The sequence below is a fragment of the Macrosteles quadrilineatus genome, unplaced genomic scaffold (genome assembly GCF_028750875.1).
Source record: "Macrosteles quadrilineatus isolate MER2022 unplaced genomic scaffold, UCM_ALF_1.0 Scaffold_5__1_contigs__length_97177068, whole genome shotgun sequence".
In the NCBI taxonomy this organism is placed as follows: Eukaryota; Metazoa; Arthropoda; class Insecta; order Hemiptera; family Cicadellidae; genus Macrosteles; species Macrosteles quadrilineatus.
This window is the reverse complement of record NW_026542598.1, coordinates 94201062-94273150: the sequence shown is the minus strand read 5'-3', so window position 1 is coordinate 94273150 and position 72089 is coordinate 94201062. Positions and strand designations below refer to the sequence as shown.

Sequence of the window (72089 nt, the reverse complement as noted above, 5' to 3'; positions counted from 1 at the left end):
CGATTCTTAATTTAAATTACTAACAATTTTATTGAGCGGAGCGAGCGAAGCTCTTATACGTCGACTTTTATGCATTTCGTAATACGCAAACTCCTCCTAGACGGCTAAATCAATCGTTTTTAAATTTTGGATGGTGATAAAGACCATATCGGTGAGTGCCAACATCTATATGGCGTTAAAAATAACTCTCAGGAATCCGCCCCACTGGGTCTCAAAGTTTCAATGTAATCCTTATGGAAGCAGTATTTGACACATAAACAAAGAAATATGATCAGTTGTTGACTTTTGAATGCAATAGATAAATAAATAGCTGAAAGCATTATTCCACAGATATTAGAACATAAACGGTGGTATGGATCATAAAATAATCAAATGAGGACTTGAGGTCCGTGACGTAGGAAGTGTTAAAGTAAGTACTAAAGGTGAGCAGTCTGGAGTGTGCAAATTGTTTATGACGATTAGATTTAGGTATCTGCATTCCAAAAATTATACGTGAAGGGAGGAAAACGGGTCCGCGACGTAGGAAGTGATGAAGGAAGTAGTCAAGGCAAGCTGACCGGAGTGTGGGAACTGCTTATGACCATTATGTTAAAGTATCTGCAATCATAATATGCTATGGAAGGGAGAGAAACAGGTCTGTGGCGTAGGAAGTGGCGAAGGAAGTAGTAGGCGAGCAGTCCGGAGTGTTGGAACTGTTTATGACGATTAGAATAAGGTATCTGCAATCATAAAATAATATGGGAAGGGAGCAAAACAGGTCCGCGACGTAGGACGTGGTGAAGGAGGTAGTCAAGGCAAGCTGTCCGGAGTGTGGGAACTGTTTATGACGATTAGATTAAGGTATCTGCAATCCTATGATGCTATGGGAAGGGAGGGAAACAGGTCCGTGGCGTAGGAAGTGGCAAAGGAAGTAGTAAAGGCGAGCAGTCCGGAGTGTTGGAACTGTTTATGACGATTAGATTAAGGTATTTGCAATCCTATGATGATATGGGAAGGGAGGGGAACATGTCCGTCACGTAGGAAGTGGTGAAGGAAGTAGTAAAGGCGAGCAGTCCGGAGTATGGGAACTGTTTATGACGATTAGATGAAGATATCTGCAATCATAAAATGCTATGGGAAGGGAGGATAACGGGTCCGCGACGTAGGAAGTGATGAAGGAAGTTGTCAAGGCAAGCTGTCCGGAGTGTGGGAACTGTTTATGACGATTAGATTAAGGTATCTGCAATCATAAAATGCTACGGAAAGGGAGGGAAATAGGTCCATGGCGTAGGAAGTGGCGAAAGAAGTAGTAAAGGCAAGCAGTCCGGAATGTTGGAACTGCTTATGAAGATTACATTAAGGTATCTGAAATCATAAAATGCTATGGGAAGGGAGGAAAACGGGTCCGCGACGTAGGAAGTGATGAAGGAAGTAGTCAAGGCAAGCTGTCCGGGTTGTGGCAACTGCTTAAGACATAGACATAGACATAGACATAGACATATTTTATTTGCACATAACATTCTTTACATGTGTTACATACAGAATAGGTGCATTGTCAGAGTTCGAATTGTCAGAATATAAAAAATAAAATAGTAATCAAGAAGATAATATAAATTAACAAAATTGAATGATAAAACTATTCTAAACTAAAGGGGCATTGTGAAAATCTGCAATTAAATAAAAGGCTCTGTCAATTAAGAGTTCACCTATTTTATCTTTAAAATTATTTTCATTTAGCAATTTATAGTTTGCAGGCAGCACATTGTACAGCCTCAGCCCAGCATATAGTGGACTTTTTTCATAAAGGGTCAAATGGTGCCTTGGAAATCTAAAAATGTTTTCATTTCGAGTATTATATCTATGGTTGATTTGAATTGATTCTGGGAGGTCGTTTTTAGCTGAATGAATGTAGTTTAGTGATTCCAAGATGTACAGTCCTGTTAGGGTGTGGATTTTTAAATTTCGAAAAAGGTTTTTGCATGAACTACGTGGATGAGAGCTGGTCATAATACGGATAATGCGTTTTTGTAGCCTGAATATTGATTTGACTCCGGTAGCCTGACCCCATAAGATTATACCATACCTCAATACTGATTCTACATAAGCATGATAAACCATTTTCAGAGTTTCTTTAGGAACACAGTCCCTTAAGTGCAGAAATACAATTGACATGGATCTAAGTTTACTTTTTAATTGATTCAGATGTACATCCCATTTAAGTGATTCATCTATGTAAACACCTAGAAATTTATGAGACGTTGCCAATTTAAGGGATTCAATTTTATTACCATTGTTTCTGACAGAAAATTTTATTGTTTGCATTTTTTCAAGATTAAGTTTTAATCCATTGTTCAAGAACCAACCCTCCATGTCATGAACCACATTTTCAAGAGAAGATAGCATTTCAGAAGTACTGTTATTTTTTATCAAGGCTGTTGTATCATCTGCAAAAAGAATTAGTTCCTGATCAATAGCTTTAGGGAGGTCATTAATGTAAATTAGAAAGAATAGAGGACCTAAGATTGAACCTTGGGGCACACCTGCCGATAGGTTTTCCCATGGCGAATAGTACTTGATCTTATCCAGTGTTATTACAGTTCTTTGTTTTCTATTAGAAAGGTAAGAACTCAATAGAGAGTGACAACTTCCCCTAATACCATAATCACTCAGCTTGAGCTGAAGGACTGAGTGATCAACACAGTCAAAAGCTTTGGACAGGTCACAGAAAACACCAGCTTTATTAAGGCCATTATATTAAGGTATTTGCAATCCTATGATGCTATGGGAAGGGAGGGAAACATGTCCATCACGTAGGAAGTGGTGAAGGAAGTAGTAAAGGCGAGCAGTCCAGAGTGTTAGAACTGTTTATGACGATTAGATGAAGATATCTGCAATCATAAAATGCTATGGGAAGGGAGGATAACGGGTCCGCGACGTAGGAAGTGATGAAGGAAGTAGTCAAGGCAAGCTGTCCGGAGTGTGGTAACTGTTTATGACGATTAGATTAAGGTATCTGCAATCATAAAATGCTACGGAAAGGGAGGGAAATAGGTCCGTGGCGTAGGAAGTGTCGAAAGAAGTAGTAAAGGCGAGCAGTCCGGAATGTTGGAACTGCTTATGAAGATTACATTAAGGTATCTGCAATCATAAAATGCTATGGGAAGGGAGGAAAACGGGTCCGCAACGTAGGAAGTGATGAAGGAAGTAGTCAAGGCAAGCTGTCCGGGTTGTGGCAACTGCTTAAGACCATTATATTAAGGTATTTGCAATCCTATGATGCTATGGGAAGGGAGGGAAACATGTCCCCGTCACGTAGGAAGTGGTGAAGGAAGTAGTAAAGGCGAGCAGTCCAGAGTGTTAGAACTGTTTATGACGATTAGATGAAGATATCTGCAATCATAAAATGCTATGGGAAGGGAGGATAACGGGTCCACGACGTAGGAAGTGATGAAGGAAGTAGTCAAGGCAAGCTGTCCGGAGTGTAGGAACTGTTTATGACAATTAGATTAAGGTATCTGCAATCATAAAATTCTATGGAAAGGGAAGGAAACAGTTCCATGGCGTAGGAAGTGGCGAAGGAAGTAGTAAAGGCGAGCAGTCCGGAGTGTTGGAACTGTTTATGAAGATTAGATTGAGGTTTCTGCAATCATAAAATGCTATGGGAAGGGAGGGAAACAGATCCGTGGCGTAGGAAGTGGCGAAGGCAGTAGTAAAGGCGAGCAGTCCAGAGTGTGGGAACTGTTTATGACGATTAGATGAAGATATCTGCAATCATAAAATGCTATGGGAAGGGAGGATAACGGGTCCACGACGTAGGAAGTGATGAAGGAAGTAGTAAAGGCGAGCAGTCCAGAGTGTTGGAACTGTTTACGACAATTAGATTAAGATATCTGCAATCATAAAATGCTATGGGAAGGGAGGATAACGGGTCCGCAACGTAGGAAGTGATGAAGGAAATAGTCAAGGCAAGCTGTCCGGAGTATAGGAACTGTTTATGACAATTAGATTAAGGTATCTGCAATCTTAAAATGCTATGGGAAGGAAGAGAAAAGGTCCGAGTTGTATGAAGTGGTGAAGGAATTAGTAAGGAGAGCATTGTGGAGTGTGGGAACTGCAAACCGTTTGTAGTAGTTAAATTAATGTATCTGCAATGCTGAAATGCTATGAGAAGGGATGGAAGCATCCCCACGACAGAGAAAATGGTGAAAGAAGTAGTAAAGGCTAGCAGTGCGGAGTGTGGGGAATGTTTGTGGCAATTAGATTAACGTATCCAAAATACTAAATTGCTATGGAAAGTGATGAAAACAGGTCCACGATGTAGAAAAAGGCTTAGAAAGTAGTAAAGTATGAGCATAGTGTAAAAACCGTCTGTGGCAGTTAGGTTGATGTATCTTTAATCCAAAAATGCTATGAGAAGGGAAGGAAACAAGTCTATGACGTAGGAAATGGTGAAGGAAGTGGTAAGGCTTGCAGTTCAGAGTGTGGGAACTGTCTTTGGCAATTACATTAATATATCTGCAATTTAAAAATGTTATGGGAAGAGAGGGAAATAGGTCCACGACGTAGGGGGTGGTGAAGGAAGTAGTAAAGGTGAGCGTGTTGAGTGTGGGAATGGATTAATGTATCTGCAAAGCTAAAACGCTATGGGAAGAGACTGTAGACTGTAGCTTAAAATAATTTCGAAGCACGAATCGATACATATTTCGATACATGCAATCGTTTATAATAGAAATTTACAACTGAGTGAGGATAAAAACTTTTTTTACTTCCTAAAGAGTAAAATTGCTACTTTAGACCCGCAACGCATGCATTAAAAACTACTGGTATTACTGCAGTATGACCAAAACAATATAATATAAACCCTTGACGACTCCGCTCAATTTTGTGGATGCCTCTGCCTAGTTTACGCCTCCAGTACTGAGTACCATTGAGTGATTACAGTACATTCAATTTAATTTGATTTCATGTTGATTGCTGGTTGCAACGGTGAAAATTGCTGTTCCAAAACTACCTATCGATTAACATATAATAATCATTGATGTAGAATAAGTATTGAAAATAATTTCCAGCTATATTTATTTCAATTACTCGGAAATGCCATTCTTTGGTTTAAGAATTGTAATAACTAGGTGGGGTCTTTATCTCTACTGGTATTATAAAAAGATAGGTAAAGTTCTGTCCTGTTGTCAGTTTCTTTTTTTCTCCCTCTTTCTTCTACAGCTGTTCAACAAAAGTTGTTGCCCCGCTTAATCCTATACTGAAATGTTTTTGTTCCTAGTTAATAATAGAATTCTGTGACCATAAGACTGATGAGGCTCTGAGTTTTAAAATCAATCTAGTTAATGAAATGTTGAAGAAGGGCATAAAAAGTGGGATGCGACAATGATCGCCCAACACTGTTAAGATTACAAACATGGATATTTTGTGAACTTGAAAGGACTGCAGGATGCCCTGGACACTTGACATTTAGTTCAGTGCACATCTTTGATCACAAGAGTAGTGCTTAAACTTTTATTGAAATTCCCTTCATAGATAATTAATGAAGGCTGACTGGGCTAGATGCGACAACGCAGCGCAGAGGTGTTTACTAGCCTGCACACGCTCTCTTTGCCGACGCCCAGCTCTTCACCAGGTCATCTAGATGACCAACCAATAATATATTTATTAAACCTTGAAAACATACTAATACTTTTGTTGAACCATATTTGCATATTACTTTTATTTAAATAAAGTAGACATGGAGAAAAACAAAATGTTGTACTCTGGTGCATGGCAAACAGAAAAGGTATTCCATAATCAGACAAAGATTTCAAACCTGAACTTATTTTGTTGAAGAAGTGTTTGAGAACTTGCACCCAACACAACTGCATTAAATCTGCGGTAAAATCGAGATGTTTGACGGTGGTGGAAAAGCTGAGTGATGTATGGATAGGAGATTGTATAGAACGTGCACGCATGTCCATACACCAGTCAACTGATCAGCCTCGACCTTGGCCTTGAACTTGGAGATAGAAGCTACCTTACTGATAACACCGATGTCAGCTTCATTCCCGGAACAATTAAGACTAGGACAGAGTTGCTCTCGTTGAATGGTAAACCTTGGTCAACGGGAAATAAGCAGTGTTCTCTTTGTTATATGTGCGAAATTTAAACTACAAATCAGTCCATCACTGTATGTCCATTTTTAAGTAATCTTAGATTAACATTTTTACACAATAGGGTCCATTCTGAAGGTGATGGCAGGAATTGGCGATCGTTCGTACATAATCTAAAAAGCACATCCTGGCAATACAGGTGGATCTTAATACATGAATTTGACAAATATAAAACTTATATTAAAAATTAACAAAATTTTCAACACCATAAAAATAAACCGATATAACTTTAATGAACTCAGACAAACTGGTTAATTCTTTGTTTGAAGTTCATTGTTGGTGATGGTGAGTTAATGTTGTTCAAAGGTTTATTGCGGACATTTTCCATCACGAATGTAAAAAACAATACACAACGTTTCGGGATCTGGAATCTGATCCCGTCTTCAGGTGAAAAAAACTTAACTAACACATTACAACTAACAATACACAAACGCCCAACCTAAGTTGGAATACACTACCGATACTAGGATACTTGGATACTAGGGTAGTAGTAAAAAAAAATGCACTGTATAGCAGTCAAGTCATGATCCAACATGCAATTAATAACAAATCACAAAACGACTATAATCTATAAAAGGTTTAACGTCAAAAACTCACACAATGGAACACTAATAGCACCGTACGCAAAGACTCCAACAATAAACCTACCCGCAATAAACCTTTGAACAAACTGGTTAAATTGTATTTCTATGTCTTAACTTTAAAACTATGGTTATACATTGTTAGTTTAAGGAAAGATGTTCAATTTCATTTTGAAGGAATTAATGTTTAGTTTAAGAACAGTTATGTTAGAATTAGTTTTAGACGTGCCAACCGGCAGACTACCGCTTTTTCATTCATTCATTCTTATGTAATATATATATATATATGTATGTGTGTATGAATTTGAACGGTGTTTTGTCTTGGGGACGACAAAGCCAAAATTATATCAGTCCCGAGTCTAGGTCTTCATGAGACCTAAGATGTAGCTTATTCCCTGTATGGGAAATTCTCTGAAAATGAATTAGCTGATGTTAAGCGCTATGCAAGAATAAGCCAAAAACCCGTGTTTTGTGAGAATGTTTAAAGTTTCCCTCTAAACAAAAAATCTCATAATTAAGATGTACAATGAGTCCAACAGAACCAAATGTAATAAAACTGTGACTTACCTAACCTGGGTAAAAACAGCCCATCAGTTGGGCTTCTCGTCGCTGTCTCAAAATCTGATATTATGAATTGGGGATTCCAATTCGGGATCTCCCCCCGGATGTACCGGAGAACCCTAACGTAGGCAGATTGGCTTTTCAAAGACATTATGGCGTATGCCACATGAAACAGCTGTACAAAATTGTATTTTCTAATTAATATAAATTCTTTTTGCCTAATATCATTGACTATTCTGTGTATAGTCAATGTTAATAGTCTATAATACCATAAAACTATTTTCTATACACTAATGTGAATGACCTGTTTTTGTTGCTTGTTTATAAACTGCGAAAATCCATCATTATCGGTCATCGTCGGCTTAGTTCATAACCGATTGAAAATATATTTATGCTACATTATTCATTTCATATTTGTTGACTGACAAATACCAACCTCTCAAAAAAGCCCTTTCTAATGCATTTTACTCATGAGAATTAATTTGTTGATGTAAATTAAAATCCGAGAGTCATAGATTTGAATTTTATGAGTAAGAAACCTTCTTCGGATGAAACAAATTTTAAAAATTAACTGAGTAACTCGAGGGGACTTAAACGTCTGCAAGTGCTTCTCGCAGCGCTGTTCAAAGGTGCAACATAGCTACTGTAGCCCCGATTTTCAGAGCATTTCCGAGCAGAGGTAGAGCGTACCCTTAAAAGAGACAAAATATTATTGTCTAAGGCTAACTTCTTTCTTTTACTTCATACTTTTGCGAAGTCTATAGTTTTACATTACAAACAACAATTATTATGTAGGTTAAATTTGATTCATATTAAAATACTTACTTCATGCATGTACTCAGCATGGACTGTTATCAACTGATATGCATTCAGCTCCTGTGGCAACACCTTAAATGTTGCATCCATGTGGAGCCTTGTCGTCTGTTGCAGCATGGGATCATTCTGCAGCCGCGGGGATATATACGGCTGCAGTCCAGCCCTCTTTCTGGCCACCTATCAGACCAGGGAAAAAGTTACCAGCATCCTCTATTGTCCTCTATACCCCTTTCAAATGGCTGTATTCCGGTCTTTCAAGTATTGCCGCAAACTCAGTTAATGAATGTGGCATTGGAGGCAGGCCTTGCCTCATTGACATTGGAGGGAAACTCGATGATCGGCGCAGCAACAGGGAACCTAAATCAAATAAGTTTATTCAATCAATATATTTATTTTAAGAGGCTGATTCAGCAACGTGAAATAAAAAAACCCTGTCACGTTTTTATATATGATTGACCTAAAAAACGTTGTTCATTTACATTTAATAATTAGTTGTTTTGCAACTATAAGATTGAAAAATAAAATGTCAAAAATAAAGAAAAAATAAGTAAATAAGGTACCGGTAGAAAAAAGGTAAATCATGTATGTCAAAATGTAATTTGAAAATTTGGTAAAATTTCTTCATATCAGCCTAAATGTTTCTATTTCGTGTCCTCTTACCGTTGCAAAGTTTTTAAAATGTGACTTAGAAAGTTTTTTATGAAAAGTTGTCTGGTTGTTTGGTTGTTAAAACTGGCACATCCTTGAAGTGAGTGTCAGAGATGTTAAACGCCTGGATTTCCCGAAAAAAAATGTTATTAATAACTTTTGTGTTATGTTTAATGGCTGTAAAACACTTTTAGAACAACCCCCCCCCCCCAGCTTATGATTCCGAAGGATAAAAATGATTGAACAAAAGCATACTAGACATTAATTTACAAGATACAAGATAAGATACAAGAACTTTATTGTTAGTAAAATGCGTAATGTGGTACATTAGTATCTCCTAACTCGTCAACTAATCCTAAACATAAACATAAACATAATTTAACACAATTTAACTTCTCCACCTTAACATATTCTAACATTCTATAATTAGTAAATTAAATTCATCATCAGTCACTAGCCAAAATTCATCTATTGTGAACAAACAGAGCTTAATTAAAACTTTCTTCAACTTTTTTTTAAATAAATTAAGAGGGAAATTTTGAAATTGATTTGGTAGATGGTTCCAAGTCTTGGAGCAAAGAAAATACTTGCCAATTTTGCTTGTCGCCTTATGTCATGCCTACTGATATGGATGTTACTTTTATCTCTAGTGTCATATGAGTGAATTTGTTCATTTGTTGTTTTAAAGATGTTAGCTTTGAAATATATTAAAAATCGGTGAATGATTATGCAAGGAACGGTAAGAATCTCAAGATTTTTGAAAGTTTCCACACAAGAATCCCCAAAGCTCAGTCCCGCCATACACCTCAAAACTTTTTCAAATGGCTAGAAGTTGATTTATGTTTGTTTTGGTAGTGTATCCCCATATTTCGATACAGTACGTTAAATTGGAATAAAAAAATTAGTAGTAGATTTTTTTCAAAGTTTCAATAGAACATACTTAACCAAATCTTCTTAATATAAAATTTCATTTCACTTGCATTTAGAATCCGATTCAGCTGACCGAAATCATAGGATATATTTTCTAATTTTACTGTTTAAATAAGCAAAAATAACTATGACTAGACAAATTAAGATGGCAATCAAAGACCATTCCTAAATATTTGTAATACTCTACTTTTTCAATAGATTCGCATGTACAGTTGGCGTCGAGGAAAGTTCAGCCACAACCACAACCTATTTTTGCTTATCACAAACAAGAAGCTGTAGCTCTCTTTAGCAGCTGGTTGATGTTTTCCAACCCTCAGATGTTAAGCTATTATTTTAATGGTAGATGGTCAAGTGGAGGGGATTGATTTCTTCCACTAAAACCGCCTAAATTTTGTAAATAAAGTATGACTCAAACTGCTTTAACAAATCTTCATAATTAAGCCTTAAAAGTTGACATTACACCCCAGACAATGAGGATCAGGATAGGCCTACGTGGGTTATCAAGCTACTTTTCTGGGTGCAAGCTAACAGTTTGTGTATATTACCTTTTTCTATAGAATGTATTTTTTATTTACATTATGGGCTTAGTGGCCGTTTAAGGCACAAAAACTCCAAAATTGATAATGTCCTACACATAAGTAGTTGTAGCCAAGAGCTGAATGGCCAGTTGCAGTATATGTGCTATTGTGCTACCTCTGCATGAATTTAGTATAGGCCTGTAGTCTTTTGCTTTTGTTAAGCATTACTTAAACAGATCTTGGTTTCCACCTCAGCCTATGGTAGAGCCCCTCTGATCCGGCTGTCAATTGCAGCCAACTGGAATGAATCTTCTGTTCTGGCAAACAGCGGGAAGACTTATTAATTTTAAAAGTTTCCTCTAGCCATCTGAAAAATAAATCAATGGTTACACTTTTATATAATTAAATAGCGTATGAAAAATTTGCTATTTATGGGAAATTTGCCTAAATGGGAAATTTGCTAAAAAGGAAAATAATTTTTAAAATTTAGGATTAGGTGTTCCACAATTTTTGTACCACAAAACAGTTCAATATGCCAAGATGAATAATTGATAATTGATTGATTGATTGATGTCATAGAGAGAAATGTTTCTAGCCAGGACCGGATTTTTAAGCATAAGCAACATAAGATCGTGCCTAGGAGTCCGTGCTACAAAATAAATTAAATGAAATTACTTTTACTTAACACACGAAAATTCAAAATTTCAAATAGTATATTTCATCACTAAGGAGTTTGTAAAGTGACTCTTTTCGACCTGAGTTTAAGTTTTGCAATCGAGGCGAAGCCAAAGTCATGAAAATTTTTTGTCATGTTGCATCAATAATTAAGCTAGAAAACAAAATAGAGGATAAATAAAACGATGTTTGTCATATAGGAGCCTACATAGTGAAAACTTATAGGCCTATGCAGTTAGAGAGTATTGAGCCATTTGAAGAATTTTATGTTACTTGAGTTTAGAATAACACGTTTAAGGATAGAGGCCTATTAGAAGATCCAAACAAAAGTTTGATTCTTCTATCAATGGCAAACGGCTTGATTGAATTCCCTAAGTATTACACACCATTGTCACCAGAAATAACAGAGATGAACTCAAAAGAAAAGGAAACACTCCTGACCATAGCATCCTGGAAGGAAAACAATAATATAAGTAGTTACTTGGTAAAGATTTCACAAAAAGATTTTGAAAAAACTGGCTGGCTTCTATCGTAGTCGATTACTGCAATGCTACATGTCTCCAAAATGGAAGACCTCGTTAAACCCAGGTTTTCAAACCAATTTCAACTGAATTCAAAAAACTAAGCTTGGTCTTTGTGCCATACAACAACTGCAATCACTTTTGTTAGTTTACATTGTAGATCTAAAGAATAAAATGTTGACCCATCTTGACCTAATGAATGACGAACCGATAAGAGGCTAAATTAAAAGAAATATGAGAAAATCAAGGAATTCCTACAAATCAGAAATTTATCTATAGAGGAATCAATCAATGTCGACAAATTAAACTTCATCATTAATTAAACTTTCCCCAGCAAAGTGTTGGTAACAGCTGTGGAGTTTACGTATTAATTACAACTCAGTAGGCTATTAAAGCAAAAAAAACAAGATTGACGATATAAATATGGTAGCCTATTTGACTGCACCGAATTTAGAGAGAAACTTTAACCACGCTGTCTCCGATTAACTGAGCGTAGATAGATGATAGCCTTGTCTACGAAAAAAGGTCTAATCAGCTTCACCATCAGTGGTGCCAGTGTCAAAAATGTAAAAGATGGTTAAACATTACTTCCGCATAAAAAGACATCAATCCTATCGTTAAAATAGGCTCTGTTTTGTTTACATTTTATTTCTAACATGTGTTCAAACTGTTATTATGATTAGCCTACTAGTTGAATTGTTTATAAATTACATTTTCAGAGTGACTCTTTTGTACCCTCTCAAGAGATTCCTCGGATGACACAGCAATGGTAAAGCTCCTTGGTTTCCAGCTGGACAGCCGACTAGACTAGAACAACCACGCTGCCCATGTTGCCCAAGGCCTGCTCGAGTGTCTTCTGAGACGCCTCCGGAAATGTGTCACTGAGCAGTAGGCCTACCTGCTGAATGGTATACCATACCCTGTTCCATTCGCACATTGCGTACGGACTGCACCTTTGGAGTCATGTGTCAGAAAGGCAAGGGCAGTCCCAGGGGGGGGGGTCAGGGGGGTCATAACCCCCCCCCCCCCCAAATAGTTTATATATAGATAAACTATTATACCAGGGGAACTTTAATAATTTTTATTGCAAATCGTTCTACCATATTGAAATTCATTTTAGTCTTTACACTTTACTTGTGGTGAACGAATGGACTAATCACAAACTCTAACCCAAACCTCGGGATCGTTCGAGTCTGACTATTTTTTGTGCGTTATGAAAAGTAGGGAAGATCGGCAGACGACGGACGCTTTCAGCCATATACGGCAACGGCAGTGTCCGATGCTGGCGTTCGACGTTCGGCCGCATTTTTCTTCTTATTTATTTTTTCGGCATTTAATGTTATCATTCATTTTAACCTAGATGGTTGAAAACTTGAATTGGGTAGGCCTATTGGATAAAGAAAAGAATTTGTATCAATAGTCAAAGCTTGAAAGGTAGTTGAATATTAATTTATCTGAGATCAGCGATAGGAATTTGTTATTACAGTAATGTAATTCAATGATTACCGAAGAAAATTTTAACACTTTCAATATTAAATATCATTCTTATGTAGAGCACCTGATATCATATTTAAGAATAACACAACCCAATTGTTATGTTGCTAGCCACGAAACAACAACAAAATGGTAATGTCTCAGACTAAGATGCGGAAGGGACGGATTTAATTCCCGGCACAACAATGGGCACAACCACAAAAACGTTGCACAAAAACTTTATTTTCACGTTGACCCCTTGTAAAATTCCACTGGCGTAGAAAAAAATTAGAACACTGAGAACCAACTCTTCAGGCGGTAGAAGTGGCGGGACGCCGACGGCAACGTTAGTTGGGTAGTGTACTTTGTGTAGGTTAACTGTTGCTTGCTGGGCAAGTATAATGCAGTCGTGTTGGGTGCAAGTTCTTAAACACTTCTTACATAAAATAAGTTCTCTGGTTCAAAATCTTGGTCTGATTTTGGACAATTTCTGTTTAGCATGCACATTGGCACCAGTTGAAAGGGTGTTTTCGTAAATCAAACATGCTTAAATGTGTTTTAATGTTGCGGTATTCCTTTGATATTAAAACCATAAGTCTCAATAATAAAAAACATGACATTATAGAAGTTTATTTTTAAAAATTTTTTACATTTAAAAAATAAACTGGGAAGCTTGAACACATTAAACTAGGTCCTCAAAATAGCTTAAAAACCACTAATTTTAGCACGTTATTTCCAAATTTTTCCCGGGGGATGGAATACCCCCCAGGCCCCCCGGTGACCCCCCCCAAAATATATGTCTAGGACCGCCCTTGCAGAAAGGGAGAAAGTACTAAAGCTTCAAAAAGCGGCAAGCCGTATCATCTCAAGGAGCCCTGTTAGAGAACACTGCAAACCGATTTTTAAGAGACTTGGAATTTTAACCATCTGGAGCCATTACCTCTACGCCTGCCTGATTGAAATCAAATGCAGTGTTCCATTTCTCAATACACATCCATGCTAATAACACCTGAGCTTTCCCGAATCTTGATGTCCCCCAGGCAAGACTGAGCAGAACGCTCAATTCCTTCCCCACATCTGCCATCAAGTTTTTCAACAAACTCCCTTCCAGCATTCGATGACTGGACGACCGGAAGTTCAAGACTACTGCAAAAGACTTGATGATGAAAAGACCATACTAAAAGGTGGCTTCTTTGAAGATAATCTAGAGCGGAATAGTTTGTGACGCAAATTTCCTGCCGACAAGTACTCGTATGGTAACGCAGGAAATTCCGCCACCTTAACAAGTGATGAAGTCCCAGGAATCGCACGAGTCGGGTTGCTGGGATTTTCCAGGAGTCGATAGTGATTAGGATAGCTTCGTCGACACTAGTGATCAGTGTTACCAACATGAACTAGACACAAAAAAGGCCTACAAAATTTACAAAAAAGTCAACAACCCCACTTCTGTTGGTTAGTCTACCAGTAATAACCAAGTAACCTATTGTTGTAAAAATTCCAACTTCTTATATTTTGCCATGTAGGCTAGGCCTAGTAGGTCTTCTTAATGAACACAATTAAATTATTCTGCTGAGTCTGACAAAATAGGCTACATCTTAAGTAAGGCTCAGTAACCGAGATTTGCTACTATTATTACCTAACTAAGTACTTACTAAAATAATAAACTTTAAAACATCTGGCTACAAATTTAATATGGGGATAAAATAGTTGTATTAATAGTCAAAGCTCTTATGTTCATAATAAAAGCATGAATTTAAAATAGAATTTTCTTTCCAATAGAGCAAACTAATAATGCCGATAATATAACAATATCTTTAACTTAAGCAGGACTGACATTGAACCGTCCATTGTGCAATACCGTACTAGCTGTACTCTCTGAATTTTCTTCATTGGATTTATTTGCAAACCATGTTTTGTGCGTTAACGCAAGCATATACATAGCTGACCTTTATGTTACTGCTTTTTAGTTGCTGTATAGTATTTTTCAAAAAATTGAAATTCGTATGGTCAAATTTTGTCAATTGATTTTCGCATTAAAATTATTCCTATCCACTTTCTAGGTTTTGGCAGTGACATTCACTCTTGGCGATAAATTATCCTCGATACACATACCAATGCTCCAGAATCGGTGGCATCGAGAATCAGCACATCTCTACCAGAAAGCTTTAAATTAGCGCTGTTTTTGGGCTGAGTAATCAGCTGATGATAGAGCATCACTTTCCCGTTGTCCGCTAACCCTAACACAAGTCTCCACGCAGACAATGTAGGCTATTACCCTACAACAACATAACCTAATTAACACTACAGTATTTTGTATGCCTTTATATAAACGGCAAGATAAAAAACAGTTGTTAAACACAGTTCTCTAGTTTGGAAAATGTAAACAAAACGTTAGTAAGAACATATGATAACTTCTAACAAGCAACAGTTTTTTGTAATTTTTAAGCGAGAAGGGGCCCCATCCCTTGAGTTGGGGGCCCTCCGCGATCGCGGACCTAGCCAGTGAAAGAGAAAAAGAAAGGTCGAAACGAAAAATAAAACTGCCGTTTAAACGTAAATCATAACTAAAACTTGCACTTTCTCGCGTGCGTGGACAACTTGGCAAACTTTTGCCAAACTAGGCAAGCAGAAACTTGTCTGATGGGACAAACTTGTGGACATCACACTAAATTTAAAAGGATTTTACTTAGCCTAAGTAGGCCTAACTTAAAGATTAAAAATTAAGTCGCAATAGAAATTTTAAAACATTAGTTTTAAAAGGGTGTCACCAACTTCAATTTTCCCATTAATTGGTTGGTTGAATACCGTGGCGATAACGTGTAGGCCTAGTAGTTAGGCCTGACGTCAGGCCTAGCCTTCGAATTATGACAAAGTTTGGCTCACTAAAACTGGAAGGGAAATATTAATATACAACTACACACAACTCACCAAAAGACGAAATATACTTACAAATTTCACCACAAAACTGTGAAGGTAACTTAGCTTCAAATCAAAGTGGCTTGAAACTTTAACGAACGCGAATTTATCAAGACCACGATTACTAGAAAAATACTACGAAGACGATGGAAGTACGAACTTGAAACGAAACAAGTAACTTCGAAAGGAATAGCCGCCAGCCGGGTCGAGAATAAATAACTAGACGACTAGACAAGAATTAGTTTATAGTTTAGTTATTTAGTGAGTACCGTATCATGTATTATAAAGTCTATCAGAATCAGACAGAACAACACGAACACAGGAGGACACACACAACGCATACACAAACAAACATAAACATAACCAAAAACAACAAACGAACAAACGTAGAAAAAATATTTGCGAAAAAAATTAGAGGAAAAGGAAACTGACATTCAAGAAGACCACCTCACAAACAACAAAATATTGTATTGGAGGTAAAAGCATTGATTATTATACTCATGGTGAGGGGATAAATGAGTGGAATGTTATAATTGACTCAAGATAGCGATCTTGATGGAAAGTGATCAGTGGCTCACTCTCCCCCCAAGAGATGTATAAAGGGTTTTGGGAGAATCTGCGCGTTCTAAAATAACAATGAAAATTCTCTCCCCGTCATTGCCTCCCCTTGGATTCCAGGAAGGACAGCGGGGGAATATCGGTGCACCGCTGGGGCGGGATTACGGGTCGCGGCGAAGTTTCGGTATCTACCTGGATTTTGCGGGGGAGTTTCGGTGCGCCCGTCTGAACTGTGACGTGCCGTAACTATGTGTGAATCGACCTTTATTGTAAATAAATGGTGTGGATGCTAATTATGGATATGTTAAAGATAATTGATCAGCTGATTAAATACGAGCATATCTATTAAAAGTCCAATGATCAAGGATAGCTGGGTCCAGATGAAAAACAAAACAAAAGCTAACTACTATGTCTTTTCTAAGGGTCGGCTACTGTCCTTCTGATTGTTATCGATATGGGAGCATGTTATCATCCATACACATGCATGTTTGTGGATTTTAAGCGCTCAAAAAATGTAGGCAGCTGTGCTGTGATTTAAATCAACATTCCTAGTGTTAACTTCTGGCATCAACCAATAACAAATCTGTTTAAGGCTTAAGGCGCCATGCTGGTCGATCGGGAGCTAGTCAAGGTGCCAACATGACAACTTGATGTCACAAAAAATAGGTATGAGATGGACGAGATGGTGGTGACGTGGTGGCGCCTTGTCAGTGTAGCACCCAGACGTGAGCGCGTGCACGAAAACCTGGCATCTCTTTACCAATTACTAGGTGGCGTTCGCAGAGGCATCCACAAAATTGAGCGGAGTCATCAAGGGTTCATATTATATTGTTTTTGTCATACTGCAGTAACAGTCGTTTTTAATGCATGCGTTGCGGGTCTAAAGTAGCAATTTTACTCTTTAGGGAGTAAAACTCGTTTTTAGCCTCTATGGAGTAAAAATCAGCTGTTAGTTAGTTGTCAATTAACTAAGTTGTATATTTCGATTGTAAACGATTGCATGTCATGTATCGAAAATATGTATCAATTCGTGCTTCGTAATCATTTTAACCTAAAGTCTCTTCTTATAGCATTTTAGCATGACAGATCATTAATCCATTCCCACACTCAACACTGCTCACCTTTACTACTTCCTTCACCACCCCCTACGTCCTGGACCTGTTTCCCTCTCTTCCCATAGCACTATAGGATTGCAGATACATTAATAATTGCCAAACACAGTTCCCACACTCTGCACTTGTAGCCTTACTACTTCCTACACCATTTCCTACGTCATATACCTGTTTCCTTCCCTTCTCATAGCATGTAAGTATTACAGATACATTTATCTAACTGCCCAAACGGTTCCTCCACTCTGCACTGCCAGCCTTTACTACTCCCTTCACCACTTTCTACGTGGGGCCCTAGGAGGATTAAACGTGGGGCCTGTTTCCTTCCCTTCTCATAGTGTTTTAGGATTGAAGATACATTGATCTAACTGCCAAAAACATTCCCCACACTCCGCACTGTTAGTCTACTATTTCTATCACCATTTCCTATGTCGTGGGCATGCTTCCATCCCTTCTTATAGCATTTCAGCATTGCAGATAGGTACATTAATCTAACTTCTACGAACGGTTTCCAGTTCCCACACTCCACAATGCTCGACCTTACTACTTCCATCACCTCTTCCTACGTCGCGGACCTGCTTCCCTCTCTTCCTGTAGCATTTTAAGATTGTAGATACCTTAATCTAATCGTCATAAACAGTTCCCACACTCCAGAGACAGCTCGCCTTGACTATACTTCATTCTCCACTTCCTAAGTCACGGACCTGTTTCCCTGCCTTCCCATAGCGTTTTAGGATTGCAGATACCTTAATCTAATCGTCATAAAAAGTTCCCAAACTCCGGACCTTAATCTAATCGTCACAAACAGTTCCCCTAGTCCGGACTGCTTGCTTTTACTACTTCCTTCACACCACTTCCTACGTCACGTACCTGTTTCCCTCCCTTCCCATAGCAATATAGGATTGCAATTACCTTAATCTAATGGTCATAAACAGATCCCACTCCCCGAACAGCTCACCTTTACTACTTCCTTCACCACTTCCTACGTCACGGACCTCAAGCTAGTGTCGTCATTTGATTATATTTATGATCCATACCATTCCTGTTCTAATATCTGTGGAATAATGCTATCAGCTATTTATTTATCTACTGCATTCAAAAGTCAACAGCTGATCATATGTCTTTGTTTATGTGTCAAATACTGCTTCCATAAGGATTACATTGAAACTTTGAGACCCAGTGGGGCGGATTCCTGAGAGACTTTTTTAACGCCATATAGATGTTGGCACTCACCGATATGGTCTTTATCACCATGCAAAATTTGAAAACGATATATTCAGCCGTCTAGGAGGAGTTTGCGTATTACGAAATGCATAAGAGTCGACGTATAAGAGCTTCGCTCGCATGGCTCGCTCTGCTCGATCAGTTATTGAGATGGGATGGGGACGCCACCTAAGTGCATATTTTAACCCAAACATATGTGAAGAATGAGTTTAGAATGAATTTAGATGATCTTTGCAGCTTTGTTACTGACTAAGACCAGTTGTTTCATCAGTCAGGACCATTTATTGAAAGCCCAATTATCAGGAACAGCTGAGTTTTTGGTGGCAATGCAACCGGTTGACTACCAGTATGGTACGGGGTTGTCGGAGCGGCACCTGGACGACCATACCATATAGTTCTTTCCATGCAAAATAGCACAGGCCCCCTAGTTACAAAAAAGTTTGTCAGCATAATTAAGTTTCCGAAAGAGAACTCTAGTTCTAGGAATAGATCACATGTAACGTAGGGGGGTGAACTTTTACCATTTGTCATTCAGCTAAATAAGCATTAAAATGACACCTCAACCGTAAAAATCTGGATCGCTAAAAAGGGACGCAGCATCGAAACCCTTCATTGTATTAAAAAGAGTGCAGCATACCTAAAATTCATTGGGTCAGTATGTACGCTGTCTAGTGAGATCGATTTTATAAAAGTTTAAGGTACTTTCCTGTTAAAGGGAACATTCATTATTATCGATGATTTTTTTTCAATATATCGATGTTGTTGTTTTCCGATCTATTACAAATTGACAACTAACTGATCTTGTTTTTGTTTAAGCTAAAATAGTCTGTTATATGGATTAAGAAATGAAACCGTTCTAAGCTAACCTAACACAACTAACCAAACTAGCTGTACCATTTAAAAAAATCTGTTTGGGTTTGAATATAAAAGGCAAGTTATAAACACGGAATTTTTAAATGTTACAGCAAGTTTGGTTAGTTACGTTAGGTTATTTGTTTTAAAACAGTTTCATTTCATTAATGTTTGTTGATACTGAACAATATTTTTCGTAGTTGTCAGCTGATATGTTTCAATTTGTTAACATCGATATATCGAGAAAAAATCATCGATAATAATGAATGTTCCCTTTAACAGGAAAGTACCAAGTTTAATTAAACAAGACAGATGGGAAAAAATAAAGTTTGCTTTGGGAAGGATATACAGGGTGGTCATAAATTATTGTACACATTTTAAGATCAAATAAATAAAAAACCAAGCAACATAGAACTATGGAAATTGGTTTATTAAATAGCAAATTTAAAACAGTTTTATACAATAACTACAAAAATTTAATTATAAAAATGTCAACAATTATGAAAAGTAGTTTTTAAAAAACAGTCAAAATCACCTTAACTGTTATTGTAAGCTATGTTCTTTTGAGATGAGGACCCTTTAGACTATATGTTGGACACGTCCCAGTCGTTCGAACTGACTGTACCACCATTTTATAAAAATTTTACATAGGGAATTACGGCTATACTCTAAACAAAGCCTCCTTCGAACAGATATTGCAGATTTACTTTCATTAAATCAAAGATTTTTCTTTTTATTGAACCCTAGTAAAATTGTCACTTTTAAGTCAGTTTAAGGCTTGATTCACCAAATAGCATACACAGCTGGTGTAGAAAGGTCCATCGTTGGTTTTGTTATGCTAACTATGCCATGCTATCAATGCTGTATATGCCACAACACGAGTCATTGAGGAAAAAAACTTACACAAACTGTTTGAGTGATTTTTGCACATTTTTTATAACCACTTTTTAAAATTATTGACATTCATGTAATTATTGTTTTGCAGTTACTGTATAAAACTATTTTAAATTTTCCATTCAATAAAACGATTCCCAAGTTTCTATGTTGCTTGGTTATTGTTTTATGTAACCTTAAAATGTGTCCAATAATTTATGACCACCTTGTATATTCTTTGCTGCAATTGAGGTTCTGTGTTAAGCACTCATCTGTCGATCTGTCCTATGTTGTCTGTTAGTTCCAAACTAGTATTCTCCATTAGTCCCTAACTGACCTATCCCTATATTTGCCTTTCACTTCAGTTGGTGACTCACTCACTCCTCAAGCCCTGGATGGCTAAAAACTGAATTGATGGTTGAACCTTGAACCAGCTGTGAAATAGAGTATGTTTTGCTAAATTAATTTATGATTAAGTACAACAAAGAGTTGAAATTTTATATTTTAAATAGGTACATGTTTTTTTTTAATTTAATATTTTTATCCTAAGCTCTAAAGTTAGTTAAACGTCCTTTTAAACTTCATGTTGCAAATTATTAATTTTGTTTGAATTAGATGTACGTCATAAAAAAAATATGAGTAACTAAAAATCAACTTGTGGCCAAGACTTTATTTTGGAGTAAAAAATGTAAAATGTTAAAAGTATTAATAATGTCCACGCAAGGGTTATACAGTTTAAAATATAAAAAATAACTACAATAACGATAACAAGTTGTTTGTCAGAATGTTAAAACAATAAAACTATAGGGTTTTTTTAATAATATTTGAACATTTTAAATAAAGTAACAAATGAAATTTAATCCAGTTGAAGCCATACAAAAGTTGCTTTATTTGTTTTCCCTTACATCTTTATACACATTTCTTTATCACTTGGCTAATGGGACAATGTTAGGTTTATTTATTTATATTCAGATTCTTAAGAGTTTAAAACTATCCCGTCAAGTTTCAAAAGTTTGTAGTTATAAGTGAATATCTTAAACGTAAAAATTGACTGCTTAACTTCGGCCCTGAACATAAAAATCTTTCTTTTGTCATTGAATGTACCGTAAGTGACTATTTTATCATTATTCGCAAATTTATTTATTTTATTTTCTTACTCTCCCAATATTTTTCTTTTGATTACTTGCTTGGAAAAATTGTACACATTTTGTTAACATTACCCTGAGAAAAACTAGTTATTTATTTAAAACCAATTATAGACTAACAATAGATTTATTACTAAATCATAACCAACTATGGTTTTTGTTTGTTACTTATTAATTTACTTTTTTACCTTTATATAATTTCTTTTGCTGTGTATTTAATGGCTTTTCTAACTTAAATAATAGTAAGATATCAATAACATTATGCCTAATCGAAGTTCAATACAATAATTAATCAACAATATCAGTATTCAGGCGTTGAACGCAATATGGGTACATGCCTGTATTGCGTGTATTGCGCACTTACAGTTTGCAGGCGCTGTAGAAGTCGATTTACAAATGGTGAATTTTTATAGTCTACAATTACTACAGTTACCTACTCGTGCCATGTATTTGCGTAACTTTTTTTATACAAATTAAATATATCTTGTCCATTTAATATTAGGCTAGTTATTAAAAGTATAAACATGAAAGCAAAGCAATACGCTTGTATAATGATGTATTAAAGTGTTTATACATAATAGTGTATTATAAAAATAAATTAAGACAACAATTTTATATAATGTAATAATCTGATTTAAAACCCACTTCCAAAAAAATATATCTCAATTAATATCAACGAGTTGAGTATCATTATTAGGAATACATTTATTGATAACGTCCTTTAGAAAATATACTTAATATACAAAAATATGTTGCAAGTTGCAGTATTTTTTAAATAATAAAAAGTGTACACTTATTAATTACAACACTTTGGCATGGAATACCTAAAGTATAGTTATACAAGAATATTGGGATATAACATAAACATAGCAAAAATTGTCTTCTTTTTATAAAACGTAATAGCATAGACAAAAAGAATTAAATATTTTTATTCTTTTTGTCCATGTAAACATAGTTACAAAATAGAAAGCCAAACAGTGACCAAAGCTAGGTTGTTTTACAATGAAACATGTACATATGTGTTACAATGCAAGGCGTTTGTATGTAAAGTACAGACTTCTCTGTTTTCACCCACATATGTAAATAAAACATGTAATCGGAATTTCTTCAATTTGTTATGATTTTCTGTTTATAATTCGATATTCCGTCACCAGCACAGCAACCCATAAGGCCATTGTAAATTTTTTCAATTGAAATTAATTTCTTGTGCTTATTTTTGACCCTATTTTAATTTATTAAGTGATTCTGCACATCTACAGGAAAATATCTTTCTGACAATATGCGCAGATTTTCCCAGCGATGGACACGCGCTGAGAAAAGCGTTTTAAAAATGCTTATCTATTAATATATAGATTTGTAGCTAGGATTTGTTTGAAAAGATATTCATATACTTCCTAGCGTATCAATAGAAGAGTGAGTTCTAAACCACAATTTGTTGGTCAGTCATTAAATGGTTGCGCAGAGTTTAGAGTCTAAAATGGATCGATTCGTTGGAAGGGGTGTATGTAGTGGGATCCAACGTCCAACAATGAAACAAAACATCTGATATTTCGGTGAAATGAACGAATATTCGTCTGCTACTCGCGAGGCTCTGTTAATTACAGCTGCAATAAACAGAAAACCTCGTTTGTGTCGTTCGTTCATACATCGATGCTGGACATACAATTACAGAGATATTAATAATTGGATCCAATAGTGTTAATAGGGCTTAGTATTGTTTGTACACACATTGAAAATGTTTAACACATATAATATCTTTTCTATATTAACATCCATTAAAATGTGATTTGAAAATTGAGCTAAAAATATTAAGTCAATTCGACGTCATATAAGAAAGAATTTTAAATCATATAAATCATTATAGATTTGGTATAGCTTATTATTGTTATTGTCTGTATTATTCGATTTCATTATTCACAGCAATTTAAGTTTTCTTTTACTTCTAAGCTTAATGTTTAGTGTAGAAACTCATGTTTCGTAATTATATGGGCTTAGAAAATTTAGATTACATCAAATCCTTGAACAGGAGGGCTAAGTCTAAGCATGTTTTGCCACATCAAAGAACAGCCTAAACAGCTAACGATTACAAACATGATATTATATTTCTAATAAATCGCAATCGAGAAGGCAAACGGTTTTGTAGCATTTCAAATGGTGTTTCAAATGGTATAATCCAGTAGGTTGTTGTAGTCATATTGAATGCAACACTCAACACATTGAATACACAATACACTATACAGGATATTACGGTCTGTACTAAATCTATCCACTGCCTTGGTTCAACGACACACAAGTAATTGTGTTGTGCTTGTGTATCATGGTAAAATACTATATCAAAGTATTACTCCTGTTTAATGGACGTCTTGATTTTATACCGTATTCTGTTCGGTTCAATGGTGTAAATAAAAATAACAGTTCTCAGTCCGCGCCCCTGAGATCGTGTTTTGAAGTGATAACTGACATTTTTTAGTTTTTCCATTCCTCTTTTTGTTTTCATTTGACTTTCTAAATATGTATTGCTTTCAGCTATTTTGTTTTCCACTGTTAACATGTTTGGGATAATGATTGATTTCCACAGGAGATGGGATCAGATGCTGGATTACAAGACATAGTTTGGTATGTTTTATCTATGTTTTAACTTAATCAGTGATGGAATATGTGTATACAAACATTCCTTGAACTTTAAAACACATATTATATGGTTGATTAGAGTAGCTGCCCTCATACACGTTAAGAACAAAAATAAAATTAAGCTCTAACGTTATAACAATTAAGTACACATTTAGAAAAGCAAAGAAAAAATGCTAATATGAATATCTTTATTTTTAATTTGATTACCGAGCAAATCCATCGAATACTTGCCTTGGGCGCCATCAGGTTGCTTTTCAGATATTAAGATGCATTGAGGTATCAGACAATGGCGACCCATGGGACCCTTGCTCTTTTATTCGTCCTCGAAATGTAACGTCGAAGTGTAAATGTAATGATCCACATTTTCATGTCAGGTTTCGTGATCTTCGTCTTGGTTTAATGTTTGCTATTTTTAGAGCGCCTATGGTGAAACAGTGACAAGAGATTACGCACACACACAAACAAACTTGTCTCAATTAAAAACGAACAAGATATATTATTTTTAGAGGTATTTTCAACATATTGTTTGATAATATATTATAATAATGTTCATGCAATGTAGTAAAATGGTTATATTTTGAAAGAAACCCTGTCAAATGTAAACTATGTCCACTAAATGTCAATGGTTAAAAACAAAACTACTATTACAACGGCTTTTAGGGGAGTCTTCTGGTTCGGTTTCATATTTTAAGGGACCAATTTATTTTCGCGGTGTATGACCGACAACTAAACGTGAATGAGCTCCAAACCCAACGTGGTTCGAATCCCGCCAAATCACCAATGGAATTTAAGTGATAATGCCGCAACCCCTAGGTCTAACCTGAAGTAATGTGAAACACAATCCTAGGCTCGGGTCTAGCGTCCTAGAACAACAAAACCAACGTGGTTAATGGCGAGATTTGAACCACTAGGACGAAGGTAATCTTAATTTATTCTAAACACTTTGGAAAATCTAAAAGTAAGTGTGTTTCGTAAACGTATAACTTTATAAAAAAATACGTAAATAAGATTAGTACTGTAAGTTACATAAGATCATATCAGGTAAAGGGCCAGATTTTTTACAAACAAATTTACATGCTACGATAGCTTGGTTCGATAAAAACAGATTATACCATAAAATAAAATAAAAAATAATGACAATAGTTTTGACCACGATGGTTGCTGCGGTGTGCGGGCTGTAGTCGTAGTCAGCTGTTCGGTTAATTGTTGCCAACAGCTGTGGCTGATAACTTTGACCTACCTAACCTACCCTTATCATACACTTTACATTCTAGGCAATAAATTGATGAAATTAAATAGTTGCTGTTTTGTAGTGAATATTATACCGATTTATATAAATTGTATATTCACTTTGTAAAATTTTTCTGTAAATGTCGTGAGCAATTTTTATCTTATTGCTGGTCTTAAAATGCCTTAAGGCTTTCCCTTCAAAGCTATCAAGGTTATGGGAAAAATCTTTTGCTTAATAAATTCGTGGTAAACTATTTGATTTTGAGATGCAGTATTTTGGACTCTCTCTCCCCCTGTTTAAAATTATCTGAACCACAGAGAATCATACAACTATACATTAACAAGAGTAGTTAGTCACACAAAAGTTTATACGTGTATGTTCAAAGATATTTTTACAGAGCGTAGAAATACAAAATGTATATTGATTTATTTACACTGCAGACGAAATAAGTACAATTTGATTTGAGCTTGTCAGGTGTTAAGTCTCTACCGCTGAGTGAAAACTAAAAAGCCAAGGTTGTTAAACATTCGCAACGCAATTCCCGTGAAAATATCCATTTTTCGCAGAGTTTAAATTTACTACCTTTAAACGTCACTAATATAATCTGACTTCCTGATCTCAATATTGTTGAATTACTACAGTATTAATTCAAACACACATGGTTTAGATGCTTCCAATTTACTGATAGTTACAATTTTTTCTTTGTGTCATTTTTCCTCTCCTCCTCCAAAACAACACCATTGATGACGCAAGCAGGGGGGGGGGGTGTTTGATTTTGCTAAGGGATGGTGGGTGATGAAAGGGGTTCAACACAGCCTCATTCAGAGTAACATCGGCGGCAACAGGCAACAGGTAGGTTCCTGCTACAAACTTGTTTGAATTTTGTATTAATAATAATTTATAAAATTATACATTATTAAAAGACAACCCTTAACAAAATGCAAATCAAGAGTGTAAATGTATAGTTAAATTTTAAAAAAATTGACCGTACATAATGAAAATACAATCATACAAATTTGGGTACTTTCTGTTAAAAGGAACATTCATTATTATCGATGATTTTTTTTCTCGATATATCGATATTAACAAATTGAAACATATCAGCTGACAAATACGATAAATACTATTCAGTACCAGTATCAACAAACAATACGGTAATCAAAATAAAACTGTTAAAAAAAACCTTGCATAACTAACCAAACTTGCTTTGTAACATTTTAAAATTCCTTGTTTAATTTGCCTTTTCGGTTTTGAAAAGGAATTTTTAAATAGTACAACAAGTTTGGTTGGTTATGTTAGGCTAGCTTAGAACAGTTCCATTTCTTAATCCATATAATAGCCTATTTTAGCCTAAACTAGATCAGTTGTCAATTTGTCATTAACGACATTATTATAAATAGATCGGAAAACAAAAATATCGATATATCGAGAAAAAAATCATCGAATAATAATGAATGTTCCCTTTAACAGGAAAGTACCCAAATTTGAAATGTTAAAAAGTATAATCAAAGTTATACTTTTTAGGGTTTGTTATTAAATAAGGTATGTAATTAGTAAATCTTAATACATTGTTCGCATTTTTTCTCTCTTAACGTTGAAGAGACTTTAAATGTAATTTATTATTACAGCTTGAAAAGTGTTGAAAGTGTATCAAGTTTAGAACTATCTAATTAACTTCTAGAGGTACAAAAATCTAGTTACAAAATTATTAAGTTATTATGTATGAAACAGAAAGGGAGATGTATTGTTCTACAAAAAATATAAAAAAAATGGCAGACAATTAAGTTATTCACTAAAAAATATTAAATTGATTTATGATGTAAATGTATTGGTATTACAATAAAATAATAGATTCGCTAAACTTTTAAACAAAGTCGTTTACATTCATGCATACATTTTATTTTGCAGTATTTTATCTAAATATTTTGCATTAAAATAATTGATGTATCTTTAAGAGGAAATTAAACTTAGGACTATCTAACTTGTTCTGAATCAAAGGGATTTTTAACGAAAACAATTTATTTCAATAATTATTAACAACGGCAATAGTGCATGTTATTAATCAAAATAAGCTATAAGATTAATTACTGATTAATATGATTTTACTATAGGTATAGTTTTAACACACAGTTTATTTTAAGAATATTAAATCTATGCATACGCAATTTGCAGAAGTCGTTTATTTAAGTTTACATGTATAACTAACGTTTATTTGTAAGTTTATAATAAAGGGTTAAAATAAAATTGTTTTGATTTATATTGAATCACTGAGTTATAAATATTAATTATTGTTAACGATTAATTAACTAGTAAAAAATTAATTCTGAATGAAAATAAATTTGATACAGTATTTATGGTGTATATATTTTAGATTTGTAATTACTTAAAAAAACTAAGTATAGTAATAAAATTGTAACATCCCTGTATAGTATATAATTTTATCGATTAAAATATTTTGAAATTTGTAATAATCTGATGATTAAAAAAAGGGAATTGGTCTGTCTAATAGTGTAAAATATATTCAAAATATAGTTTCAGGATAGTTATAACATTCCACAAAAACAAGGGATTTTAATCGGTCATATTTATACAAAGTGTTCATATTTCCTGGCTTTCAAAAGAAAAGTAAAGAAGATGTAAAGTATTGTATATAGCTTATAATTTTGTTTTGTTTTGTTTTGTCATACACATTGTTTTTGTATAATAATTTTTGTATATTTTTAAGTTAGTTATATTGACATGAGTTACTTTGTAAAACAGTTCTTGTACTGAAAGACGCTCGCAAATAAAGGCATTTTTATTTATTTATTTATATTTTTAACATAAGTAAAAAAGAATTAAAATTGAAAATTGTATTCCCAGTCTGCAGGATTGAAAATACAAATATCACCAGATATTATTCATGGTCTACGTCATTTTATTAAAGTTAAGTTATTACTTTCTTGATATATTTCAGCTGGGGTTCGATATTGTTGTACTACTTCATTTACTGTTTGTATTGCAGCAAAATTTATAGCATCCCAAAACAATGTGTTTAACTTGGTTTTAGCCCACAGATATATTTTAATATTCTTGAAAACGTGTACCAAAAAAACTTACTCTACAACAAACCGCAAAATTAGAGATAAGTGTTATTTTAAGCATAGAGACTTAGAGACCTATTTTTCAGCGAGGCAATAATATAATATTAGCATTTGATGATCAAACAATAACATTTAAAAATAGTCACACACTCCCGTACAATCTAAACTATATATTAACGAAACTGTGATTTTGTCTCCACTAATTTGAGAGAATGGCTGAGCGTAGAAACATGGTAGGGATGTTTAAAGAAAGGTCTTGGTCTGCAGATAAGCCATCAAAAAAGAAACGAGGTAAATTCTATTGGGGCTATGCCCCAGAGGCCTTTAAAGTTCCCTTCCAAGATTTGTTTACATTATGGCCATCTATATATTAATAGGTAAGTATGATTCTTTAAAACCTGTTTTCAGCTCGTGGGCATCGCAATTTAAATCTAGGCATACTGTTAGAAATATATTTCCCGTAGATGTGCAGAACCCTGTAGATGTTATATATTAAAATATGCTAAAAAATAAACACAAAAATGGATTTTAAATTTTAAAAATTAACATGGGCCTTAAGGGTTGCTACGCTGGTGACGAAATGACAACGAAAAATAAACAGAAAATCAAAACAAACGTAATAAATTACAATCACATGTTTTATATATAGGGTGGAAATAGATAAGTCTGTACATTACATTATTTTTGGTCAAGTTTTCGACCATTGGACGACCTCTAGTTTGGATAATTTTACAATATTTTTTAATGACCCAGCTGTTAATATTTAAATTGTATTTCAAATAACGTGGAATTCGTCAAAATAGTGTTTGCAATGTTTTTTTCTGATTTTAAAATTGATTTTCTTTTGATCGTGTCATGTTTTGCAATATAATGTTCTATTACAAAATCAGTGGAAAATCTTAGTATTACAGTACCTCTTAAAATTAGTTCTTATCGAGTTAACTTATATCTATTGTACGGGTTGGTTTCTGTTCTGCCTTTTTTACCACTTTTGCCTATATAAGATAAACCATATGGTTTGAGCATATATAGACCTACTAACGCTACAAAAACCATTTAATATTAATCCCTAACAAAATATTTCCAAAGTGCAACGAGCAGCAGTCAAAAAAATACTATTTAACTTACCCAGATAGTTACATAAAAATGTTCTCTAACTCAATACAGTACAACAAAAAAGTTCAGGCCACATTCATTGAAATGTGCTAGGATTATAAAAATTCACAATTCTGCTTGTATTTCTATTAGGCCTAACCATCATATTTGTCATCTGCAGAAGTTCATTATGTTCTTATCGTGTCTAATACCATCCGAAACTTAAGAAAAATCCGAGATTTTTTTAATTACTCTGCACTTCCCACGAAAATAAATTGGCACTACCTTTACCTTTACCTTTACCGGTTCTTCATCGTTGCCCAGCCATAGCTGGATAGATTGCGTTAAATGAAAAAATTAAAACTTTAAAACTCTGTCTATATACACTATATACACTATATACAAGGCGGTGGATCATGATGTCCAAACTGAGTCAGGGGTTTCAAAAAATTCCCTGATGGAGTAAAGGGGCCTAGTCTTCAACTCCCTAGACATGTGCGCTACGAACGCTTTCACTGGCAGGCCTCTGATCTCAACACTGAGGCTATTATACAGCTTTATGGCCATAGTGGGGAAGCTGAGAGTATTAACCAATTTTAAGAGTCTTCATCAGTGGTAGGCATATGGAATTTCAGTCCCATAAGAGCAATTTTAACTTTGTAATAGAATTTCCAAAAAACCTGTTGCAATCTATATATTAATCGAGGTGTTAGTATATTAAAATATTAAAATTAAGGCTTAGTGGTCCTCTAGAGATCAAGATTTTAGTTTTGAAAATTTCTCTCCACTTTATAAGGTAATGATCATCAAATAAGCCTTTAATTAAATAGTTTATTAAGAAAAGACGAAAAAATATTCGAAATAACTTCCTGATTCCTTAGTACTCTATGTAATAAACCTAATTATAAATGTTCAAAACTAGGTCTTTATTAATAACACCGGCATGCTGCTTTAAAAGATGGTATGTTCTGTCAAATGTAAAATTGCTCTTGGGGCTAAAATCCAATGGCTACCACTGATGAAGACTCTTAAGCAGTTGCTGTAAGTAAGAATGTACCTTTTCAACAGATATTTGTTTCTCAATAACATAGATTTAATTCGCCTTGCGCTGACGAAATCGCGGAAGTGTTAACCACAAAAGATACATCTACACGATTTCAATATCTAAATGTTCTTCAAAGAGGAGATGAAACCAGTTAACTAACTAATAATAGCACTGATGACGTACTGGAAATATTTTATCCATTGAACATTCAAACAATCTTGCAATTTGCACAGGAGTCATGGTTATTTTAAAAACATATTTACTACTTATTAAACAAAGCTTGATGTTAAAGTTTTCATGATATAACTCTATTTATCGCATTTAGAACAATTAGCGTAAGCCTTGAAAGTAACCGTCGATTTTGACGGGGTTTTCAATTTTAAATACCGATGCATATATATATATACCATATAAATACCGACCAATATACCATACTTATATATTGTAAATATCATGCAGTATGTTCACATCACTCACTGGTATCAAAACACTTAGCCTGAGCACACGACTATCCTTAGTGATTATTAATACATTACTATAACCATTTTCCGTTACAGTGACCCAGTCAAGATGAGTGGATCTGGTAAAAGTCTTCTGGGTCTGTGGCTGTATCGTTCTGGCGAGGAATGGACCATCAAACAGAGCGTACCCAAGCCTACGGTGAGTCACTGTGTTTCCTTGTTAAAACATTCAAACATACCCAGATACCACAAAGATATCTCAAACCGTTACCAAAACTACTTAAATTTGAGATAAAACATTCTAAAATATCATAAATTTTAACCAAAATATCCCAAACTGTCTGAAATGAAAGTAAAAACTCGCAAAGTTCAACAAAAATGTCCCAAACCCATGGCTAAAATGTCTCAAACTGTTGTAAATTCGTCCCGAACTTTAGATAAAATTTCCCATTTTCCGCCTAACATATCCCAAACATCAGCCTAAACATTTTAAATATTTAGCAAAATATCCAAGATTTTAGCAAAAATGTCTGTTGCCAATTATGTCTCTAACTTTGACCAAACAAAGCTAATTATACTGGTGGTTTGCAACAATATTATCCAATTTGATGAACAATTCCAGTATATTACCTATGTTTGTAGGCTGATGCTACCTTCACTATTGCATTGCTTAGGGTGTGGGGGTGGGTTAATAACCAAACAATATACAATACGGGATGGCATGATCGGATTTTAGTTTTAGCAAAATGTGTTTACAGCTGCCCAAGAAGCTGCCGCAGCCTTCACAGTCGTCCCAAGGGGGTTCTCAAGACACACCCATCAACTCTCTCATCTTTTCCCTCAAGAACCAGGTCGGAGGTCTAGCAAGAGCTCTGCAGGTGTTTCAGGTAGGAATACACTTTTTACATTTTATGTAGACATAATTACTACTCGTTTATTTTTATGATTCATCTGATCGTCAAAAAACTTCATCAGCTCGTCACCATAGACCGTTAATCTTGTGTGGTGATATTAATATATTAATTTTACGGTATTGGTCACAAATTGATGATAAAGCCAAAGAAGATTGTAGTTTGTAGTGACATGAGGGAAAGCGATTAAATGCTACCATGTTCGGCGAACAACTTCCTTAGATCTTGGGACTTCAGTATTCATTGTAAATAGCCATGATTTAATAACCGACAACAGAGATAAGGGTGGTTTAACTTAAGTATGCACTGGTTTTTGTACCACGCTACACGTTAAATATTAAAAATAAGTCCTTAACACCATCAGCCACAGAAGAGTAATACATTTTTCGCAGCTACAAAAGTACAAAACCAGGAAATCTGTCATTGTTATTTTTATTGGCTACAAAATCCCCCCACACCTTACAGAAACCCTGAAGACCAGTCTTTGGAAAAGTCCTTGAAGCTAAAAATTACAAATAACTACACAATACAAATGAAAATTACAGTTTAAATGAGTACTTAATACTCCGGGCAATTATGGATCTTAACCCCAAATCAATTTCCTCCAGAGTCCAGAGCCTGGAGGATTCGTTTTCCATTGCTTAACCACTTCCTCTTCCCGCAGGACCTGGGCGTGAACGTCCTCCACATAGAGTCTCGTCCCTCGGGCAGACGTGACTCCGAGTACGAGATCCTGGTGGAGGTGAAGTGCGACAACAAGAGGATGGACCAGCTGATGGCTCTGCTAAAGAGAGAGGTCGCCGCCATCAACCTGGACACGTTTGAGCAGGGAGTCGACCTGCCACCGCCCACACCTCTCTCCGCTACCGCCTCATTTGGTAGGTATTGTCAAAACTAAGTATGGCCATGGTACAGCTTCTAACGTAGGACGATCGTTCACGACGTTTGTCGATCGCTTACGACATCGGCCGATCTCTTACGACGTCTTCCGATCGCTTACGACATCGGCCGATCGCTCACGACGTCTGCCGATCGCTTACGACATTTGCCGATCGCTCACGACGTCTGCCGATCGCTTACGACATCGGCCGATCGCTCACGACGTCAGCCGATCGCTCACGACGTCAGCCGATCTCTTACGACGTCAGCCGATCTCTTACGACGTCTGCCGATCGCTTACGACGTCTGCCGATCGCTCACGACGTCTGGCGAAAATGGCCAAACCAGCATACAAAAAGAGGTTGTTAGGCCTTTAGAACAACGCCCTCCTATTGCAAATTCCAGACCAGCGGACGTCGGATTATTGGGGGTTTCACTTTATTAATTGTTTCCCCTTTAATCCAATATTCTGGAATGTTAAGTTTTCACAATGACGTGCGGTCTTATCTATCCATTCTATTCATAAGTGCATATTATAATGTGTAGGTATATTATTACGGCAATGATTTATCAATATTATATATACAATAAAGTCACTATGGATAGAATTCACTCACATTGTTATTTTTACATTATTGATTTCATGCAGTATATATTTTTAATATATATGAAATGGATCAATCAATACTTTATATTAAATTTTTGTGAATGGACTTTGAACTGGACTCTTATCTATAGCTTTGAGTGAAATGTAATTTGTTTATAGTGTTTTGTTGCATGAAATAAATAATAAATAAATAAAAGGAGTCAGTGTACAATATGGATAATATCCATTAAACCTTTTATTTATTTTACTCAACAGACGTGTTATCCATAGGCGCCATATAAAACACAATATAACAGCCTCGTCTTCAAAACTAACAAGAACCATAACATTTTACACCCTGCTAATTTATTTCAACCCTTATTCTTAGATTCCAAACCTTACGATCGGTCACGTGTCCATGGTTTATTCAGGCAGCTGTTGAAAGTCAAATAGCACTAAAAGCTAGTGGAACTCAACCCGGCCATTTTGTTATCTGGAAACGTCGGGAAAATTCATGGAAAACAGAAGCACGGCATTACTCGCATCTGATCTCCTTCCCAAACACTTGAGTTTCCTTCAGAACCGCCCACAGCACCCGGCCAGATAAACACTTCAAACTTTTGTGAATTACTTTGTAACTGACACCATTTATTACACGAGATATTTATTCATCATGGTTTATTTCCCATTTTTATCAAACTACGAGAATTACATTTTACTAAATAGTTCACTATGACTAAGAAATAAATAATTATAAAAACTAGCTGTTACCCACGGGCTCCACCCCGGTTTTACTACTTAAGTATTAATAAAACTATTGGTTGGTTAAGTTAAGCTGAAATAAACAAAACAGAATACAGTAATGGTAATACACTAATACAAACAATAACAGCTGAGGTATTTTTAACATTAGGTAAATGGAAAGTTCCCTTTGGAAAGCAATTACGACCTTATAGGGCAATTTATGAAATAATGGATAGTTTTGCGCAAGGTTTCTCGTCATGACGAACATTTTAAGTACATGGTTTATGGGGGTGTGACATGTAGTTTTCTCAAACGTTCATGGGTACTTTTGGCTTTATACAGGGTGTCCCTCGAGAGGTGTCTCAAATCGATTACTGGAAAACGGCTTAACGTACAAGGATGAAATAAAATTATTTCCAACTAAATCGACCCCAAGGAATAACGTAAAAATATTTTTAACTTTTTTCAAATACAGGGTGTGCCAAAAACTGAGGGTCACTAGTTCGAATCTCGGAATTTTCAAATGTAAACATATGTCATGTTATACATCATTTTAAAGGTATTTGATAGACAAACATTTTGGCGAAAACCAAAATTAGTTATCTTTTTCCGTTTCAAAATGGCGGCAGTTTGTTTGAAAGAAATCTATATTTTTTTAATACTCTGTATTTCCTATACCAATGCATTTAGCACTTCTCCGGTTGAATTTTCTTACTCGTTATGAAATTAGCTTTACTGTGATATGCAACAAGTAACGGTTTTTTGAAATAATAAAAATTCCAAAAAAATTTATTTTTGAAAATTTACAAATGCTCATTGTTCAAAATTTTCAAATAGCAACATATGTCAAGTGGCACATCATTTTATAGGTTTTTCAATTCCTAACAACTTTGTAATTTACACTTACTTCGTATCTCTTCTAGTTTTTGTGTAAATAACAAAAAACCTAATTTTCCCATATCAAAAGCATGTTATTTGGGTTTGACACTAAAGGCTTCATTTCATTTAGTGTTGAACCATGTCAAACCCAAATAACATGCATTTGATATAGGAAAATTAGGTTGTTTGTTATTTACACAAAAACTAAAAGAGATACGAAGTAAGTGTAAATTACAAAGTTGTTAGGAATTGAAAAACCTATAAAATGATGTGCCACTTGACATATGTTGCTATTTGAAAATTTTGAACAATGAGCATTTGCAAATTTTCAAAAATAAATTTTTTTGGAATTTTTATTATTTCAAAAAACCGTTACTTGTTGCATATCACAGTAAAGCTTATTTCATAACGAGTAAGAAAATGCAACCGGAGAAGTGCTAAATGCATTGGTATAGGAAATACAGAGTATTAAAAAAATATAGATTTCTTTCAAAAAAACTGCCGCCATTTTGAAACGGAAAAAGATAACTAATTTTGGTTTTCGCCCAAATGTTTGTCTATCAAATACCTTTAAAATGATGTATAACATGACATATGTTTACATTTGAAAATTCCGAGATTCGAACTAGTGACCCTCAGTTTTTGGCACACCCTGTATTTGAAAAAAGATAAACATATTTTTACGTTATTCCTTGGGGTCAATTTAGTGGGAAATAATTTTATTTCATCCTTGTACGTTAAGCCGTTATCCCGTAATCAATTTGAGACACCTCTCATATAGACTAGCTGTAACCCGCGGGCTTTGCCCCTTTTAACTTCTTAATTTTCAAGATGATCTCGTTCGCATGGCTCAATCACGTCGTTTAGGTTGGAGCTCGTGTGCATTTATATCTACGAGGTATAGCCACAATATTCGTGATAAATATTTATTATATAAATAATATCAGCACCGACAGCCAATAGCATCTCCGGGTGATATGTAAATTTGGTTAGTTTTATAAAATATATTGTTTAGTTATTCACAATAAATTGGTTTAAAGTGAACAATATAGCACTTGAAAAACGTAACCAATGTGCGCTTTTACTTTCATTTTTGTTGATCCTGCATAGAAGAAAATAATAGTATTCTTTATCACTTAATCTTCCCATAATCCGAACTCCTAATTTTCTAATCCTCGGAGCGATGTCAACATGTAAATAGGCATACAGTAATTTTTAGTACGTACTATTGTCTTTTTGCTAAAACTATTCTAATTTGTTCTAGAGGTTTGATTACTTTGAATGACTTGGTCTACACCTAACCGTTATAATATAATGACGTTTATAACTTTGTATTTTTACTAAATTTTCAGCATCAGTACAATAGAGTAAACATACCTATAAAATATTTAAACTTAATAATTCAGTTTAAACCTTTGGTTTCAAAGTATTATTTACCTAGAAAACATTCTAAACGTAAGCAATAAAACAATATAACATTGGTATCAAATTGGATTTTTTTTATTCAAAACAATATTACAGAGATTGCCTACGTCAAATCCACTATTGGATATAAGATGTTATCATGGTTGATTGTTTGTCAAACTGATCGGTTTCAACGTTTTCTGATATAAATGCATTCAGTCAACATTCAGTCAACGGTTTTTAAGTTTCAACAACTTTTATATACACGAAATCTAACAACCATGACCTCATCGAATGCATACTTAATTTTCCCACAGATTTTGAAGAGATGCCGTGGTTTCCCAAGAAGATTTCGGATTTAGACAAAACCCAAAAAGTGCTCATGTACGGAACTGAACTGGACGCTGATCACCCGGTAAGTGGATTTGAAATTATTGGATTAGTTGCCAATGTTAAATAGGAACATTTTGATTTTACTTACTTAAAATATAAATATTTAAGTTATTTTAAGTCAATGCGTATTATTTCTCTGTGTACTGTACATTCACAAACATTAAATTGGATAAGATTTACACATTAAGAAATAAAAAAAAACTATTAACACTCAGAACTATTTTTGTTTAATGTTAGTGCATTACCACGTTAATTGGTGGGGTTTTTTTTTAAGCTTCAAAGGCAAACCTATGTTTCTGTGGAAATTCTATATTTTACATACAGTTTTACAACATAATAAATTAATATATGACTTGATCGTTAGTATAATTTTGGACAGCTATATTTTGATAACGGCTGGGTCAAAAAACGTGTGCAGGAAAATATTTTAAAATTACGACACGAAACATATTTTCCTTTTATTGTATTACACATAAAATATATAGTATTTACAACAATTATAATTCTTATTCAAAGGCAGTTTCAAACGAAATTTTAATTAACTACTAGAAATTATACCGTCCTTTAACATTTATTAAACAACAAGTAGTCAACTCTTTCACATATGATTGTAAACACGACCTTTCTTCTGATGTTATACAGCCAACGAGTATATTTTAATTTCATATAAATTTGGTGTACAATTTCACTCTATTGTAGTTTATAATCATCCTAACACAGCGTTTGCAAATATTTAAATCTACTGGTAATCTTAATAGTCCTCCTATCCTCTTCATTAGTCTATTCCAACATGTTTGTTTTATCCCTTACATTTGTATGTAACTGCCGCGAACCTCTACAGGGTTTCAAAGACCCAGTCTACCGACGACGAAGAGAGCAGTTCTCAAACATCGCACTCGCCTACAAACAGTGAGTAATTGATTTCTGTTGTCTTTGCTTTTTATCAAGCTTACAAACCCCGCTGGAATAGCTATTTAAGTTAATTAACTACGGGTGATCGCGTTTACTTAATTATTAAGTGAAGCTGTTGTGAAAGTACTTGTATCATCAACATTGCCAATCCTTAGTACACAAGTACAAGTAGTTCCCTTGTACAACACAACGCTTGTAAATACAATTTTACTTGTTTCCACCCTGCCTTACAGGCAATTTTACCTTTGGCTATATGGATACAGTATTGGGTAGCTAATTTTAGTGTAAATTTAACGAACCATAAAAAATATAAATCAAAATACATAAGTCAAATGAAAAAATCCAAAATATAGACTACTTGGGATATTTGGGATCTGTCAAAATGTATTTTGCAAATTGTGCTACCCTAATGAGTCTGTAAATTGGGGCTGCTCAAAATGTCCCATTCTAAGTTTAGGCTATTCAAAACTAACCTGTAAAATGGACTCACCAAAATAAATTCGTTAAATGGTTAATTTGAAGTGGGTTGAAAAATAAACGTCACCTCAAGCCCCTTCCTTGATTAAAAAAGTGTCTAGGTTTATGGACGAAGACGTATAACTAGTGTTTAGGATGGATAATGTATAATTTCGTTCTCCTATGATTCTTATGTAAACTATATTGAAAAAATTATAAAATATGCAAATAAACACTCTATTAAGCTTTGGACATTGCATGATAAGATATGATATGGGTTTCAACTACACTCCCTTTGTTTCTCTTATCTACTGTGCAATCCTTCATCTCTGTCTGTTTCAGTGGCCAGCCGATACCTCGAGTCAAATATACAGAGACTGAGATTAAAACATGGTGAGTGGAATTTATTTGAACTTTACAGCAGTTGATTAGTTTATTACAATTCATGTACTCACTACAAAATACTGTTATAAAGTTTTTCCATGTAGGTTGAAATGTAGGAAGTTACAAAAAAATAAAGTGTTCAAAAAAAGATCGCTGGCGGAATCGTGTAGTAAATATTCTAAACGGTTAATTACATTCTATATGAAGTAACATTAACTGGCAGTAATACCTTACTTTTAAATAATAACCACACGTTTTATACATGTCAAAAAAACATTTTAGGTGTTTTTTAACGTAATTTAACAAGTATTGAAAGTCGTATGGCCTCATTTTTTTCAATCATTGGAGTAAAAAAAATCAAAGTTGTTTCTTTTATGATAGTCTTGTTAATAATGTAATACGCTACCTAACAAAGCCATTCTCTCACGAAAACGTAAAAAACACACGAGGAAATAAAAATACTCAACAAAAAATATAACTATGTACATGTGACTTTTTTCTACACAATTAACAAATCTATTTGAAATCAATTTCTCGTTTATCTGGCAAAAGCAATTAGTTGATCAATTAATACGAGTTTTTAAGTAACCCTAAAATATGTTAACATAATGATAACTTTTTACAGCGACTTAGATTTACGGTAAACAAAAATAGTTAACAGCGAAATTTCTTTAAATTTACTCGATATGCAACAATAAAAACACGAATCGCGACCCAAATGCTTTGCAATAAATGCAACAAACGAAATCCCTAATTTTCCTTCTTCGACCAAGTCCAAAATAGACACAACTGTATCTACGAAGCTCGGAGACGTTTAGTTGAAGCAACAAAACGCTTTCAAGAAACAACTGGAAAGAAGGGCTTAATTGGGTTTGTTTGACGGCGGCACGGCGCGATAGCAGCTGATCTAATTGGTGTGATTGTGCGATTCAGCGACGGAAATGCGATCACAACTTGTGTCTCAGAGACAACTTTGACTCTAAACTCCGGGACAGCTGACTTGGATATGGATTCGGTTTATTTTAATTACGTATGTTTATGGTAATTTAGTGTAAAGGAAATTGGGTGTTACCTGAGGCACGGTAAATACCAAATACCCTCGCCGTAGCAAACCTGCAGACTAAGCGAATTTCCATTTGTCTGATTGGATTTACACTAAAATGTTTTCTTAAAAATATCACATTTATTCCCTCTTTAAATATAATTAGTTTAACGAGTACTTAGGTTTGCTGCAACAGGGAGGGACGGGAGGGTAAAAGTGTTTTTTTTTTTTTTTTTTGTAAAATATTAATAGTTTAGTAAATAAATGCATTTTCTAAATTTGATCAAAATATGTTAATAAACAAGTAAACTAAAACAGTTAACTTATTCTCCATAAGAGTAACATGGGAATTTTAAATTTACAGTTTTTTGGAATTTTCTCCGTAACCATTCGGCGCTTAATAACGGTTAAATATACTAAGTTATTTATTTTTTTAAGCTATACAAAATGGTTTGGAAAGAAATTGCCAAATTTTATGTTTTTTGGGTCAAAAATTAGAAAAGCCTATTTTTACCCCATAAAACCTCCCATAAACACCTGTTCCCATAGTCCGATCATGCTGGTTCGCGAACTCGTTAGAATAAAAGTAGGTTTACATCTTTATACCAAATTTAATCAAAATCGGATGATTTTTGCTCGAGTTATCGTGCTAACAGACACATTTGAACGAATGGATGGAATGGGAATTTGAACGGATGGTGTTTTTGGCCTCTAGGGTGTTCTGTTTGTAATGTGCTAGTTGAGATGATTGATAAACATATGTTACATCTCTTATTTTTACCTTTTTATTTTTATCTTGCATTTTACTGTCATGGCACCAATCAACATAAGGCTCATGTTAAATTTCTAAAATTTTAAATTCACGTAGGGGAAAGGCCTGCAGTCGGATTTGTACCATTTCAGATTCATACCTTCCTATAGTCGGTTACTATGACTGCTAAATTCCGTGCAGATCGCTTCAGCCGTTCAGGAGGAGTATTTTTAAAACAAAAGCTGGAGTGTAGTGTAAGAGCTTCGCGCGATCCCCTCAATAAAATATCTACATATATATTTTATTCCGTGAGCGAATCGGTCCCCACAAAATATCTCGAGCTAGGTAAAATTATCAGAAGAGTAAAAAATTACCCCTGCTCTACACCACACAAGCCGTCAAAGATCCGGTCATTTTCTAATGGAAGTACTGCTACAGTGTTTCTGTAAGCTGCTTTAAACATACCAGCTGATATAAACATTGCGTATTTGTATGTTTATTGATTTTAATGTTCTGTTTTCAGGTTGGAATGGCAATGCAATGTTGAAATGTTTCGTGTTGGGGGAAGACCGCGACTAAATGTGTAAAAAAGGGTGTATATCTTTTAAATTTGTATACATAACTATAAAGCAGCAATTGCTGCTATGATCCCTTCATATTTATTAAAATGGGGTGGTAGACAGAGTGATATATTGTTTGAAAACAATAAATCAACTATTGCAATAATATTTATTATACAGGGGTGTGGTGTTCCGCGAGCTACATAAGCTATACAAGCAGCACGCATGTCGGGAGTACCTGGAGAATTGGCCGGAACTGGTCAAGTATTGCGGATACAGGGAAGACAACATCCCTCAGCTTCAAGACCTCAATGTCTTTCTTAAAAGTTTGTATATATTTTACCAATTTTCCAAAGTAGGTAGGCTTTGTACTCTTATCTGTAAGGTTTCCAACGAGACGTAGGAATTGGCTAACTCAGGAACTCGCTAACTCGGTCGTGTGTCGGAACTGGCTAACTCCGGAACCGGCTAACCGTCTCAGTCAGGAATTGGCTAACTCCGGAACCCGCTAACTCGATTTTGTCTCGCGGCGGAATTCGCTAACTCTGGAAGTCGCTAACCCGGCCGCGCCCACTGCACGGAGCGTTGCCAACCTTGTACGACAAAATAATCGTACACTGCCGTATTTCAAAATGTCAGTGTCAATAAAGATACAGTAAATGTTATTGTTTTTTGTTATCAATTCCACTTTTAACAGATAACTAGCCCAAAGTAATTCAAAAGACAATTAAAAAATCATGAAAAAGTGTTTTTTTTATTAAACTGTACAATGGCCAGTTAAATGTTTATGATTTCGATCTTAAATATAAATGCCATCAGTATAAAATAAAATAATAGGATATGAAAAATATTGAAATTTCAGTTTAATTGGTACTAAATAATTAAACCTCTACGAAACTAAGCTAAAATACACGCAAGTTCTTAAACACGGAAACAGATGTATGTTACATGTTATAAAACCGTTTTTAGATTGTACACCTAAGCACCACTAGTAAAAAATAGTAGAAGATATAATATTCATATAATAAAACGTTACACGGTAATTTTAATTCACGATTCTTAATAAACGAATTGACGGATTTTCCTGATTTGAGTGTTGGGTTTCCTTTATATTGCTTTCACAATCGATATAAACTATACCAAGCCATATTGCTTGGTTCACCGTTCCCCAGTACTGAGCTTCACAATAGACAATAGCTTTGTTTTTGGATAACATTAAGTAATTTTAGCTATGACCACCAATTCATAGAATAGAATTGTAACAAACAAGAACGCCTGCGTCCATTTAGAATCAGCCTAGAGACAAACTCCAGACTTTTAAAAAGTAGGCCTACTGAAAGACGTAATTCAACAAAATTAAGAGGATGACCCCGGGTCTACACTAATAGCCTACGATAAAAAAAAATTTACAAGTTGTATTTATGCATAGACTAACTTTTAATGCAATCCATGAATACATTAGGCCTACCACTTTATAATGTATTGATAAATATTTATTTAAATTCAATAGCTCTATTTAAAAATACATTATCACTACAATGTAATTCTTTAGTGACGTTTAACGTGTAAATTTTATTATGATTTATGATTCAAGGTTACAAGCCTAGTATATAAAATACGAACTCAATAATTTTATTTGCAGAAATTTACAAAATGGTATTTATTCGAATAAAAGAAACAAATGGTGGACTACGAAAATAGATATTTCATAACATGTAATAGATCCAAATTAAATGTGCATTTTTATCTTTTTGCATACCAATAAGCTACCATTTAAGTAAGAAACCCACATATAAAACATACTCCCTTATATTAGTACATTTCTCATCCTTATGGATCAGCTGAAGACACTTTTAATGTTAGTTCTGTCCGGTGCACTGGCTTTAGAGGTCGTGTTTTGTTTACAATTGTTTCTTGTTTTCAGTAATTTAAAACCTCGTTTAACCAAATAAAACGTTCTAATCACAACCAATAACACGTCCCCTAGTTATATAACCAAACAGTAATGAACAAATCATGAAGTTAACCATAAAATAATAGAAACACAATTTTGTCGACACTAGCGATCAGTGTCACCGGACATGAACTAGACACGAAAAACGAGCTTCAAAGTTTACAATGGGATGTCAAGTTTACTTGTGTTGGTTAGTCTATGGTAAGACTATAATGCATTTTCCACAATAATAATCATAGGAATAATGTTAAACATACTTCTAAATATATTTATTTTATCGACTACGTTGCTCTTACTCCTAATTAATCGTAGGATACGACATTATGGTACCGATACGATATAGGTACTACACTTTCGGCAACACTGGCCAAAAATATTCGTGCTTGGCTCCCATTGGACGGCTCGCGAGGCTTCTGATTGGGAGTTAGCGAGTTCCGCCGAGGGACCGAGTTAGCGACTTCCGTGCGAGGACGGAATTCGCTAACCCGGCTCTAGAGCGGGTTAGCGGGTTCCGGAGTTAGCCAATTCCGAAACCGAACAAGTTAGCGAGTTCCTCTCATCGACCAAATTTGAAGATAGGGCATTTAACATGGGGTTAGCGAGTTCCAGAGTTAGCCAATTCCGCGGACCCTTTCCAACGAGCTCTTGTTGTTCATCAGGCTTTTAAAAATGATATTATGAATTGAGATGCAGACCATCGCCTAGGTGTGTATTTTAACCCATATACGAGTGAGGGATGAGCGTAGAATGAAGTGTGATATTTTGTTTAGCTTTGTTTTTGACTAAGACGAGCTGTAATATTAGCCAGGACCATTTATTAAAAGCATGTTCAAGGACAGCTGGATTTCAGGCAGTGGCCAAAGTTAGGTGGATTTTGCATCATCGCAGTAACTGAACAAGTGATTAACGAACTGACGGGGACAGCGTAAGATTATCAGACAATGGTAAGACCCTGGTAGTCTTACCTTACACAGTAGCAAGCAACGTTTTCTCAACTTCAATCACTCTCGATTAAAACTAACTGATGGTGACATTTGCTAAATAAGACCTTCTACAAACTCACTAAGCCACTCAGGCACATTTATTAAACACTAAACACTTTTTGCATACACAAAAGTCCATTGGAAATTTAAATCAGTAGGAACTGACTCCTTCCTCATATAAGTAACTACAGAATGCAATCCATACTTGGGGGAAGAGTTGATTTCACTCACATAGTTTTTTTACCATGACAGGGCTTGTAGCGTAGGGGTGGGAACAGGCTATAATATCAGTGGATTAAGTAAAGAATGTGGCCTCGTACTCAGATTTTAACTAGCTCACTTATCCATGATGGTAGGCTGATGGGGACGATAATTAGGAACAGCCCTTTAGTAGATTGTGTGAAACAATTTTCCAACAATTGTAATAAGAGTAATTTTTCCATGCTAAAAATGCATATCTATTTATGATTTTTAAAGTATTTTCCATCCATATCAAGATGTTTTATTTTACTCTCCAGGGAAGACAGGGTTCCAGCTGCGACCAGTCGCAGGTTATCTCTCCCCGCGAGACTTCCTCGCAGGACTCGCTTTCCGAGTGTTCCATTGCACTCAGTACATCCGCCACAGTTCCGACCCTTACTACACTCCTGAACCGTAAGTATCCTCTGAACCCAACAAACATTTACCTATGGTTCACAGTTCACAACATACAGTAGAACCTGGTTCACACGACACTCAACAACACAACATCGTCAATTACAAGTTTTCAAATTCTCTTGAAAATACAATAACACTTAATGTTATTAATTAATCCATATAAAACTACTGTTTATAACAATACCCCCGCCGCAGCAAACCTGCAGACTTAGCGAATTTCCATTTGCCTGATTGGATTTAAATTAAAATGTCTCCTTAAAAATATCACATTTATTCCCTATTTAAACAGAAATAGTTTAATGAGTACTTAGGTTTGCTGCAACAGGGAGGGTAAAAAAGTTTTTTTTAATGCAAAATGTTAAAAGGTACTGTGGTTTAGTAAGAAATTAATGTATTTTCCAAATATGATCAAAATATGTTCATAAACAAGCAAACTACAACAGTTGACTCATTCTCCATAAGAATAACATAGGAATTTTAAAATTACAATTTTTTTGAACTTTCTCCGTAACAATTAGGCGCATAATAACGCTTCAATATACTAAATTATTTGTTTTTTTAAGCTCTACAAAATAGTTTAAAAAGAAATTGTGAAATTTTGTGTATTTAGGGTCAAAAATGGGAAAAACCCTATTTTTACCCCATAAAACCCCCCATAAACCCCCGTTCCCATAGTCCGATCATGTTGGTTCGCGAACTCATTCAAGTTTATCCCGCCTTACACCTTCAAACCAAATTTTATCAAAATTGGACAAAAGTTACTCAAGTTATCGTGCGGATGGACACATATATATATATCTCTATATATCTATACTATTATATAAAAATCTAACGGTGTCTGTCTGTATGTGTATTACTAATAGGTGCAAAAACTACTGAACCAACTGGGCTTAAATTATACAAAAATATAGCTACCATACCAAGGACCATTATAGGACTATTCACATTTCGATGCTGACCGTAGGTTTTGCCCCTTTGGCTTTAAAAGTTCTGAGGTGAACATTATAAAAGTAAATATTGATTGGTCTGGTCTCCATGGCTGTGATGAGAACACTAACAATGTTTGTTTACATTTGCTTTGACATTTAAATGTAAACAAGAAGATCTGCTAAACTGCATATTTCACAATTTCAGACAGCTGATACAAAGAAATTAATTATAATATTTTCCATAACTATGAGGTAGGTTTATCTTAATCTAACCTTTTATCATGGATTATTTATTCTAAAAACTATGTCAATGATTATAGAAAAATACCCCCGCCGCAGCAAACCTGCCGACTAAGCGAATTTCCATTTTGTCTGAATTGATTTTCAATTAAATATATTTTAATAACATTAGGTTTAACGAGTACCTAGGTTTGCTGCTACAAGGAAACTAATAAATTGTGTTTTTTGTAAAATATTGATAGCTTAGTACAAAATAAATAAATTTGATCAAAATACAAAATATATCCATAAACAAGCAAACTACAACATTTGACAATATTCTCCATAAGAATAACATGGGAATTTTAAATTTACAATTTTTTAAATTTTCTCCGTTACTATTTACCGAACAAAAATACTTTTATATACTAAATTAATTGTTTTTTTAAGCTCTTTAAAAAGGTCTATAGAGAAATTAGGAAATTTTGTGTTTTGAGGGTCAAAAGTGAGAAAAACCAATTTTTACCCCATAAAACCCCCCGTAAAGCCCCGTTCCCAAGGTCCGATCATGCTGGTTCGCGAACTCATTCAAGTTTATCCTGCTTTACACCTTTAAACCAAATTTCATCAAAATCGGACAAAAATTACTCAAGTTATCGCGTTCACGGACGTATATATATATATATATATATATATACATATATAAAAATTTAAACGAATGGTGTTTTTGGCCTCTGGGGACATCAAAATGAAAAAGAAAATCGGTCCCGGGTCTAGGTCTTACCGTGCCACCTACGGTAATAGCTACTTCCCTATAGGGAAATTCGCTAAAAAGATTCTATAACCGTTGCTGTACCAACTCCGGCTCTGCTTTGGATTTTTTAAAGCGTCTAAAGTTATGAAAATAATGTTATTGATATGTTTTCATGGAAACAGTATTAAAATTACAAAATATAGATGTTTTATATAGATTTGGAGGCTACTTTAAATAAATTCTAACTGCTTAACATGTGTTAGATTAACTTTACATAACTTGCACATCAAATTGTTTTTTATATGTATATTTAGGTAAATTAAGTTATTGTGTTTTGCTAAACCCATGCTTAAACTAAACTAAAGAATATCATCAATAACCAAATTGTACGTTGATTTTTGTTTTCTAAAATCTGTTGTATATAGGTAACTATATTTAAATATCAAATGCTAATACAAAATACTCTTATTTCATCTTAACATAGCTTTCAGTTCACATTTACTTTATTTGATACATTTATTATTTGTGTTTTGCCACACCACTGATTAAATTAAACCAAGGAAAATGTCATAAAACTAAGCAGTACACAGTATTCTTTTGTTTCTAAAATCAATGAAATATCTGGTACTATGTTTACTTAATGGTAAGTGTGAAAATGTAAAGGCAATGGAACAATGGAACTGATTAAAAGAACGAGTATGTATATTAAGTTGTTTGTTGATATTTTTGTAGAGTAGAATCAGAGATGCAATGAAACATCATGTATGTCAATGTTTTATTCGAAGATTTGGTAAGTTTTTCTCATATCAACCTACACAAGATTTAAAATTAATCAAAACCAAAATGGTGGTATCCACTACTTACCAGATTTTAAAGTCATATAACTTAAACGTTTTTATTAAGGCTATAAAAGTTGAATTTTGTTTCTAAGATCATTGGCGGATGTGTAACTATCATATGCAACAGATGTAAAGATTAAAATGTTTCTATTTTGTGTCCACTTCCCGTTGCAAAGCACGGGTACAACAGCTAGTAGATATATAAAAATTTGAACGAATGGTGTTTTTGGCCTCTGGGGACATCAAAATGAAAAAGTAAATCGGTCCCGGGCCTAGGTCTTACCATGAGACCTACGGTAATAGCTACTTCCCTATAGGGAAATTCGCTAAAACCACCTAAATTTGCCTTTTTTCTACATCATAATGTCACATGGAATTTCAGAAGTCAACCTAAAGTTATTTTAGAAGTCACAACTTCATATTGAACAGTTCTCACGCATATTTTAGAGGAAATATTGTAAATTCCAACTCAAGCATTAGAACAAGTATCAACTTGAAAACCCCACTCAACCCATAACAGAAATATTAAATGCTAGTATTTTTGAATAGTCAAACAATTTATTTGCTAATCAAGATTTTACTGAATTTGTTTGTTAAAAAGATTACCGGTATTCAAAAATTATCAAGACAATAGCGATTCTCTTTTTTTACCCTAAAATTGTTAAACTGTCAAAAGCTTTGTTTTCTTCTTTACAGTTCTATTCCAACAAACTGAGATTGTATTTGTTCAACCTTGTCATATCTTTGTACCAGGGACTGCTGCCATGAGTTGTTGGGCCACATGCCCCTACTAGCCAACGCAGGCTTTGCCCAGTTCTCACAAGAACTCGGGCTTACCTCCTTGGGAGCCTCTGACAATGATGTACAGAAACTTGCTACAGTAAGTTGGTTTTAACAGGTAGGAGTTGTTGACTATTATTTTTATTAAATTCAATTTCCTCTTTCATTTTATAGAATTGGTTGAAAATTTCATAAGCTGAGCGGGTAGTAATTTTTTCTTGACAATCTCTTCATCATTGTAAGCGTGTTCTGATTTTAAGATATACCTTTCACTATACATAGTTTTTATACCTCCATTATCCATTATTTCCATTATTATTAGGTATGACAATGTACCTTCAAATGCTCTGGGATGTCTACGATCCTTAGTGAATGGTTTTACTCAATCTTCAAAAAATCAATATCTATTGACAAAGTTTCACACTTTTAAAGTTATTTAACATCTTTCTTTCTCAGTTATACTTCTTCACGGTGGAGTTTGGCATGTGTAAGCAGGACGGCCAACTGAGAGTGTACGGAGCTGGTTTGCTCTCGTCCATCGCAGAGTTGAAGCACGCCGTTGCGGCCACTGACAAGATCAAACGGTTTGACCCCGAGGTGACTGTACATGAGGAATGTATCATTACAGCATACCAGAATCACTACTACTACACCGACTCATTCCAGGAGGCTACTGAGAAGATGAGGTAAGGGATGTCAGATATTTTGAGTTTGTAGCTCGGAATTGGAAACAACTTTGGTTGTTGGGCTTTCAATTTGATTATAGAAGAAGTTTTGTTATTGTTTCCTGGAGTAGTGCTTAAATTACGTTTGATGGTAGGATCATACTACTTGTGATCTCCCAGCTGTCTTATAGCTGCTACACAAAAACAAATCAGTCTCAGGTTTAAAACTTTGAACCTATAGAAAAATTATATAGGCGTTAGCAATATTAAGACTTTAAGCAGCTTATTTCCAATGATGTTCAGAACAGCCGTGCAAGAAGTCAAATTACCAACTACACCAGCCATGTCAGCTCCCACACAAAAATGAAATGGTCGTTTTAAGAGACACATCAGAAAAAGTCTATAGGTTGAGGTTCTGACAGTAACATAAACATATCAATGCCATTTAACGGTTGAGGTTTGGGTCAAAACAAAATAAAAGTGCCTTAGCCAAGTCAGACTTGAAAATAAAGCTAATGTTTACGCACTCAAAATCCTTCAAGACCAGCATTCAACATTAGACAACGTTTGAAACTTGGTGAGGGTAACTATATCAGTAAAATCTGGCTAAGATGTATTGCGATCATTGAATTGTCATGAAATAAAATGATGTACATACAGCTAACAGGTTAAAAATGAAGGTACGGGGGAAAACAGCTGTATAACCAAGCGAAACAAATATTTTACTACAAAACTACGCACAAATAAATTTAATCCTCAAAAAGGCATTCGATAAGGTATGTCATGACGGTCTTGTGTTTAAATTGATTCATTTTGGATTTCCAAAATATTTAACCGATATTGTAAAATTGTTTCTTTGTCACAGGACCTTCTCTGTTAAAATATGTTCCTCAAAATCATCTATTCGACCAGTCAATGCAGGAGTTCCACAAGGTTCAATATTGGGCCCTGTATTGTTCAATCTGTATATGGCAGACATCCCTCTTCCAGAAGACGCCTAATTAGCTCTCTACGCCGACGGCACTGCTATCCTGTGCCAACATTCCAACATCCACCAGGCCACGTATTCTCTGCAATACTCTGTGGATGTTCTCATTGATTGGTTCTACAAGTGGAAATTTTACCTAAATTCAACTAAATGTGAGACCAAAATATTCTCCTTGAAAAAAAATACATTGCCACATGAAATTCAAATATATGGTAACTTTCTACCTTGGAACCCTGTTGACCAGGCAATAAAATATCTTGGAGTATGGCTGGACAAAAAACTTAATTGGAACTACCACGTCAATAAAAAACTGTCCCAAGGTTATGCACGCCTTGCAAAGCTTTTCCCTTTAATCAATAGGAAATCTATTTTGAAGCCAGCTTGTACAGTTCTAATCTACAAATCAATAATTCGGCCTTTGATTACATATGCATCTCCCATCTGGGGATTGGCTATATAAAAAAAAAAAACTCTTCAAAATTCAAGTGATTCAAAACAAAATTCTAAGAATAGCAGTGAATGCTCCCTGGTTTGTTAGAAACGGGCATATACATGAAGAGCTAGGAGTGGAGTCTATTTTGGCCATTATTGAAAAAACCACCTCAAAATTTCTGAAATCTTTAAACAATGTTGCTGGTGCATTAACTTTTCATCTTGGCAAAGCAACTGAGAACAGGAGGCTACGTCGACGGCTCCCTCAAGATCTATCGGATGAATCAAGCCTAAAGAAGATTAAATATATTTCTCTAAATTAATTATGTTACAAGGTGTCTCAGGTCTGGGCGAACCCACGATGTTATTATTGTTAATTTCTTGTATATTTATTATTTTGTTAATACTTCTGTGAGTAATGTTATCATTGAACCATAAATAAATGCTTTAAAAAAAATCCTCAAAAATATGTTTCTTGAGTAACAGTTGTATTCATCAGTTAGAAGTTAGAAGTAAATTCAGTTCAGGGAGAATTTCTTATAATAGTTTCCTAATAAACACTTCATCATTTTCAACCGGAAAATGTATAAAGAATTTTCACCACATACATTACTATTTAGCCGCCTCTAATTTTCTTTCCCCTGATTTTGCACCCATGTACAGGGTAATAGCTTGATTTTGAATGTGAAAGCTTTGAATATTACCGCAGTAACTAAATAGAGATTAATTAAATCCTTAAGACTTATATCTTTTATATCCTAAACCAACATCTAACAATTTAAGTAGTAGAAATTAACACCCGAAATAATATTCAACCTCCATTCAACATCTCTTATATTGCACGATAACGTAAATGCTTCAAAAACACTTGTTACAGGGCGTTCGCTAACACAATCCAAAGACCCTTCGGAGTGCGCTACAACCCGTACACCCAGAGTGTAGAGGTTCTCACTAACGCACAGAAGATAGCAGCAATAGTCTCGGAGCTGCGAGGCGACCTTTGTATTGTGAGCAACGCACTACGCAAAATACACGAACACGACGAGACCGTGGACGTGGAGAGCATCGAGAAAATGCTTCACACCGGACTACAACTGAACACGGACTGCGAACCTCAGGAGCATCTTGAGACCAAAGAAACAAGCACAGAGAAGGAGAAAGATTAAAGGGGAATAGTTGAAAGAGTGAGATAAGAAATTATGTTTTGAGGGAAAGCCACTGATGATTGAGGATTTTTTTGTTTTTTTCCAGGGATAGAGCTAGCTTACTTGAGATAATTTAAGTACTGTAAAAGAGTTAGTAAATACACAAAAATTTATCACATTGATCGCAGATTGAGCAACTATATTTTGACCTAGTAAAGGAATTCTTCAAAGAATAGATAGGTGAGAAGTGTCAATGTTATATTATGTGTTATGTGACCTAAGTGAGTTTGTCTAAGCCCACTGCCTCTAGTTTGATAGCTAAACTGTTGCCTAACCCAATAAACAAAAAAATCCTCCTCATAAACTATTTATGGTTTCTTATTCAATTATTTATGAATATTATGATCAATGAGCAAATGTACTAAAGGTGGTACAGATTTATGACATAAAATAAAATTTAAACATTTATCAGTCTCCAAAGCAGTATATATGTTTTCTCTAAAATATAAAAATTGTTTTTATCGAGATTAGAGAAGAACATCATCGATGAGAAAATTCTGAAATTCCCAACAAAAATCTTATTCTACTTTTCTTATTTACTGACTGCTCCCCGTTGAATAAACTCGCAACATTTTCTTTTTGTGTAAAAAAATATATATTGAATACTGTCAGGAAACGTCCTATTTTGCTTACAACTAGAGATAGCCTAGGTAATGGATTTTCATTTTTCCCATGATAAGAATGAAGATGAAATGTTAAAGAAATGACAACAATGCAAAACAATCAGTAACTACTCACTCTGTATACACTACGACAATATTAGTGTTTTAAGCTGTAATTATTGCTGAACTTGTAAATCTCATGAAACAATTGTTTACCTTAGAATACTTCATTAGTTAGTCTTCAAGAATGTTTCATCTAAGCTTTAGTTAATTATAAAACCTAATTGTTAATGTTAATGTTTGGGGAAGTTACAATCTTTATCCTCTTTGTTCCCGACAGCTGTAGACATCGTAGATAATTTTGTGCATTAAAATATATTTATATCTATAATTTGGCTATAATAAAATATCACTTTGTTGTAACTAGCAAGAAAACTGGTTGTTTTATTGATCTTGAAGCAACCCATGCTCGAATTGCGCATTTTAATACCGTTGAAAACTTGTTTTTGAGTCATATCAGCTAACTTCGCAGCTGCAAAATTAAATATTATAATAAACAGCACTATAATAAAACATAAATGTTTGTTTAAACAATATTAATATGTAAATAAACTAGGCCTAATTAATTTACCACATTTTGAATATGTCGGTTATATAATATCTATAGGCCTACCATAAAAGGCTATTTTACCTACCTCAATCAGACCACAACTATCAATAAAAGTACTATGGCCTATTTATCATTTATTTATATAAACTGTTAAAAACGATAAAAATCCAACTGAAGATACATAGCAAATTGGTTAAAAAAGCAAACAATATAAATAAATCAATGGCTAGGGAGGTCCAAGCCATAGCAGGAAAATACTAGTTTAACTACCATTTTCTGTGCGCTGGATTATAAACTTTACAATAAAACTTAAATTGCAAAATGCGGTTAAGAAGAACAGGTGAAAAAGGGATGTTGGAGAGAGAGCCGTTATTAATAAGTATTAGTCAGGGTTCTAACGTTCAAACCCCTTTCATTTAGTAAGTTATACTCTAAAAAAAATAATGTCAGTATAGATCGATTTACGTTACGTTGTCAATCCTAATACAAGTCTCAGGTAAGTTCACTAATTTAGTTTGAAAACTGAACTAGATAGTTTCATTTTCAAGCATTTTGTCTTCATAAAAAAATATTAGAACACATTATTGTCAATAGACAAAAATGCAACATTTAATACGCATTAACACGGATACATTACTTATTAAACATTAACAAATGCGCTGCCAGCCATAACCAAAATATATCAAAACAAATATAATAAAAATCATCAAAACAAAACTGGATTACAGAAAAAATTTCCTATTACTAGTTATTAAAACATATTAAGCTTCTTAAATTTTTGCGATCTCATTCATGATAACAATTTATATACAGAAGGGAATTTGACGAGTAAAATAAATAATTTTAAGAAAAGTGTACAAAACTATTTATTAATGAAATATTTACACTGGCAAAGTAGAAGGTTCCAAAGGACAAGTTAGTGTCTTCTTAGTGAAATTCAAATGTCGAATCTCTCAAAGCAGATACTGTGACCTTCCTCTTCAAACTCTTCTTTGGTGACGACGTAGCTGTAGAACTCTGGGTCTCGGCTGAGGTGAGCTCCACCGTGCCATGCGTATGTCACAGGGCTACCAACATAACAAAGTATCAGATGGTGTTGAAGCACAACAATACCTGTATGAACATTGAGCACAAGGGCCGAGGTTTTTAGGATTTTTTTGTGAGGATAGAAGGCTTACATGAATGAGAAATAAAGTTGTCTTCATTTATGGTGTCATGACATGTATGGATGTCATTGGGCTAGAAGAAAACTCTCTCTTCCTTAGTTGAAAATGCTGTCAGTGACAGTGAAATATTCAAATGTTTTGTGTATATAATGTACAGGGTGGCTGAAAAGTCCAATTGTTACACTAAAGGTAAATTCAATTGGTGTTGATGAAAACCATAGAAATCTATTTTAACCAGACAATTATTGTGGACTACACCAAGTGAACATCATTTTTTGTCCAAAACATTGGCATGCACACCTACATTGTTTCATACCGACTCCAAGTTCGTTTGCTAATTCGTTTCAGCATTTCTGGGGTGACTAGCTCTTACTCTCTATTGGGCGTCGCCGCGTCCTAGGGCTGTGGCGGTGGTCGGGAAGGGAGAGTGAGGCTTCATTCTCTACCCCAATGTTGCCTTACTACTCACGTACGAATATTTGCTGATCAGTCGTGTTAATAACAGTGTAATATGTACTGCAATATTTTGTAAAGGGACTTTTCGGCCATCCGTATAGTGTAAGCTTTTATGTCTCTTGTGCCAGTTTGGACTCTTTTTCCATTCAGATAAGCCTGCTATTCCCACAAAATACCTAAATGGCCCTTGAGGTTCATGTTACATCATTAAACTCCACACTACGTGCAAACTCACTCATCAGGCAGGTAAATGTTGAGATCAAACTCCTCGGGAGTGACACTCCGCAGATCTCTGTATAGCCTGTCTCTGATCCCAGGGAACTTGGCACAACCTCCGACCACCACGATGTTGGCGTAGAGGTGGGGATGTGTCTCGGGAGGGCAGCTGTTGATAGAGTCCACTACAGCCTCAGGTATACCCATCTGGGAAATGCCAACGTCCGACGGGTGGAATAACAGCTCGGGGATGGAGAACCTCTCATTGTTTAGCCGTAGGGTTTGCTGTAAAGGTAGAACAAAATTATTATTATTATTATTTTATGGCCAGCATTGGACCACTTAAGTCAATATAATGGTTAGATTCTTTTTAAATTCTGTCTCTTCTTCTTGTCCGAACAAAACCAATAGTACTTTTGCAAAAAGTAAAAACCAAATGTGTTATAATTTGATGGGAAAGCCTCAAGGGGTAGTTAAAAAACAGTTTGTATATAATTAATAAATATTCATGATATCATTCCCATCTTAAATACAATTATTGGATTGTCAATCCTTGAACTGCAGACCTTAAAGACCTAATTTACCCAAAAGAGGCAACAATTGGTGCCATGAGCTGCTGGGACGTGCAATGGAGTCATGACTCATCATCTAACGCTACCAGTTACGCAACTCTCGTGTTCGGACTACTTGGCCAAGTTTTTAATTGTAAATATTTTAATGTTTTGTGTTATGTGTCCTAAATGTGCTGACGACTCCACCCGCGGATGAGAAGGCCGTATTTTAACGTTCATAGACAACCTGAAGATGTACTCGTTTAGCAGTACGAAACGGCTGTAGTTATTTCATAACTAAGGATCAATTGACGCAACAGGTAAATTAAACCTTTTATATTTGCAATGGAAGACTTTAAGGGAAGGACTGAAACTTGCATTCCAGAAAGTGGACTTCACCTGGCTGACATTGTTTTCCATAAGTAATGGACATCTGAAAAGTGTAGCCAACTATGTTTTGTAAGTAGAGTATTACTTAAATCGCAAGAGTTTAAAAATATTCCAATCTAATAAAAGATATAATTTTCACAAAAACAAATGAGTAGCTTAATGTTTTTTTTCGGTCACTCTTTACCTGTTCCACAGTGTCTGGCTCATCCAGTCCACGGAGATATCCCCTGCGTATGCTTGTATAGTCTGGCAGTACGTAGTCCCTTGCGATGGTATTCTCTGGAAACTTCTGACGAGCAATCTCCATCTCCTTCATAAAGTCCAGAGCAACATAGCAGGAGTCCTCCTTCACCTGGTTCATCACGTGGGTTTCATCCATCACGTGTAGTTGTCTGAAAAATGACCAGGGAAATCTTATATTGTTTTGTTTATCTATATCACAATAGGAAAAGGCCTACAGTGAACCCGGACTAACCAAAATAAAAGTGGCAAAGATGTTTCGGACAACCTACTTTTTCGGTTAATCAAAGGTAGGAATTTAAATGTTATGTCTATTCAAAGAGATCCACAGAACAGTAGTTGTTAGGGTTATTTTAATTGCTATCTTTATATCTAAACTGAATACAGAAAACAAAGTCTATTTCTTAAAATCAATAGTTAAGTTTTCTGATCTTTATACCACCCTATGAGAAATCTTGGTCTGCTCCATTACATTTTTTTTTGGCAGAGCTGAACCAATTACTCACAACAAGGTAAATGATACCCTTTGCCTAGTTCATTTTCCTATTGATTAATTTTGGATGATGGTTTTGGTTAACCCAGGTTTCATTGGAAACTAATATAAATTGAAAAATATAAGCATACTTCTAAGTTTATTTAATCAGTTAAATTGAAATAAAAAACGCAGACCAATATATCCTGAGAAACTTTGAACAGATATTACTGGATGGAATTCACTTCCAAATCTAACAACTATATGTGGGAAAAATATACGTTTCTTATATAATATTTCTTACGTTTTGACTCTCTATATTGCATTTAGAAACTATAAGATTGGGTACCGGTAGTCTAATTACCTAGGCCTACATGGAATGCTTGATGTTGCTAAAACACAACTAGTTCCAACAACACCTAATAGGCCAAATATTCTTAATTTGTATTATTTAAATCAAACGAGATGATATCGAGAAGGGTTGAGCATCCAATTTGTGACATTATTGATTTTAATTTAATTACAGGTATTTACACAATTTGTTTGTATGTTTTCTTAGTATCTCCCTCTAAAATAAACACAATATATTATACTTCTGTGTATATATTATTCATAATTGGTTTGTACTTTGTACAACATAGGCCTACCAAGATAAAAATGCATTGGACATTTAGTTAATGTTACCTTGTGAGCAACATAAGATCCCCCTTTTGCATTTTCAAAGTTTTTTTTCTATTTAAGTAATTTCTTTAGACTTTACCACATGGATCTTATGCAACACATCCAAACTGATATTATAAAAAAGTTTTGTTTACCTGTATGATATAACCTCCTTCAAGTGATTGGTGAGCACTTTTCCGCCAATGTCGATCCGTCGTATGCCCAACTTTTGTTTCTTGTCTCTAATGTATGGAACGATGTTGGTGAAACTGTAGCCGCAGTCGATGACCAAACAACACAATGCCTCGGGATGTTCCTTGCGGTAATGGTAGTTCACAAGGTCCCCAGCTACAAGGACCAAGTTGCATTTGGTTTGTGTTCAAGTTTATAGAAGATTCTACAAGATTCAACTGAGATATCGATTCTCAGTACTCTACTACATTGAAAAAACTTAGTCTCTTACGTTAGGTGGAAGTTTTACATTTGAATTATTTGAATTTAACATACTTTACACAAAAAAGACAAACTCATTACACATCAGACATAACACGAATATTAAAGAGTTTGCAGTTTCATCTAGTCTTTTTCTTCGGCATCCCAGAACTAATACATTGTTCCAGCAGCAACAACTCTGAAAGAGTTACTGGGTCTTCAGTCAAATCTTCTTTAATGGATTCAATGCTTGACCGACGAGAAAGTTTCGCCATAGAATCGCTTCTAACTTCTAACTGTGATATTCCTGCTTCAGTTGTGATTTGTTCTGATAATGATTCTGGTGAAACAAGGTTGGGGTTACAATGGCACATTTTGACAGCTGATCCTGATTTTAGAGGCAAAGAGTTTCCATGGATATCTACGACAGAAGTCGTTGCTTTAGCTTGATTATGTAAATGTGAATTGCCCTTTACCAGAGACAGTTTTAAAGGCACCTTAGGTGATTTCTTCGAATTACACTTGGACTTTCCTATTGCTTTTGGCATTCCAGCTTGAATACACTCAGCTAGAATGTCTGCATGATCTGAATCTTCAGGTAGCTTTGACAAATCAGAGCAAGAAGTTGTGCGACTGATATGTAATGACGTATCCTCAGTAGTATATGTTTTTACGTTATCAGCCGACGCTTGATCTTTTGAAGTAGAAATATGCTTAGTAATTTTACACATGTCTTTTTCCGTGGTTTTAAAACTAGATTGAACGATTTTCTTAGGATTCCCAGGGGTTTTCACATTTCCAAAACCTCTACATTTCTGCATACCTGCATTGATACAAGCAGCTAATATATCGTCATCGTCATTTCCATCAGTGGAAGCAACTTCGGGTTCGAGATGTGGCGATTCATTTGATGCTTCATTTAACAAGTTATCGTCAAAACTCAAGGCGCTCAGACTACTTGTAGTGGAGAACTGTATAGGGGTACTTTCTTCTCTAAAAATGGACACCTTTTCCTCAAATACACTCCTCAGTTTCGGCAGTGGTTGAAGTTTGAAACTGTGCACGCTAGGAGCCGTTGTTTGAGTCGGTGAATCCGGTAAGTCACTTGGAGAAATCATCCCACTGGCCATTCTGCTGTAATCGCTAATCAAAGATCTGACATCGTTCAAAGGCTCGTCACTAGTTAGAGAGTTCAATGAGCTTGAACGTGAAAACATCAGAGGTGTTTCAAGCAATATGACTTCACTCTTCTTGTCTTCAGTTTGTTTCGAAGGAACAGTATTTGGAGACACTTTTCCAGATTCTACCTTTGCCTCTCCTTCATAAAGTGGAGAGCAAATACCGGAAAGTGGTGTAGCTATAGAATAATCGCAAGGAGTTCCTTCAACCTGGTACTCTTTGAGTTCCTCAGAAAAGCTAAGGGCATAGTTAAGGTGGTTGAATTTAGACTCGCTGCAATGTTCTGGATTCTTCTTGAGGTAGTTAAACATCTCGTCAGGTTGATCTAAATCAGTTTCAGCATAGCAGGTTTCACCTGCGCCAAACATCATCTCAACAGTGTCCGATTCATTCTCCATTTCTTCCAGATATTTCAGGCTGAAATTTACAGGCTGTTCCGTACTATCTAACAACAGAGGTGTTTCATGTTCAAAGTATTTCAAACCGTAGTTTATAGGCTGATCATTTGTATCAAACAACTCTTCCATTGGCATTCGTTCAAAAATTTCACTACTCGATTTATTCTTTAAGTTTTTGATCAAGTGACTGGCTGGAACTTCAGATACAGTCTTATCAAAAGACTGAACATGTCTTGTATCTGATTCATCGAGTTTACATTGTAATGCATAATTATTGATCCAAGAATCTAAAGATAGCGACAAATCTCTTTGTTTTGATTGTTTTACATGTAGGTGAGAGTGCAGTGCTTGTATCATATCAATGTTCAAGTACTTCTGTTGATTAGGGCAGTTAAAAACATGTCTAATCCACAAAGGTTTACCGAATTTCAATGATTTAGAACAATCTGAATCCAAACAATGTTGCAGCAGAGGATTATGATTGTCATCCCATAAAATTCTTTTGACGTTTTCTCTGTGTGCAAATATTTCTGAGCAGTATCTCAACATATAAGTTGTCTCAGTTAAAGTAGGATCGCCAGCGGAAACATCATAAACCTGCCGAGCTCCCAACATCTGCTGAAGTCCTTCTTTCACCTCACAGCTTGCTGAAAGTTCCAAAATAAAATAGTACGGCAACGTTTAATCTGTTGTTAGATTAAATGTTAGTACAGTCCAACCTCAGTATAACGAATCTGAAGGGACCGAACAGAATATTCGTTATATCAAGTATTTTGTTAAAACGAGGTTCGTTATATAGAGGTTAGTGTTGCAGGAATTTCGCTAAGTCAAGGTTCAGAACCAACGTCGGTCAATATAGGCCGGGATTTGACCTCAATAAAATACAATTAAAGTAGCATAGGCTACAATACTTTACAGTACAGTGTTAACATTGTAAAGTAGAACCTAAATTATCCGGCATGGCATAATAAAGGGGAGGGATCTTGAATATTGCGCAATCATGACAATGGCATTGACCTTGGTACAGGTTAAAAACTGTAAGTTTAAAATCACAGCTTGTTCTAACCCTCCTAAAACCTAGCCAAACACTGTATTGCGTAGTCATAAACCATGTAAAGAACAAAACAAAACAGTAGAAAGTTTTGTAAGCTACTGCTCGTGATAGGCCGGTAGGCTACTTACAGTACAGTACTGATTTATCACAACAGAGGAATGTCAATAATAATCATTAACTATAGCATTGGTGTTGCTAGTTGAAACAAATCGTATTGAAAACAATAAATTATTAGATAAGTCATTATAATCATAGCCAACTTAAGGATAATAAAAACAGTCGTAAAAGGAATGTTAAGATAACGATGTTGCTATTCTTTCTCTTTGGTTTTGTTTTTATATTCTTTCTTAGTTTTCTCTTTATCCAAAAATTGTACAATTCACCATAGTTATCCCATATCGCCCAATCACAGCTTACTAAACATTACGTCGTCATCAGTCCTCAGTAAATGAAATCAGTTCAGTTCTCAGTTGAAACATAGCGCGCGCAGCGACAGCAGACAAAGATGTAAAACGGAGCAGACGAATGATAGCGCAAGCGATGACGTGACCTTTCCATTTCATTTGATAAAGAAACAGATTTTCCCAAAACAATAATAGGGTGGGGGATTTGTTATATCGAGGGAAAGACGTAGCTAATTCGTTATGCAGAGGTTAAATTCGCAATGTAGAGGTTCTGACATTGACAAATTCGTTATATTGAGGTGTCTTATTTTAGCAAAAATCACGAAAGATTCGTTAAATCAAGGTCGTTGTTATGGCTTGTTCGTTATGTAGAGGTAAAATATACATTGTGTCTTATGGAGAGTTCTAGGGGATTTAAAAAAAATCGTTATATCAAGGAATTCGTTATATCGAGGTTCGTTATATCAAGGTTAGACTGTACAACGTTTCAAGTTAAAAAAAAAAAACGATGAATACACAACAAGATTTTGATAAGCATAATATAAACCAATTCAATCCAAACATGGCATTTGGTTTTCAAACATACAAAAGGTTAAGTGCAAATGCTATAAAAACTACTATTTTTTAAATGCAGTAAAAGAGCCAAAAACAAGACCTATTATAAAGGATTTCAAATTTTTTTATAATAGGCAGCCTACTCATAACAATGAGCAAAATTTGAAAATCATTGTTTAATGCATTATTGTATGGAGAAAAGGTAAAAATTGGCTAAGAAAGCATAGGCTATTTTTTGCATAACTTTGCAAGTTAAAATGTGCACCCTTATTCGACTGATTTTTTTTTCAAATATTCCTTCGAACCTGTCACAGATTTTTTCCTTATTTATGCCTACCATTAGATTTAATGAATACCTAGGTTTTCTGCTATAGAGTAGGATAAGTCTTCTATTTGTAATAGTATAAAATAAATTTGCCAAATTTGATAACAATTTTCCTTAAACAAACTACCTACAACGGTTTACTTTATCTCCATAAGAATAACATTAGAATTTTAAATGTAGCCTACAGTTTATTTTTTTATGTTCTTTCCCAAACTTTAATCCTACAATAACATACAATTTGATTTCTTCTGTTAAGCTCTACACGATTGTTTCAATTAAGATTGGGAATTTTTATGTTTAACCCTCCGAGTGTTAAGCGTCGCGTAATCGACGCACAACACACCCGCCGTGGTGTGCTTTTGCGACACACAAACATCGTTTACGGCGAAGGCTCTGGGACTGACTGAATCAGATTGAACTGGATCGAGATTGGTATCGTTGTTTTCGGCAGATTCTAAGCTTTCTCCTGATGTCTGTTTCTAGATGCTTTTCATTTTAGTTCCGAAAATATTGTAGCAGACAGCTGACGTGGGTATTTGTAAACAACTTGGTTAACCTCGCACCAATGACTGATGTTTTTTATCACGTTTATCATTGTTTTAGTGTTAAAAATAAAAAGTAGTGATAGGCGTGGTGCATTATAAGAAGATTTAATTGATTTTGAAAGGCTGGTTGATGATCCTGAAGAAGTAGGTAGTGATATTGATGTAAATTATCGGCCAGATTTCTAGCTGTGGTTAGGCTATGCATTCTTCACTAACGCTAAATGTACAAAATCTGTTTTTCACCCATAACTTATTTATTTGCAAATTTACTTCCTTATATTATTATATTTTTGTAATCTTTATAAAATTTAGAACAAAGTGGCTATTTTAAAATATTTGTAGACTTATAAACTCTATAAAATTTTTGATCGCAAACAAAATTTTTTCATTTATTTTATTATTTTTTAAAAATGTTAACCCCACAAAAATTGTTGAAAATTTTTTTGTTATGTTTTATATAGGTAGGCTATTACATTGAAGCCCATAATTTCCCAAACAAAATGATATATAAAACAGTATACTTTACATTGCTTTTTAGTTTCTAAGATACATAAAACCCTGCAATTGCACGATAAATGGGCGGACATTAATACCATTACTATGGACACTTGGAGGGTTAAGGGTAAAAATTAGAACTTAAACCAATTTTTGAAAAATTTTATAGCCACACAACACCCTTTTCCTATGACCAGATCTTGTTGGTTCATGAACTCATTCCTAAGGTGTATGTAGCCCTGCACGTTTATGCTAAATTTAATCAAAATCGGACCAAGACTACTCGCAGTTACCGACGGACACATTTATATAGAAATTGTAAAAAATAGTGTTTATAACCTCTGGGGACATCAAAATGAAATAGTAAATCAGTTCCAGGTATAGATCTTTCCAAGCCACTTAACCTATTGTAAAAGTGTCTAATCCATAGAGAAATTCTCTTATAAGGACTAAATATTATGCTAATGTCAAAAAGAACGTCTATTAAATTGCTGATTCCTTAAAGCAACATATATACTCAGAGTTGCAAATTTAATACAACAAACTCATAGTCCATCTCTACTTACCATTAATTCTTAAGAGCGACTGGCATTCATATTCTTCGAAAAAAATTTCTGACATAGCTTCCTGAATGTTGGAGAAGTTGAAATAAGGTTCTGTGACTATAAGAGGTGTTTCGGAAAAATTTCCGTAGCAACACTCCTTGCTGAATATGTAGTCCCACACGGTTTTCTGGACGTCCCAGTTAATGAGGAAACCCTGTAAATATCAGTTGGTAATATTACTAAGAGTAGCTGCTACCTAGGCCTAAATTAGATGTAAAAGTCAAACCAAAACGTCAGCTTTTGATAGGTACTGATCATTATATTGCAATGATTAAGAATCGTCTCTTTTTGTGGCAATTATTATACAGTTTGGTGAGGTTTGGTTAGCAATATAACATCAGATTAGAAATGTTAGTTTGTTCTTAGGGTTCCATCAGATGCCATCTTCTAGGAATCTGCACAAACATTCAGTTTACTAAGGTGTTGCACTGACAAGTGTAGCGATTAGGTCAACGAGCATGGGTTCAATTCCTGTCCGTGATCAGTTCATATTAAACATACTAATGTGTGGCTTATCCAGTAGGAGGGCGCACCTTTAATAATGGTAGGCTATCTTGCTTGTGTATAATTAGGTGTCAATTTTTATAGGAACTGTAGGCCTACCGGTACCTGTTTTGCTTTTCTTTACACAAGCCTCTATTAGGTTTTAGTCGAAAAGAACACAGTTCCTTTTTTGGCCTTTATGGTTAACTATTTGGGTAAAAACCGTATCGAAATACAAAATGTAACACCTTAAAATAACGTAAATAACCTGAAAAAGGTTGAATTATGAAATCATAAAAATACTCCCGTGTCAAAGGTTTAAACATTAGGCCCATGTTATTAAGATGGCAATAAAAAATAAATGGATCATTAGCATCATAAGTATCGGTAACACATATGCACTTGACAGTCTAATAAGCCTACTTAGAGAGATTAATATAAGTTATATCAGTTAGAGTTACCTACCTTCTGGAATGGTAGCAGGTAAAATAATCCAGACGCATCTCTGCACTCTTCTACTTGATCCCCAATGAAAGGTCTTCGACGTTCACTTTTAGCTTTCATGATGCAATTTGGAATAACTCTACAAATAAAAGACAAAAATTTAGATTTGAAATAGCCTACTGCACTTTAATAAAATATTTACTTATTATTAGTTGCAACCTTTAATTTTTAAACTTGTTAAAAAGATAATAGGTAGCGGAATTTGAAATAGGCCTTGGCCACATTAGTAGGCTTTGTCACTGAAATTAAAGTACAAAGGTCCTTCAATAAAAAGCTAAATTAGGCCTAGTTCTTTTTTAACAATCAGGTTTTTGAAATAAATTTGATATGACATTATATTCCTACCATAGGCTATATTATCCCATCCCCCATTAAAAAGTGTAGCCTATTAACTTATTCATGAAAATAAGTCACAAACTAGGCTAGGTGCACCAAATTTGATAGTTAAAAATTGTAATATGATTAACTTAAAAAGTCTCTAGCTTAAGTTTTTGGCAAAAATAACGTACGGTAAACCCTTAAGAAATAAATAAATAAAAATGCCTTTATTTACAAGCATCTTTCAGTAAAATAACTGTTTTACAAAGTAACTCATGTCAATATAACTAACTTAAAAATATACAAAAATTATGATACAAAACAATGTGTATGACAAAACAAAATTATAAGCTATAACTTAGCCTATACACTATTTTACATCTTTTTACAGCCTCTGTAGGGTTTCGGTATTAGTGTTAAAAATAGGCTAGGTAGGCTATTAACCTTTTTGTCTACAGCTGGATCTGTTGTAACCTTGGTTGCCGGTACCACCGTTTCGGCATTATACTTAATGCCATCACCAGACGTAGAAATTCAGCTGGAGTACCGGTAACTTAGCGTCATCATAGTTAAGTTACTGTAATAGTCATAAGGACATACAGTTTATACTTAGTGGAATACGAATCCCTTTTGCCTTGCAATTTACGAATTGGTATAGAACTTAATTGTCAGGATAGTAGACCTAAGTTACTGCGGATAAGTTAGGCCTAGTCGTAACTTAATCCTCACTTGTGCAGACGTTAATCCAAGCCAGGGAGTAGCCTATGGCATCCACCATGCCTGAGTTATAGGCCTAAATATCCACAATTTGTGACCTCTTGAATAGGCTAGCTGGATTAATCGGACGACTCCACAGTCCCAGTTTAGATCTTCACCAAGTTAAGTTAGGTAATTAAATTAGTGATGTGACGAGTTGAGTTGGGGAGTCGAGTTAGCTCGAGTCAAGACCCGACTTGAGTCAATTCGAGTCATCTCATTCACAACTCGAGTTGGTAAGAACTCGTACGGAGATTGCCGAAGCTATACACGAACTCGGAACGTAACGAGTCCAACTTGCAAAACGCTATTGGCTGAATGTGAGTTGAGCAGACTCACCAAGCTATAACCCTATTGGTTGCGCTGCAAGTCGACCCCAACTCGACGGATGGAAGCTGAAGTTTTACGATGATACCGAGTTGAACCTGACTCGAGTTGCCATAGTCGTGAGTCGAGTTTGACTCGAGTCAAGGAAATACACGACTCGTCACACCACTATATTAGGTAGCCTCAAGCTTAGAACATTCACTATTGGTCAAGAAAGTTTGGTTTTAGTTCGGTTAAGTTTGGTTTCATTCACATTTAAGTAAAAATTAAAATACGGTAGCCTTTAGGCCTAGTGGCTGCACTTTACTTGACGTCCTACACTCATTTGAATGAAAATATCAATCGATCTATCGATTAATCGATTGCTTCATTCGATATATCGTTTGGTTAGTTAGGTAAGGTTAACCTAACCTAACTAACCAAACGATATATCGAATGAAACAATCGAATGAAAATATCGAATCGAAAAAAACAATCGAATGAGTGTAGGACGTCAAGTAAAGTGCAGCCGGCCTAGTAATTTCTCAGCTGATCGGAACGGATTGTTACCTATGCTACACTTTTTAAGCTGTAGAAATAACCTGATTGTCCATACACAACTAACATGTAAAATAAGTTACCAAAATGAAAACTAGACCTTGGTCTAGGCTAGATTTTATCCAGTTTGCTTACCTTGGTGCAGCTGCTTTGGAGAGTTCCACTTTAGCCGTGTAAGCTCCATTGTCTACGATATAGACATTATCAACCATCATTTTGACGTCTTGGTCTTAAATAAGTCTTAATAAGAGCTAAACTCATTAACTCATATACTCAGTTAGTAAACAATGAACAAAATAACTTGGATTAGCTTTTAGGCAGCAGGCATTGTCTGTCTGTTAGTCTGTATCGTTCGTTAACGTTATCTAATTTCTAAAACTACTGTACCTGTACTGTACATAGCCTATACAAGGAGACCTTGCCGTCAGACTGTCACCGCCCTTTTTTTCGTCTGTCTAGAAACGGGACAGCGGAATTTGAAATCGGAACAACGCTTCCCCCACTACTGCGCTGTGCCGAACGCTTCCGAATCTTACCGAGCAGTGCCGAACTTAAACGTCAAATTCAATGCTGTCTGTCGCGTGGTCGCGTGGTGTACTAACTTAATCGTTTTGGCTTGTCTTGTCAACAATGCATGTATGCCAGTGCTCAGTTTTGTGATAAGAGTTTTGTTAATCGGTGAGTTTTGTCTCGACACCTTCGTGAAATACACGAATTCATTGAGGGGGAAAAGTATAAGTATAAGTAAAAAATAAAGTACTCATACTGTGAGTACTTATTTAGGCTACCTACGATACAAAACCAATGATAGATTTTAAGGTACAATAAAAGAACGTGTTAAATGGTTTGCACTGTAAACAAAAAAACTATCACAACATCAGTTACAAACCGAAAAATAGAAACAAATAGGAAAATTGAAATAAATATGAAGAATATGGTAATTTTTTTAACATATTTTATCGAAATTATAATCAGGTAAATGGAAGTTCACTAAGTCTATAAATTTGCTGCGGAAGGGGGATTATATTGCTGTTTACACAAAAATAAAAATAAACCTCATAAAACTCAGGATAATGGCTTGGCAATGATTATAGAATCTTAATTATTTCCTATATCCATGAATGATTTCTTTTACAACGAATTATTGCCTGTAAAATATTATTACAGCATATATTAGAACAGACTCAGTATAATAGATCATAAACATAAACAAATGGTGTAACTGATGAAATTATATTAACATATTGTTTGACAGCTCCATTTAAGTAATGTTAAATAATGTTTACATTCGGGCTAGTGACATCATTATTTTAAATTTATAATCCTTACCCTCTCTGTTTTAATATTCGTGCAGTATTTAATATGTTTGAACCAGCTGTGTGGAGTGGAATTGTGAAATCAAAACTCATTTGACCTCGACAGACGGCTTACATGGCATTCACACATTTGGAACAAACGACTTCATTTAAATTTAAAAACAAACAAACTAAATTGGCTCATTGGTCGAAATTCAAAATTATCTGTTGAAAATAAATTACTTTTATACAAAATTATATTGAAACCTATTTGGACCTACGGTATCCAACTCTGGGGAACCACTTCCAACTCAAACATAGAAATAGTTCAAAGGTTTCAATCGAAAACACTGAGAAAAATTTTACAAGCACCTTGGTTTGTCACAAATAAAGTAATTCATCAAGATACAAAATTACCCTATGTTAAAGAAGAAATAAAGAAACGAAGTGAAAAATACCAAAGAAAATTAGAAACCCATCCAAATTTCCTGGCAGTTAACCTCCTCGACAATAGTGAAGCTACATATAGGCTCAAAAGAGTTAAATCCAATAGACCTTCCAAATCGTCTTTAGTTGAACTTTTTAAAAGTTTTTGTATGTTAGTGCACTTGATGGAGTGTAACTAACCCATGTTAAAATGGTTATCAAATTTACTTATTATTCTAGTATAGAATAGATTGTGAATAAATACTTGTTAAAAAAAAAAAATCATTTGACAGTTAGTTCTGCTTGTTTATATTTTTAAACTTTGTAGGTTTGTTCTTTGTTACCATGGATATACCATCAATCAATATTTACTTTTAAATCTCTCACCTCAAATTTTTTAAAGCCCACTGGGCAGAGCCCTAGGACAATATCGAAGCGGGAATAGTTCTATATGTATCCTCGGAACTGTAGCTTCATGTGTGTGCAATTTGAGCCCAGTCGGTTCAGTAGTTTTTGCGTTATTGAGTAGTAGACAGACACACAAACACACACCATCTCATTTTTATTTATTAGTATAGATAATACATTTTAATAATTTTTCCCCCAATTTTAATTTAATTTATATAAATGTCATCATATTTACTTATCGTTTAATTTAAAACAGATTGTAAATAAAACTTTGCAAAAAAAATATATTTAATAATTTGTAGTCATTAGGTAATAATCAACCATCAATTATAAATTAAATGAAATTGTAACAGCTGACACATTCTTATTTTCTAAGTTAAAGTTCTTGTTCTTCGCATTTTTTTTACTTGCCTTGAATTTTCATAATTTGAGTATTTACTTGAACAGAAGTGAATAAGCATGAGTATTAACTTGTACTTCTAAAAAAGCCTTTCCAAGGAAGTATACCCTCATAAACCTATACATTTGGTGTGAATAACCACCAGCAAATACTTGCCTAAAGAGTAAATACTTGTTTTTCAACTAGTTATCAATAACCCATGCTTGTTTAAATTTACTTGTTGATAAATGCATGTAACACATTCAGTATAGTGTAATACACTTATTTAAATTATGTGTGACTCTAGTAATTTCCGCAAAATAATGCTTGGGTAATTGAAGATGGAACCTTTGTGGTATTCCTTCGTTATGTTCAAGCTATTTTGTTAATGAAAATCCATCCACAAGTCTCAATAATGCAAAACCTTCACATTTTACATGTTTAAATGAAGGCCTTAGACCTTCAACAATATATATATATTTATCTATATTTATTTATTTAATATATATATATATACTTGTACTGTATAATGTTTACTTTAAAATGGAGTACATACTTGCAAGTATACCCTCATCTCCGATAGATCAGTGAGTATACCATCTCATTTAGGAAGTATTTACTTGCAAGTAAAGAGTCGCTTTTATTCACAAGAGATTACTTGAACGACGAATACTCGCAAGTATTTACTCACAAGTATATACTTGCTGTACTTGTATTCACTCGGCCCAGTGGTATGCTAGGGAAATCTTTTACTGAAATATAAGTTTTTGAACTTGAACACACACACTGACATCCCAGATATTTTCACAGAGATACTGGTACCTACAAACATAAACGTAGACCCATGCTGAGTAACTTGTGACACTGACAAACAAACAAAATAAACAAGTAGGCCTATAGAAAATTCACAATAAGATATTTCTCATTTAAAATAGCCAAATTTTTGTGTTCATTTTGTTGTTACAGTTTCCAAGATGAAGAAAATATGTTGTAAATAAATGTAAATATTATTTGTGTGTGTGAGTGTGTATCAATATATGTGTTAAATTGTTACATTTTAAGAAAAATATATTTTGAAGACCAGGAATTTTAACACGAGGTATGTTACTAGTTTTAAAATGTTCACAGCTGAAAATAGGCCTACGTTAGCTATAATTTAGAACGACATGGAATTAAACTTTTTCTTTCTATACTTTTGTTATTTAAACAGTGTAAACAACAATTAATAATAGTTAGGATTTTTATGTAATTCATCTTTATTTGGACTTATATAGTTTTTTGTAATTTTTATAATCATTCAAGAAATAATTTTCAATTAACATATTTAGACTTATATTTAACATTAAACGGCTACTGTACTTTGTTCCCGCGTAATTTAAAACAGGCTCGGTGATGACAGAAACCCGCGATCAGATGTTCAGTTCGGATTTCAATTCCGCTGTCCCGTTTCTAGACAGACGAAGGTGGGCGGTGACGGTCTGACGGCAAGGTCTCGTGCCTATACATACTAAGCTAAGTGTACTGGCCAGTGGGTCGTGTTCCGGACAGGCTCAGGGGAGCCATTTTTAAATTATAAAATTAAACTGTTATCTATATATATAAAAGGCAAAGCCCTCACTGACTCACTGACTGACTCACTCACTCACTCATCACTAATTCTCCCACTTCCCATTTACCTAGGAGGCTGAAATTTGGTACACTGATTCTTTGGGCATTAAATAGGAAAACTAAGTAGTTTTTATTGTGATCGGGCTTTCGGGCTCCACCCCAGTGGCTCTGGAATTTCCCATGTTAACCTTATGAGTACTCATATTTATGGAATCTTTACAGCTGTTTCAATTAAACAAGTTGGTTCTGTCATTAGTCTATGGTTCTGTTCTATGATGTCCAATAGCATTGATTAAAGTTACAAAGATTACCAACAGGGTGCAGCACTATTATTTTTTTTTACATTGATGACACAGCTAACTTGCAACCATAAGGTGAGTGAGCGTAGCGAACGAACTTAAACCTGGTGGCGAGTTAGCGTAGCGAACGAGCTAACCTGAAGGCAAGTGAGCGCAGCGAACCTAAAGGCTTCAACCTAAAGGTGATTGAGCGTAGCGAACGAACTTCAATCAGGACGTGATTGAGCTATGCGATCGAGCTCATCTTGAAAATTAAAAGTTAAGTTAAACGGGGCAAAGTCCGCGGGTACAGCTAGTAAACTCATAAACCTAACCAAACTTGCTGATTATGAATAAAATCTAAAGAAGGTTAACTAATCGAAACAATAGTATTTATAGTTCTGTTCAGTGTTCATAAAATAATGTTAGAAATGCCTCAAATTCTAACAAAAGATGTACAGTTAAGAAGTACTGTAATCGCATTCTAAGCTAAATCGTTGACAAAATGTTAATGCCATCGGTTTTGCTGTCTTTTGTTATTATTTTCACAGTTTATAATTTGTTAACTTTGTTGCCATAGTCTATTTTGTTGGTCTTATTTAATCGTTGTTGTTATTGCCTGTTGTAAAGTTACCGTCATTGAAATGAAATGAAATGATTTATTGTCGTTAAAACTATGTACAAAGTTCATGACAATCGTCAAAAATAAAAACAAAACAATCAAGATGGCTCCCCAGACAGCACACTTTCTCCACAGGACATCCCACGGATATTGCGACAGGATATGCAAGATATCCCATAGTGGTCCTATGGTCAACCTGGGATATCGCAGGATATCCACAGGAATGCGTAATGTCCCCGCCCGGGGATGTCCTACGGATAAGCTCACACGCATATCCGTGGGACATCCGAGGTCATCCCAGGGTAGTCCTCAGGACATTCTCAGGTTCTAAACATAAAAAACACAAAATAATATAGATTTAGTATGAAAAGCTTAATTATAAGTTTAGTAAATTGATTAAATAGTTAATAAACACAAATTTTGAAGAAAAAAACGAGAAAAAGTATTTGGCCCAGACGGGTCTCGAACCTTGTACCTTCGCCTTATGAGACTCTTACCTTACCTCCTGAGCTATCTGCGCTTGATGATTATGTGGGTTTTCAAGTGGTGAAAGAGTATCCGACAGTTGCAATGGTCGCAATACTGTACTTAAAAATTTTTGATACTACAGTATAGGCTAAATATGATTCTGTCAATCTGTTTAGGCCTCAAGAAGTTGAATTGTTTTTCTGGTAGTTGGAGAGGATACTGGTATTTGAATATAGATTATTTAATCACCATTAGATTAGCACTGTTATAATCGATTGTTATATGATTAAAATTAGTTTTTGGTTGTTTTATTAACTTAAAGTTAGAATGAAATTCACATTTCACACAACTATGATAGAACTCTAGTTTTCCTGAACTCAGTGGTAGTAATATCTGGCAACTAAAATATCTAAAACTCTAAACCGAAGTACTCTTCATGTTTATACAGGCAAACCTGGGTTAGAGTAGTTTTTAAAACATGTTTGAATTTTAAAACACACAGGTTTTTTATGGATGCAGGCAAGAAATTGTACATTTTAACACCTTGGTACTCAAAACTATTTTGAGTGGCTGTATACTTATGCCTTAGTTGTATACATAGTTGTATACATTACTGCTTGTTACTTGTTACTATTATTACTAGGCATAGTCTTCTTGTTGTTATCAGTGGCGGTTCTAGGACCATGTCAAGGGGGGGGCTACCGGGGGTCTTGGGGGGTGTGGAGCACCCCCCAACAAAGAAGGGGGGTCCAGGGGGTCCTCCCCCGGGGAAATTTCGAATTTTCAAAGCAGTTTGGTGACTTTCTAAGGCCATTTTTAACACCCAAAACCGTGCCCAATTGTCCATAAACTCCCATTTCACCTGTTGTTTGTCATGAGCAAATAGACATTTTAAAAATTAAACTATGACGATTGCTTTCATGAATTTCAAAACACACT

At 34.8% G+C, this 72089-nt stretch overlaps 3 protein-coding genes across 5 annotated transcripts in view; 1 reads left to right on the top strand and 2 right to left on the bottom strand.

Moving 5' to 3' along the window:
- LOC128996030 (uncharacterized) overlaps nucleotides 1–15039 on the bottom strand; it is a 19181-nt gene extending 4142 nt beyond the window's left edge. Inside the window, exons 1-3 of one of the 2 annotated variants that reach the window (XM_054421150.1) lie at nucleotides 14970–15039; nucleotides 10439–10555; nucleotides 8102–8449 (exon numbers count right to left, since the gene is read on the bottom strand). In XM_054421150.1, the coding sequence (XP_054277125.1) occupies nucleotides 8102–8121 (20 nt within the window). In that variant the 5' untranslated portion in view covers nucleotides 8122–8449; nucleotides 10439–10555; nucleotides 14970–15039. Of the gene's footprint in view, nucleotides 1–8101; nucleotides 8459–10438; nucleotides 10556–14969 lie in introns of those variants that run through there. The other variant, XM_054421149.1, reaches the window with a different exon arrangement.
- Nucleotides 15040–26211: 11172 nt separating this feature from the next.
- On the top strand, nucleotides 26212–52411 carry LOC128994923 (tryptophan 5-hydroxylase 1-like). Its single transcript, XM_054419757.1, has 12 exons — nucleotides 26212–26248; nucleotides 31177–31279; nucleotides 31839–31967; nucleotides 32656–32869; nucleotides 36801–36898; nucleotides 37718–37785; nucleotides 38587–38637; nucleotides 41162–41307; nucleotides 44437–44572; nucleotides 48070–48196; nucleotides 48553–48782; nucleotides 51059–52411. Exons 2-12 carry the CDS (start codon nucleotides 31190–31192, stop codon nucleotides 51345–51347), a joined length of 1578 nt encoding a protein of 525 aa, XP_054275732.1. The 5' UTR covers nucleotides 26212–26248; nucleotides 31177–31189; the 3' UTR covers nucleotides 51348–52411.
- Nucleotides 52412–53439: 1028 nt separating this feature from the next.
- Nucleotides 53440–66026, bottom strand: LOC128995150 (actin-related protein 6-like). 2 transcript variants are annotated; one of them, XM_054420064.1, is made up of 7 exons: nucleotides 65802–66026; nucleotides 63690–63807; nucleotides 62703–62895; nucleotides 56905–57097; nucleotides 55562–55769; nucleotides 54456–54721; nucleotides 53440–53665 (listed from the first exon to the last, which is right to left on the bottom strand). In XM_054420064.1, the coding sequence occupies exons 1-7, from the start codon at nucleotides 65879–65881 to the stop codon at nucleotides 53536–53538; spliced, it is 1188 nt and encodes a 395-aa protein (XP_054276039.1). In that variant the 5' UTR covers nucleotides 65882–66026; the 3' UTR covers nucleotides 53440–53535. The 2 variants fall into 2 exon arrangements, with proteins under 2 accessions (XP_054276039.1, XP_054276038.1); XM_054420063.1 differs by lacking the exons at nucleotides 53440–53665; nucleotides 54456–54721; nucleotides 55562–55769 and having other exon boundaries at nucleotides 57019–59405.
- Nucleotides 66027–72089: the final 6063 nt, after the last annotated feature.

Excerpts from the sequence above, each read along its gene's own strand:
- LOC128994923 (XM_054419757.1), top strand. The coding sequence starts at position 31,190 with ATGAGTGGATCTGGTAAAAGTCTTCTGGGTCTGTGGCTGTATCGTTCT. Across the intron at positions 31,968-32,655 it reads GAGCTCTGCAGGTGTTTCAG|GACCTGGGCGTGAACGTCCT; the intron begins GTAGGAATACAC and ends CTCTTCCCGCAG. Across the intron at positions 37,786-38,586 it reads ATCGCACTCGCCTACAAACA|TGGCCAGCCGATACCTCGAG; the intron begins GTGAGTAATTGA and ends TGTCTGTTTCAG.
- LOC128995150 (XM_054420063.1), bottom strand. The coding sequence starts at position 65,881 with ATGATGGTTGATAATGTCTATATCGTAGACAATGGAGCTTACACGGCT. Across the intron at positions 63,808-65,801 it reads TCCAAAGCAGCTGCACCAAG|AGTTATTCCAAATTGCATCA; the intron begins GTAAGCAAACTG and ends TTTTATTTGTAG. Across the intron at positions 62,896-63,689 it reads ACCTGCTACCATTCCAGAAG|GGTTTCCTCATTAACTGGGA; the intron begins GTAGGTAACTCT and ends TGATATTTACAG.